This window comes from Onychomys torridus, unplaced genomic scaffold (assembly GCF_903995425.1).
Source record: "Onychomys torridus unplaced genomic scaffold, mOncTor1.1, whole genome shotgun sequence".
NCBI classification, from domain to species: Eukaryota; Metazoa; Chordata; class Mammalia; order Rodentia; family Cricetidae; genus Onychomys; species Onychomys torridus.
Genome location: NW_023414046.1, coordinates 193,227 through 265,315, shown reverse-complemented (window position 1 = coordinate 265,315; position 72,089 = coordinate 193,227). Strand labels below are relative to the sequence as shown.

Genomic DNA, 72,089 nt, shown 5'->3' with positions numbered 1-72,089 from the left:
AGCTACTATGCACATAGTTGAGCAAGTGTGCTTGTGGTAGGATGGAGCATCCTTTGGGTATATGCCCAGGAGTGGTGCAGCTGGGTCTTGAGGTAGATTGATTCTCAATTTTCTAAGGAACCACTACATTGATTTCCAAAATTGCTATACAAGGTTTCATTCCCACAAGCAATAGAAGAGTGTTCCCCTTCCTCACCAGAATGAGCTGTCACTTGTGGTTTTGATCTTAGTAATTCTGATAGGTGTAAGATGAAGTCTCAGAGTTGTTTTGATTTGCATTTCTCCGATGGCTAAGGATGTTGAACATTTCTTTAATAGTTTCTCAGCCATTTGAGATTCCTCTGCTGAGAATTCTTTGGTTAGATCAGTATCCCATTTTTAGTTGGATCATTTGGTTTGTTAATGTCTACTTTTGTGAGTTCTTTACATATTTTGGATATTAGCCATCTGTCAGATGTGGAGTTGGTGAAAATCAATTCCCATTCTATGCACTCCCATTTTGTCCCATTGACAGTGTCCTCTGCCTGAGAGAAGCTTTTCAATTTCATGAGGTCCCCTTTATTAATTGTTAATCTTAGTGTCTGTGCTGTCAGTGTTGGGTTTAGGAAGTTATCTCCTGTGTCAATGTATGCAAGACTATTCCCTGCTGTGGATATCGCTCTGTGTAAATAAAGTTCTGATTGGCCAGTGGCCAGGCAGGAAGTATAGGCGGGACAAGAGAGAAGAGAATTCTGGGAAGTAGAAGGCTGGAGAGAGACACCGCCTACCGCCGCCATGAAAAGGAACATGTAAAGACACTGGTAAGCCACAAGCCATGTGGCAAAGTATAGACTAACAGAAATGGGTTAATTTAAGATAGAAAAGGTAGATAACAAGCAGCCTGCCACGGCCATACAGTTTGTAAGCAATATAAGTTTTTGTGTGCTTTCTTGGTTGGGTCTGAGCGACTGTGGGACTGGCGGGTAAGAGAGATTTGTCCTGACTATGGGCCAGGCAGGAAAATTCTAACTACAATTCCCTACTTTTTCTTCTATCAGGTTTAGTGTATCTGGTTTTATGTTTAGGACTTTTATCTACTTGGACTTGAGTTTTGTGTAGGGTGATAGATATGGATCTATTTGCATTCTTCTACATATTGACATCCAATCAAACCAGCACTATTTGTTGAAGATGCCTTTTTCCACCACTGTATATGTCTCACTTCTTTATCAAAAATCAGGTGTCCATATGTGTGTGCATTTACAACTGGGTCTTTGATTCGATTCCATTGTTCAATCTGTGTGTTTTTATGCAAACACCATGAGATTTTTATTAATATAGCTCTGTGATATAGCTTGACATAACAAATGGTGATACCTCCAACATTTCATTTATTATACAGGGCTGTTTTAGCTATCCTGCATTTTTCTTTCCATATGAAGTTGTGTATTGTTCTCTCAAGGTCTTTTAAGAATTTTGTTGGTATTTTGATGCGGACTGTGTTGAATCTGTAGATTGCTTTTGGTAAAACTGCCATTTTTACTATGTTAATCCTGCTGATCCCTGGGCATGGGAGATCGTTTCTTCTTCTGCTATCTTTTTCAATTTCTTTCCTCAAAGTCTTGAAGTTTTTGACGGACAAGTCTTTCACTCACTTAGTCAGAGTTACCCCAAGATACATTTTTTTGTGGAGGGTGTTGTTTCCCTGGTTTCTTTCTCTGCCCATTTGTCATATATATTTTAGTTGAGAGACTTTTAATGACTGCTCCTATTTCCTTAAGTGTTATAATAAATGAACTGCTGGACCATTCCTATGTCAAACTAAATTACAGAGCGATAGTAATAAAAACATCATGGTATTTGCATAAAAATAGGCAGATTGAGCAATGGAATCGAGTTTATCTGATCTTTATTTAACTTCAGCAAATGACCATATCTATTGAGAAAATTGTCCTTTTTTTAGGTTCCCTAATTTTGCTTGATTTGAATGAGTTTGCAGGCTTTCTTTTGTTGAAATTCAGCTTTAGTCCATGGTAGTCTGATAAGATACAGGGGTTATTTTAATTTTTTAAAATCTATTAAGACTCGCTTTGTGACTGAGTATGTGGTCAGTTTTGGAGCAAGTTCCATGAAGTGTTGAGAAGAAAGTATATTCTTGTGTTTGGGTAAAATGTTTTGTACATATCTGTTTGATTCATTTGATTCATAATGCCTGTTTGCTCGATTATTTCTCTTTTCAGTTTTTGTATGGAAGACCTGTGCATTGGTAAGAGTATAGTACTGAAGCCTCCCACTATAAATGTATACATTTCAATGTATGATTTAAACTTTAGTAAAGTTTCTTTTATAAATGTGAGTGCCCTTGCATTTGGGACATACATGTTCAGAATTGAGACATCATCTGGGTGGATTTTTCTATAGGAGTATGAAGTGTCCTTCTGCATCTCCTTTGATGAATTTATTTGAAGTCTTTTTAGATATTAGAATAACGATACCAGCTTGCTTCTTGGGTCCATTTGCTTAGAAAATATTTTTCCAACTCCTTAATCTGAGGTAATGTTTATCTTCGATGTGTGTTTCTTGTATGCAGCAGAAGAATGGATTCTGTTTTCACACCCATTCTATTAGCCTATGTGCTTTTTTTGGGGAGGGGGGATTGAGTCCATTGACATTGAGAGGTATTAATGACCAATAATTATTAATTCTTGTTATTTTAGTGGTGGTGGTGGTAGTGTGTGTGTTTGTGTGTGTGCGCACACATGCTTCCTTTCAGTTTTGCTGGTGTGAGATTATTTATTCACTGTGTTTCCATTGGTGTAGTTAATCTCATTGGATTGTAGTTTTCCATCTAGTGCCTTATGTAGACCTGGATTTGTAGATAGATATTACTTAAATTTGACTTTGTCATGGAATATCTTATATTCCCCATTGATAGTGATTGACAGTTTTGCTGGATATAGTAGTCTTGGCTGGTATCTGTGATCTCTCTGTCCTGGTCATTCTGGATTTTCGAGCCTCTGTTGAGAAGTAAGGTGTAATTCTAATAGGTCTGCCTTTATATGTTCCTTGGCCTTTCCCCCTTGCAGCTGTTAATATTCTTTCTTTGTTCTGTGTGTTCATTGCTTTCATTATTATGTGGCATGGAAACTTTCTTTCCTGGTCAATCTATTTGGTGTTCTGTAAGTTTCTTGTACTTTATTGGCATCTCTTTTTTGAGGTTAGGAAAATTTTCTTCTATGATTTTGTTAAAACATTTTCTGGGCTTTTGAGCTACTATTTTTCTTCTTTTTCTAGTCCTATTATTCTTAGGTTTGGTCATTTTATAGTGTCCCATATTTCCTAGATGTTTTGTGTCATGAATTTCTTAGATTTAACATTTTTCAAGGTCATTTTCTTGTGCTTCACATGTGTTGGAATATTCAGGGTTTGCTGTAGTAGGATATCTGGGCTCTGGCGACACCATATAGCCTTGGTTGTTATTGATTTTGCTCTATTTGATATTGACTTGGCATCTGGGCATCTGTGTTTGGGATTATTATTCATCTAGGTACCAATTTCTGAGTTTGTCTTTGTTGGATGTGTGTTTTTTCCTTGGTTTCTGTTTCCTCTTTGGTTTTCTGGAACCCATGGTCTGGATTTTGGGCTGTCAGCATGACTCTGGGCCAGCATGGAATCTCCATCCAAGTTGGGGACTGGACTTCAGGTTGCTAGCTTGGCATTTGGTCCAGCAGGGGATGTCTGCCCAAGGTAAGGGTTGGGACACAGTGATAAGGAGGGGAGTGAGGACTGGGGACAGTGTGTAGGGTGGGGGAACTAAGAGAGTGGAAGAGGTTCTTTAGACTAATGTGACATGCATCTGTTCTTCCAACTTGTAAGGTTTGCAGCTATTCTTCTAACTGGTGTGGCCTGCACCTGAGCATTGGATATCTGCCTGTTTTAGTGTGAGGGCAGGGCAGCAGGGGTGGGTGGGCGGTAGGGGGGGAAAGTATCAGCAGCTTGGTTCTTTTGGGTCCTAACAGAGGGGCATGGGTTACAATAGCAGGTGGGCCTCTTACCCATTCTGGCTCCAAGGCTGTTTTACAAAGAGAGAATAGTCATTTGCAGATTATGTAAAGCCTTGCTCCAAAATCCCAAAGGCCTCTTCTGTGATTCACCTATAGGGGCCTGTCATAGACTCCAAACAACATCTCTATCTGCCACTGACATCTAAGTCCCATTGAGTCTGCTGGATCCTATGGTACAAGCTGTAGATCAGCTTGCACAGTAGCCTGGACTTGTTGAAGAGTCTTTTCCTATTCCCAGCCCCATAAGAAGCTAGCAACTTTCTGAGTGACTTGGTAAACAGGCTGGAGTAACGTATGGAAGTAAAGATGCTTGAGACTTTTTCTGCTTTTACAGAGCAAAGGACATGGTCAGTAACACAAAATGACAGCCTAGAGAATGGGAAAAGATCTTCACCAACCCCACATCTGACAGAGGACTGATCTCCAAAATATATAAAGAACTCAAGAAACTAGACCTTAAAATACCAAATAATCCAATTTAAAAATGGGGTACAGATCTAAACAGAGCATTCTCAAAAGAAGAATCTCAAATGAGCAACAGACATTTAAGAAATTATTCATCTTCCTTAGTCATCAGGAAATGCAAATCAAAACAACACTGATATACCATCTTACACCTGTCAGAATGGCTAAGATCAAAAACACTGAAGACAGCTTATGTTGGAGAGGATGTAGAGTAAGGAGTACACTCCTCTACTATTGGTGGGAGTGCAAACTTGTACAGCCACTCTGGAAATCAGTATGGCGATTTGTCAGGATCCAACAGTATCACTTTTGGGTATATACCCAAAAGATGCTAGATTATTCCACAAGTACACTTGCTCAACTATGTTCATAGCAGCATTATTTGTATATCCAGAACCTGGAAACAACCTATTTGCCCCTCAACCCCAAAATGGATAAAGGAAATGTGGTACATTTACACAATGAAGTATTACTCAGTGGTTTAAAAAAATGACATCAGGCCAGACGGCGGTGGTGCATGCCTTTAATCCCAGCACTCGGGAGGCAGAGCCAGGTAAATCTCTGTGAGTTCAAGACCAGCATAGTCTACAGAGAGAGAGAGAGTGAGAGAGAGAGAGAGAGAGGAGAGAGAGAGAGAGAGAGAGAGAGAGAGAGAGAGAGAGAGATCCAGGACAGACCCCAAAACTACACAGAGAAACCATATCTCAAAAAAACAAAAACAAAAAAACAAAATAAAACAAAAAAATGACATCATGAAATTTGTAGGCAAGTGGATGGAACTAGAAAAAAATCATCTTGAGTGAGATAACCCAGATCCAGAAAGACAAACATGGTATGTACTCACTCATATGTAGATATTAGACCAAAGCAAAGGATAACCAGGATACAATCCACAACCCCGGAGAAGCTAGGTAAAAAAGGAGGACCCTAACAGAGACACACATAGAGGGCCCTAGGAAGGGGGTATAGTTACGATCTCCTGGCTAAACTGGGAGGGGGTAGAAGGGAGGGGATAGGAGTGGGGACATGAAGGATTAAGTTGGGGAAGGGTTGGAGAGGGAGAGCAATGAAAGAGATATCTTTATAGAGCCATTATGGGCAATGGAGAAACCTGGTGCTAGGGAAATTGCCAGGAATCCACAAGGATGGCCCTAGCTAAGACTCCTAGCAACAGTGGAGAGGGTGCCTGAACTGGCCTTCCTCTGTGATCAGATTAATGAATACCCTAATTGTCATCATAGAACCTACATTCAATAATTGATGGAAGCAGATGAAATGATCCACAGCCAAGCACTGGGCCAAGCTCCTGGAGAGCAGTTGAAGAGACGGGGGAGGGATTATATGAGCAAAGGGGTCAAGATTATGGTGGGGAAACCGCAGAGACAACTGACCTGAGCTAGTCGAAGTTCTCGAACTCTGGACTGACAGCTGGAGAACCTACATAGGGCTGAAAACTAGGCCCTCTGAATGTGGGTTACAGTTGTGAAGCTTGATCTGTTTGTGCAGCCCCTAGTAGTGGAACCAGGACTTATACCAGACACATGAATTGGCTTTTTGGGGCCCATCCCCTATGGTGGATACCTTTCTTAGCCTTCATGCCGAGGGTAGGGGCTAGGCCCTGCCTCAGCTTGGTATGCCACACTTTGTTGACTACCCAAGAGAGGCCTTACCTCCTCTGAGGAGTGGATGGGATATGGGATGGGGACAGGGAGGAGAATGGGAGAGAAGGGGAACTGGGGATGGTATGTAAAATGGAAAAATTTTAATTAAAAGAAGAGTTGCCATGGTCATGGTGTCTCTTCACAGCAATAGAAATCCTAAGATACCCAGTCTACTTCTGCAATTTCCCTGAACCTTAAAAGCCCTTCATTAACACTAATCCAAGTGATGTCAGGCCTCTCCAACTCTTTTTCAGTAGTCCATCCTTTGACAAATGCTTCAGCCAACCATTCAGACAAACCTTTGACACATATTTTTGACTCTGCAAAGTTCCACATTAAACCTAGAATCTCCAGAGGGTCCCCATCAAAAAAATTCAGCCTGATCTAGTTTTATGCTTCCACCATTATCACACACTCTTCAAATCCATTACCACGCATATTCCCCAGACTTTTGCTTGAACGAATTAGCAAAATCATTAATCTCTCTAGTACTATAGCACATCTCTTCATGGACTACTTTCTATCTCCCCTCTAGGAACCTGCTTTGCCTTGAGTCTGGTTATAGGTTTAGAGGCAATATTGGTGGGTCTTGAAGGACACCAATATTGTCTCAAATGGCATTTTCTTCAGAGAAAGTCACTGCTGGTTTAGCTGACACTGAAGGATTACTTTCCTCAATGAGAGGTGAAAAGGGCAGTGTTTTGAGGGGTGGGGCTGTGGGTCCTACTTCCTCAGGTGAGAAAAACCCTTAAGAATTCAAAAACTCAAGTTCTCAGCTTCCATAAGATCCTCCCATACATCCCCATCCCAAATTATAGGATCCCATTCTTTACTAATAAATACCTGTACTTTAACCGTTGACACCCTCTCAGTCTGAGACTTGAATTTCCACTGTAGTTCAGCTCACTTTATGAGGGCTTCAGTTTTATTTTGTGCAATTCAATCTCTGTGTCCCCAGGAGGAAAGATTCTCTTCCAGGGCACACTTAGGAATCTTTAAGCTGTTTATTCATATTTGGAACCAGTCAGTGCTGTAGATATCACTCTGTATAAATCAAGTGCTGATTGGCTAGTAGCCAGGCAGGAAGGATAGGGTAGGCGGGACAAGGAAGAGGAGGAGGCTGGGAAGAGGAAGGCTGGGAGAGGATACGGCCAGCCGCTGCCATGAGAAGCAACATGTAAAGATACTGGTAAGCCACAAGCCATGTGGCAAAATATAGACTAACAGAAATGGGCTAAATATAAGAGTAAGAGCTAGACAATGGTAGGCCTGAGCTAATGGCCAAGCAGTTTAAATAATATAAGTGTCTGTATGATTATTTTGTACGTGGGTTGTGGGACCATGGGGGCTTGGTGGAACCTGGAGAGAAGCTCTCCAACTACAAGTCAGTTTTATTACTAAGTTCTTTGTTGTCCTTTATGGTATTTGAGAAGCCACTTATGGTACCAAAATCTGTATTAGTCAGGGATCTCTAGAATAACAACTTAGAGAATGAATCTCTCTCTCTCTCTCTCTCTCTCTCTCTCTCTCTCTCTCTCTCTCTCTCTGTATCTGCCCCCTTCTATGTCTGTCTGTCTCTATCTATCTACACCTCTCTCTATATATAGATATATAAAAAGATGATTTATTGGAAGGACTTACAGGCTGATGTCCAGCTAATCCAACCATAGCTGGCTATGAACATAAAGTCCATAAATCCAGTTGATTAGTCCACAAGGCTGCATATCTCAGCTGGTCTTCACTATATGCTGGAATCCCAAAGAAGTAGCCTTCAATGCCAGTGAAGGATGGATGTGCTAGCAAGGTGAGGGCAAGTAGGCAATGAGCAAAGGCTTTTCTTCCATGTCCTTGTATAGGCTTCCAGCAGAAGGCGTGGCTCAGACTAAAGGTGTATATTTCATCTTCAAAATCTGGACAAAAGCTGTGTGATTTCCACCCTCAAAGATGTATTCACCCACTTCAAAACAAGCATCGCTCACAGTATGCCCCTCATTTATGAGCTGCACTTCATTCCAGATGGAGTCAAGCTGACACCCAACATACATACACACACACACACACACACACACACACACACACACACACACACACACATATATGTGTATATACAGATAGTATGAAATGACAATTAGTGGAAAAAGAAGCCATGAATTTGAAAGAAAATGTGGAGGGTAGATGGGAGGATTTGGCACTAAAAGCATAAAGGAGAAATGTCCTAATTATATAATAAACTCAAAACTAAATATGCAAAAAGCAAAACAAATGAACAAAGAACAACCAAAACTAAAATCAAAACAAAAAATAAAGTTATATACCTATCAGGTAATGCAGACTAGGACTCCTTTAAGCTTCCATGCTTCCCAGGCTACAGTGTCAATCATCAGAAAGAAAAATGATAACTGATGTTGGTATACATGTGAGAGAAGGAGGTCATACACTGTTGAGGGGGTTAGAACTAGAGAATCATCTTCTGAAGTCAGACTAGATGTTCTAAAAAATGAATAAACAAAAGAATAAACAGTATTGTGTGACCTAATTAGAGCATCGATGTGTGACATGATTCCTGTGGAAACAATGACAAACATCTGCTTATCACAGATAAGAAACCAATGACAAACTAAAATTGGAAAGCCAACAAAGTCTAAACCAATGAGGCTTTTTTCTTTGCAGAGGTGTTTTATCTGCATGTACGTCTGTGCATCATGTGTCTTCCTAGTGCTAGCAGACCCAGAAGAGGGCATTGGATGCTCTGGACTTGAGGTTACAAATTGAATGCCCATGTGAGCATGCTGGGAATTCAAAGGGAGTCTTCTGAAAGACAGACAGTGCTCTAACCACTGAGTCATCTCTAAGGTCAAGTCGATCACTGAAGTTTATTGGGTTGACTTATAAGAGTGTGAGTGATGGCTTATTTATATAAACACAACGTACTTAATGACAGCAGCATCACCTTGTGAGGGTGGTGGCTAATGAAGCTGGGAACCTGAGAATCGCTGTACATCTTGCAGGCAGCTCAAGGGAGGTTGGAAGTGTCTTTCAAGCCACTCACTACCTCCCTCCTCCAGGCAGCTTGACTGGCGTCTACTTTGCGGCTGCTCTTTGCATCTTTTCTGTGCATCCCAGCTTGTCTGACAGTGTCAGCAGTTCTTAGTGAATATATATGCTTGAGGGAAGAGGGCACTAGTGAATCTTGCCAGTTTCTGCAACTTCCCGAAGCTATTAAGTTGTCTATTTCTGAGCCTTGGGAATTTCTATGCAGTACTGAATATATCACCTCCCATTAGAGGATCCTGTTCCTTTACCTTACTTTTGATAACTCGTGTTTTAAGGAGCATCTTACAAGACAAAAAGTTTAATCTCAGATACACAGTAGCCATTTTTGGGCATGAACTTCAAAGACTTGCCATATTACCAATGAGCACTTGCCCATCATGTTCATTGCTACTTTATTGACAGCATCTAGGAAATGGAATCACGCTAGATGTCCATCAACTGACACACGGTTAAACAAAATTCCCTTGGCCACTTTCAAGGACTAGCAGTAATAACAGTCCACAAGCAAGTCTCCTGATTTAAGGCAAATTCCACAAGGAGACACCACCTAGGTCAAGTGGATGTTAAATAATAGCTTTACACAATTTAACTCAGACCCTCCTTTCTTACAGCCTTAATAACTTTATAGACCTTTAACTCTTTACCTAACCACTTCTAGGAATATTTAGATAACTTTCTGTGCTGACAGCTATGCTCAGCCAGAACCCCAGTTCAAGCTTCCCTGTAATTATCATCATTGGCAGCATCCAGCCAGGTCCATCCCCAGAAGGAGGAAAGGAACTTATCAGAGATACCTCTGTACTCTCTAAGAACAGACTTAAGCATCCAGGCTACCTGTTTGAGAAGGCCTGGTGGAAGTGCCAATGAAGCTTTACTTCCTCTTTTCCCAAACTTTACCTCTAGTTCCAGATCTCCCTTTAATTATCACCAGAGGCATCTACCTGTACACAGATTGCCTAGCAACTGAGCACACTCTCCCCCACCCTGCAGAAAAATGACAGATAGCTTGGATAGATATGAGCCACACGGGGGAAAACAGTTTTATTTTCTCTCATTGACCTAGCAACTTATAGATTCCTAACATTTTCTACTAAAAACGTTTAAGATTATAGCTGAGCACATAAGATCCCTCTTCTTAGTTATTACCTGAATTTAACCTTTAGTTAATTCATTTCCCTTTGGGGTTGCAAATGATAATTAACCGTTATTCAGTTATTGCCCCTCTATGTGATGATGATGATGATGATGATGATGATGATGATGATGATGATTTTTGTTTTTTCAAGACAGTGTTTCTCTGTAGCTTTGGAGCCTGTCCTGGACTAACTCTGTAGACCAGGCTGGCCTCGAACTCACAGAGATCCACCTGCCTCTGCCTCCCGATTGTTGGGATTACAGGCATGCGACACCACTGCCCGGCTTCTCTATGTGATTTTTATCACCCCTCTGTTTGACCCTGGAAGCCTGGCTTTGCAAATGCCAAGGGATTACTCCTTGTAAGTATATATATACCAGGACTCCCAGGCCACTGGGGGACAGAGAAGTAAAAAGAGAATGGAAGAACTAGATGGGTAAGAACCTGAGAGGAACAAACTGAGATGGGGAAGAACTAGATTGAAGGGCTAGAAGAGAGTACTAGAGGGATGAGATGGAAGACGAGGAAGAGCCAGATGAGGAGAAGGAGATGGGAGAGGAGCTGAGATGGGAAAGAACAAGAGGGATGAGAACCTAGAAGGGACAGAACTAGATGAAGGAATTAAGATAGAACCTAGAGGGGATTGCAGATAAGTGTAGAGAGAAATAAGGCAAGATATGAGCTAAAAATGAGAGCAGAATATGAGCTTGTACCTGACACAGAATAATAAAGTGTATGGACTAAGGAGTTTTGTGTATGTAGATTAATTTCTTTTCATCAAAGATTAATTATCAGCTGGTTGTAGATTCTTCCCGGACCCTGGGAGGAGACTATCAAGGGGCTTGATGCTCATAGTCCGCAATAAAGATGTATGAAGAACCTCATAAATTCCGTCTTACAAGTTAAATGTAATTTAGGTAATTTAAGTAAATATGATTTTAAAACTTTGAACAGTTTGGGGATTTAGCTCAGTGGTAGAGCACTTGCCTAGCAAGCACAAGGCCCTGGGTTTGATCCTCAGCTCAAAAAAAAAAAAAAAAAGAAAGAAAAAAAAACTTTGAGCAAAGTGCCTGCCTGTACTGAATCCACCAGGTTTAAATGAATCCCCAGGGGAATCTTGGCTCCTGGAGGAGATGAGAATGGAGGGGAGGGGATGGGAGGAAGGTGGGGATGAGGTGGGAGGGGGGAAGACAGGAGAACCCATGGCTGATGTGTAAAATTAAAACACAAATATAATAATCATAAAAAAAAAACAACTTTGAACAGAGGTTCCCACATGGGTAAATAATGCTGCTCCCAGACACTAGGGATGTTAAATGAAACTCTCTGTACCAGGTACTGGTTATCTGCCTAGGACTTAGTGGTGAGGGAGGCCCCATTGTCACCCCAAACAAAACAGGTCATTGCCAGTACTCTTGCTGTAAGTACATAGTGTCGCTGAAGACACCAAACCCTGGCTGCAAGATAGAGATCAATCTTGAACTTACCAGGGAACTCTCTGCTGGCTAGGTACTGTAGCACTCTAAGTTTCTGTGTGGGCTCCTGGTAAGGAAAGGATGTCAATGGTCTTACCACTGTAACCTGCATTCTAAGTAGCAACCTACTAGTCAAGATGTGTGCACTGAGCCGGGCAGTGGTGGCGCTTGCCTTTAATCCCAGCACTCGGGAGGCAGAAGCAGGTGGATCTCTGCGCGTTTGAGGCCAGCTTGGTCTACAGAGCTAGACAGGCTCCAAAGCTACAGAGAAACCCTGTCTCGAGAAAAAAAAAAAAAAAAAGATGTGTGCACTGGTGCAATACTGGCACAACTGCTTATGGGCATAACCAACCTCTCTCCTGATATGACTGACACCAGGTCCATAGAAGAGAATTCATGTCTGGTACTGTAAACATGGTCAAAAACCATGGCATGGGAGTCACAGGCCCAAGAGCAGGGCCTATTGATGTTTTAATGATAACGTTTGTTAATTTGCCATCTTAATATTCATCTTTTTTTAAAAAATTTATTTATTTCTTATGTACACAGAAGAGGGCACCAGGGCGCCAGATCTCATTACAGATGGTTGTGAGCCACCATGTGGTTGCTGGGAATTGAACTCAGGACCTCTGGAAGAGCAGTCAGTGCTCTTAACCTGAGCCACCTCTTCAGCCCTTAATATTCATCCTTATGATTTGTATTACTCTCAACCTTGGTGAAGGAAGTCTCTTACAGTTGGTCATGAGTAATCCAGATTGAAATAACTGTTCAAAAAGTACTGAGAACAAACAATTGTGGAAGACTGGGACAATGACCATTTCATCAGGGTTGAGGGAGTCTCCTATCCCTCAGTGAAGGTCTACTGGCAGTTACAGGCAGGTATATTATTTGAGAGTTTGGAGTAGATACTTCTCCTTTTTTATACAGTACTTTCTACAGCAAAATAAATTCTTGCATGCCTTCAGGGATTTTTTTTTTTCCCTAGACAGGGTTTCTTTGTATAACCTGGATTGTCTTGGTATTTGCTTTGTAAACCAGTCTGGCCTTGAACTCAGAGACCCAACTTTTCTATTTCCAGATGTAGGGATTAAAGGCATGTGCTACTATGCCTTGTCGTTGATCTTTTGGATTTTAAAAAATTAATTCATTAATTTCATGTGTATGGGTGTTTTGCCTCCATGAGTCTATGCAGTGTGTGCATGCAGTATCTGCAGACTCCAGAAGGCACCAGATCCCCTGGTCCTACAGTCACAGACAGAAGACCTGCCATGTGATGTGAATCAAACCAGGGTCCTGTGGAAGATCAACTGGTGCTCTTAACCACTGAGCCATCTCTCCAGCCCTGACCTTGGTCATTTATAAGCTATAGATGTGCAAGCCCATGTTGTCACCTTTGCAGTTTAACTCTAGTTTCTCATCTTGATATTTGTATGGTTAAAGTTGATGTGTGTATAGTTTGAAGATTTTAAAGGTGAGTAACATGAGAATTTATCGAAGCACTCTGTTTTCTTTCATGATGAATTTTCTTTTATGTCTACAATTTCAGCACTAGGTAAAGGATTTGTCAAGTTGAATGCATTTGGGGGTTGGAACTTCTGATGAATAGCAAGACATGATGATTACATATAGTATACATTTATATGGTTTCTCAAAAGCATAAATTTTGTGACGTATACAGCAAAATTAGAGGGAAAATTAATTTTTTTTGGTACTATGTTTTGTCTTTATAATTTTTTTTTTTTGGACAGGGTTTATCTCGTCCTGCCTGTTCTGGAACTTACTATATGGATCAGTCTGGCCTCGAACTCACAGAGACCCTCCTGCTTCTATGTCATAAGTGCTGGGACTAAAGGTGAGCACATTTAATTGGAGCGGTTCGCTTAGAGTTCAGAAGTCCAGTATCATCGTGGCAGGAAGCAAGGCAGCATGCAGGCAGATATGGTACTACAGGTGAGAGTCCTTACATCTTGATCCTGTTATAGTGTCAAAAGCCATAAGCTAACACCAAGGCAAAAATTTGTTAATGGCTGGGGTTATATTTTCAGTCTCCCATAGTAGGAGAATGAAAACAGCTCAACTTAAAGGCAGAGTAATCTCTTAATACCAAGCAAGCGATTACGAGTGGAATTTTGCAGTTATTTTTATGATCACGGGAAAGGTACATGTTATGGGTTTATGGTCAGAGAGTTAACAAACCACAAAATGGTTAGTCAATTCTCAGAACAATGGATACAATTTATGATGTGCAATTCACAATGCTATTGAGGAAAAAAATCACTCAAAAAAGTTAGCCTCTAGCTAAGGATGTGATCAAAATCTAATATTGTTCAATTAAAAGGAAAATGGAGTCAGCCATCTTTAACAATCCAAAGGCAACAGAAAGTGAATGATCTCACTTGGCATGGCTTGCATATGAGACCTCAAAGCCCACCTCCACAGTGACACCCTTCCTCTAACAAGGCCACACCTCCTAAGAGTCCCACTCACTCTGGGGGCCATTTTCTTTCAAACCACCACATTCTACTCCCTGGCTCCCAAAGGCTTGTAGCTATATCATAATGCAAAAATGCATTCAGTCCAACTTCAAAAGACCCCACAGTTCATAACAATTTCAACAATGTTTAAAAGTCTGAAGTTCAGAGTCTCTTCTGAGAGTCTTGCAATCTCTTTAACTATAATCCCCTATAAAATCAAAATCAAAAAACAGATCACATACTTCCAACATATAATGACACAGGATATGCATTACCATTCCAAAATGCAGGGGAGCATGAGGAGGAAATATTGGACTAAAGCACGGCCAATAACCAGCTGGATAAACTCCAAACTGCATTTCCATGTCTGATGTGAAAAGGCCATTCAGAGCTGTAACTCCCTTCAGTTTTGTTGACTGCAACACACTTCTTTCTCTTGCACTGGTTTCATTCCCTGTCACCAACTTTCCTCAGCAGATATCAGATGACTCTGGCATCTCAAACATCTTGGGGTCTCCAAAGCAATCCAGGCTTCTTTGCAGCTTCACACAATGACCTCTCTGGGACACCCTTGAAACATGCCTGGCCTCAGTGGATTTCCTCACTCGAGAAGATTCCACACTTTTCTGTCCTTGAAGCCAGAATTAAGAGGCCAAAGCTGCCACGTTCTCTTGCTTACTGGAGCTGAGGCATGGACCCTTCTTTAAATTACATCTTCACCACTTTTCTGTTTTCAATAGCTTCCTTAACTGCCTAAGGCTGGCTATTCTGGAACTTGCTACTTGGAACAGGCTGGCCTCAAACTCAGAGATCTGCCTGCTTCTGCCTTCCCAGTGCTGGGATTCAAGGCATGAATCACCACATCATCACTCTAAATCTTTAATTCCTTTTCACAAGTTGGAAGTTTATCTGGGTGGGATCTTGCCCTGAGGTCACTACTCCCTTTGTTCCATTTCTTAATCTGTTTATCTCCTTCAACACAGAACTTAACTCCATTCCTGGTGCTCCTTTTCTCCTCAAATTCTTCTACATTGTGTATTTTTTTCCTTGCTCAGCTTACTCTTTTTCATTATAAAGAAATAATCATTAGAGTTATCACTAATAACCACATGACAGAGTTATATACTAGGCTGTTTTGAGATTTCCTCTGCTGACAGAATTAACCCAAAACTCTTCCCGTTATCCTCAGGCAGAACCTTTGGACAAGGGCAAGAAGCAACAATTCTTCAAAATATCACAAGAACAATGTCCAGGCTACATACTAACATTCTTCTCCACCCAATCCTCTTGTTCCAGGTACCCAAAGTTCAAATCACTCAGTATCACTGTCTTCCATGGTCCTACTAGAATGCCCCATCAATCACAACTTAAAGATAACTGCTTTTCTAATCCACAGTCCGAAGGTCCAAATTTCTTCTAACAAAAGCACATCAGGCCTATCCCACCAATACCACAGTCCCTGGTACCAACTTTAGTCTTAGGGCTTCTGTTGCTCTGCAGACTCCATGACCATGCAACTCTTACAAAGACAAACATTTAATAGGAATGGCTTATAGTTCAGAGGTTTAGTCCATTATAATCATGATGGGAAGTAAGGCAGCATGGTGCTGGAGCTGAGAGTCCTTACATTTTGATCCAAAGGCAACAGGAAGTGGACTTAAGACACTGGGTGGTATCTTGAGCATATATGGGACTTCAAAGCCTGCCTCTACAATGACACACTTCCTCTAACAAGACCAAGCCTACTCCAACAAAGCTATACCTCCTAATAGTGGCACTCACTTTGGTGGCCATTCTCTTTCAAACCACCACAACCACTGTGCCTGGCATGAAATTTAGGATATTAAACAAGTTAAATGTTTTAACTATAGCTTCTCCCAGGTGGTTGGAGATGGCTTAGTGGTTAAGAGCACTGGCTGTTCTTCCAGAGAACTGAGCTGCAATTGCCAACATACACATAGAAGCTCAGCAACTGCCTATAAGTCCACCTTCAGTGTACCTGATACCCTCTTTTGGCATCCATAGGCAGGAAGCATACATACAATATACAGACATACACTCAAACACCTAGGAATTTACAAAAAAAAAAAAAAAAATCACACAGATTTGAAGAATTTTAATTTAATATAAACTCTGTGATACTTTCCTAAGATTTAAACCTTCTTTAAAAGTTTTTACACGTTTCTTATCTTTATGTTTCTATTATGTATACTGTTGTGATTTATAAGCATAGAACACCAGATAAATGTTATGTCATTTTATTTACAACAGTATTTTTCTCTTCAGTATGAATTTTCTGATGTGCTCCAAGAGTTGAGCACTTAGTAAAAGATTCACCACATTCCTTACATATGCAGTCTCTCTCGAGTATGAACTTTGTAATGTGTTCTAAGAGTTGAACACTGGGTGAAGGATCTGTCACAGTCTTTGCATTTGTAAGGTTTCTCTCCAGTATGAATTTTCTGATGTACTTTAAGATATGAGTTGCTAGTAAAAAATTTGCCACATTCCTTACAGAAGTAAGGTCTCTCTTTAGGGTGAATCCTTTGATGAATTTTCAGATTTGAATACTGGGTAAAGGATATGTCACAGGTTTTGCATCTGTAAGTTTTCTCTCTAGTATGAATTTTCTGATGTGCTTGAAGAGTTGAGCACTTAGAAAAGGATTTGTCACATTCCTTACATCTGTAAGGTCTCTCTCCAGTATGAACCCTCTGATGTCTTTTAAGATGTGAGCTCTGGGTAAAGGACTTGTCACATTCCCCACATTTGTACGGTTTTTCCCCAGTGTGAGTTTTCTGATGTATTCTAAGATTTGAGATCACGTTGAAGGATTTGTCACATACTTCACATTTGTAAGGCTTTTCTCCAGTATGAACTCTCTGATGTCTTTCAAGACTTGAGAAACAGTTAAAGGATTTGTCACAAACATTGCACTTGAAGGGTTTCTCTCCAGTATGAATTCTTTGATGTATAGCGAGGTTTGAGGGGGAGCTGAAGAATTTACCACATTCCTCACACTGGTGTAGTTTTTTTCCTACATAGATTGTTTGTTGCATAAGACTGTGTGCAGGGCTGAAAAAGTCATCATATTCTTGCTGCCTGTGCTCTTTCTTTGTAGTGTACAGTCTCTGATCTTGAGTAATGTTGGGACACAAATTTAAAGATTTCTCACAGTCTTTAGATTTGTAAGGTTCTTCTCCAGTGTGCATGCTTTCATGTCTATCTGGATTTGATGAATCAGTAGCAGCATCCCAGTGACTACTGCATCTGTAGTTATTAGAGTTTTCTGTAGTTTCACTTGTTCCATAAAGTGCACATGTGGAGGGGTCATGAAGCACTTTGTCAAGCTCAGTACATTGACAAGACTCCTTTTCAGTCTTCACATGTTCCTGAATAGAATCACACATCCAATAGTTCTCTGAAAATGAATACAGTTCAGATTAATAGGGCTTTTTCCAAGACTAAACATTTGATAAATGACTGTCTCCCTAAGTTCTCGCTTAAGATAAATCAACTAGCAACTGTTTAGAATAGAGCTCCCAGACTCGACCTTTTTTTTACCCTCACTATAATTATATGGATTCTTACAAAAAGCAGTAATAGCCTTCAAGGAAGACGAAACAAATGATTTAAGAACCAGTAATTAGCCTCGGGATGGAGCTCAGTCACTGATTATATGTAAAATGTTTGTATTTTTATATTTTTTTCCTCAAAAATTGATGGAGAAGAGTTTAATGCAATCCTAGATTCAGTTTTATATTTACTAATGCACAGAAAGGAAGAATGAGTTCAGAAAACCCAATTCCCTTTACGTTTAAAGGCTTACTTAAAAGAATCAAAGGGTTTATTTTTCTTTTTCAGAGACCATGTAAAAATTTTCCTATTACCAAACTCCCTAGTCTCCTCTTATTTCCATGACAGTTTAACAGAGAGTTTACAACCTATGAAGTAGGTACACACAAGGCGTGAGTTAGAAATTCTATAAGCAAAATGTCCTCACCCACAGAGACCAGGTTGTTATAATTCTCCAACATCACATCAATGTACAAAGCCCTCTGAGCAGAGTCCAGGCATTCCCACTCCTCCTGGGAGAAGTCCACAGTCACATCCCAGAAAGTCAACAGACCCTAAAACACAAAGTACAGTTTGACCACAGTTCTTGTTGGATATAAGGAGATTTAAGGAAATTAGGGATATAGATGATGAAGGTAATTACTCAAAACAATGATTTCTAACATAGTCAAACTCTATAATGAATGTTCTAACTCTGTGAAAACAGGATGACACAATATTCTCACAAGCAATACACACAAAACAAGAAACACATTTAAGGTCTGGACATGGTTATCTCTATCTGCTATGGGTGCTGTGTTTTTGTCACAAAGGATAAGAATGTGCATATCTCAGAAGGAAGCTCTGTGATGAGGAAATGTAATTTTAAATGCTGTACTGTAGCTCATGCTACAATGGATCAAAACCTGACTGAAAACCAGAAACAGAGAAACAGAAGAGAATGTAGGGAAGAGTCGACAGGATACGGATGAGCAAGAACTTTCTCAATAGTAAACATACCAACAGCACAGGAATGAACCCCAAGTATTGAGAGGTAGGACTATATGGAAATAAAAAGTTTCTGTATATCAACAGAAACAATCAGCAGAGCACACAGACACCCCACAAAATGAGAAACAATCTCATTTTGACACTTTAGTGACACTTTGTGACACTTTAGATATGGGCTCATACCTAGAATTTACCAAAAATTACAGAAATTAAAGTCCAAGGACATAAAACTACAACCAACAAAAGTGCAAATGAACTGAATAGAGACTTTTCAAAGACAGAAACAAATGGCCAATAAATGTTGCAGAAAGTGTTCAGAATCCCTAAAATGCCATCATGGAAATATAAACTAAAAGTACTTTGAAATACTACCAAGGCAGAGAATGGCTGTCATCAACCAATCTGACAACAAATGTTAGAGAGTTTGTAGAGAAAGGAACTCTCATAAACTGCTGTTTGTGTGTGTGTGTGTGTGTGTGTGTGTGTGTGTGTGTGTGTGCATATTAATAAACTCAAATGGAATTAGTATGAAAATTATTAAAAACTTAAAGGTAGAACTAAAAATGACCCCAGCCTTTTCACTCAAAACTTCACAGCCCACTACAGAGATATTACATCCCATGTTTACTGCTGTTCATTCACCATAGCAAAGTACTAGAATCAAACTAATTGCCCATCAACAGATGAATGGATAATGAAAATGTAATACTGGGGTCTGGAGAGATGGCTTAGCAGCTCTTCCAGAGGTCCTGAGTTCAATTCCCAGCAACCAAATGGTGGCTTACAACCACCTGTAATGAGATCTGGTGCCCTCTTCTGGCTTGCAAGGACACATGCAGACAGAATACAGCATACATAATAAATAAATAAACCTAAAAAAAAAAAGAAAATGGGAAAATGGGATACCAGTCAGCTGAAGAGAAAACTATAATACAAATGTGAAGGAAAATGTGTGGACTTAGAATGTGTAATATGAGACCATAAAGTTTCAGAAAAAAAAAATCGCATTTTTCCTCATATGCAGAATCTAGCCAATGATATATGTTTATGGAAACAACATACATGTGGGCACAGTAGAACACGGACAAAAGAGAACAAGAAAGGTTACATATCATGGTTTGAGGTAGGACTGAATGCAGATAATGAACACCAATTATGAAAAAGGATATAAAGTTAACTCTGCCACACATTTTTTGGTTTTGGGTAGCAGATAATTACATGAAAGTATATTCGAGAGTGAAAATGTAAAATCCAACGTGGGGCTCCAGAACATCTGTTCCCAATGACTACTCTAACTGTATTAACTGTATAAAAGTACACTGAGTTGTATAGTCTGGGTCTGGTTAATTTCAGTATGTGAATTTTTTATTATTTGCAACTTTTTTAAAAATAATAAAGTTAAAAAAGTATCAGAAGCAGAAAATGAAAGGCATTCAAGTCTCAAAATATAACATTTCCAATTGAATGACCTGGGACGTATATCCTGGAAAATCAGCCATTTCTTGTTGTTTCTGTTCTTTGAGTTTCTCTTTCAGGAACAATAGATGGCTTGCTGAATAGATGGCTTGCTGCCCTTTCATATAAAGGAGTTAAAAAGAAAAAGCAAAAATTAGTAAGGAAAGCTTTTAAATAACAATGTTAAACCACATGAAAAGTCCCAAGAAACAGAATACTACCAGGTGTCTGGTCAATGGTCCCAAAGCCAAAAGAGCATGGATGGACATTTAAAATTTATGGAGAAAAATCACTGTGAACCATATTGTTGCACCCAGAAGAATACTGTCTTAAAATTGATGGAGACAAAGGTGCATTTGAAGATAGTCATGAATTAATATTGGAAAATTCATTTCATAAAAGCACCAAGCACATAATAAATTTGAGGAAATATATACACAGGAGAATCAGAGCAATTATCGATGAGAACACGGGGAAATAATGAATTTCATGTGAAGAATAGATAAATACAGGAGAAATGGGAAGTATTCATCCATGGGCAAGACAGCAAACCACTAATTCTCACACCGAAGGAAAAAAATCCTCAGTTAAATAAACAAACAAACCCTCAAGTTAAATAAGTCTAGCACATGGCCTAGCTGTTCCACTTCTTGGCATATGCCCAAAGGATTCAATGTCCTACTCTACAGAAACTTGCTCAGTTCACTGCTGCTCTACTAACAACATCTGCAAAATGGAAACAACCTCAATGTCCCTTGACTGACAAATGGATAATAGAAATGTGGTATATATACACTATGGAATACTATTTAGCTGTAAAGAAAATTGAAATCATGAGCTTTGCAATTAAATGGATGGACCTAAAAAGATCATATTGTGTGAGGTTACTCAGACCCAGAAAGACAGACATAGCATGTTCTTTCTCATAGAAAATTTCCTAGCTCCAAATCTTCAGATGTGAGTCCACAAACTGGAGTGACTGAAGTAACCAGTGGGGTGTGGGTGAGTGAGAAAGATGGGAATAATAGGGAAGGATGGAAAAGGGACAGATATGAACACAGAAGAAGGAGGGTAAAATAACTGTAAGGATGTCTAAAAGTCATAATGTATGATATTATTATCTATCTACTAAAAATGTCTATAACACATAAGTCTGTGTAAGCATATATACTTAGAATATAAATAAAAATGTCCCAACTGGGCTAATAATGCTCCACACAAGAGCCGTAGATTTTTTAACAAAACTACCAACACCAGCCATGAGACTCCTTCTATTGTGGGGATTTATTAAGGCAACTCCACATAGTTAAAAAGATTTATTTTGGGGGGTAACTTACAGCTAGTAAAGGGGTTGGTTACAGGATCTGGGAGAGGTGAGGTGCAGTCGAGTTGGGTTCTCTGGAGAACTCCGGTCGGTCTACCATCCAGCATCCAGGATCACCAGGAACCAAGAAAGCTGGCACATCCGACAGAGGCAGGTCATAGGTAGGCATGACAGTTACCGGAAGCCTCCCTGGGGGTAGTACTTCCAGGTCAAAACTGGAACAGCTAGCTACCCATTACAACCTTCTCTAAAGTTGTTGGTCACAACTATCTAAGAGACTTCCAAACATTATAGGCTATTGCTGTTGCCCATGTTGCCTCCCAGAGGTAGGTGCGTCCCTATTGTTTAAGAAGCCATGCACTTCAGACACAGATTCCAGAGGACTTGAGATGGATGTGACCTTAAAGCCTCTGTCCTGGGGACTAGCTTTCATGGTACCAAGAGCAACATGAGTTCCAGGACAGTGAGGGCTACAGAGAGAAACCATATCTTGAAAAACAAAAACAAAAGAAAACAAAAAGGAAGAAGAAAGAGAAAGAGAGAGAAATAATATATGACTGTGTAAAGTCAAGATTTTGGATCATATAAATGAAAAAAACAAATGACCAGAATGGCTTCATAATATTTTCTATCATTGCTAGTCACATAAGTACACTCAATAGGGTGCTGAAGAAATGGTTCAATGGTGATGAGCTTCCGTTGATTTGCAGAGATCCAAATTCTATTCGCAGAATTTACACTGTGCATCCAACTGTCTGTATCAGGAATCTTAAAAGTTCTTATTAATAAAATCAAGCCTGAGCCAGGGATTGGGGTGAACGCTGAATGATCAGAGAAGCAGAACAAGCCACAGCCACCTCACCTTGTCAATTCCTCAGCTGATCCTGTTTCCTCAGACTGGATGCCTATCAGCTGAGCTGCTGCTCAAAAGCCTAAAAGCTTAACCAACCTAGTTCCTGGTTTTCACGCCTTATATACCTTTCTGCTTTCTGCCCTCACTTCCTGGGATTAAAGGCTCACTTCTTGGGATTAAAGGCGTGAGTCACCATGCCTGGCTGTTTCCAGTATGGCTTTAAATTCAGAGATCCGGATGGATCTCTGCCTCCCAAGTGATAGGATTAAAGGCGTGTGCACCACCATTTTCTGGCCTCTATATCTAGTGGCTGTTCTGTTCTCTGACCCCCGATAAATTTATTAGGGTACACAATATTTTGGGGAACACAATACCACCACAACTGTCCACAACTATAATTCTAGAATGCATATGATATATAGTCATTCATGCAAGCAAAACACTCATATATATAAAATATATAAATATAAATTTAATAAACTAAACAGTAAATAAAAATTAGGAGGGAAAGAGGGAAGACACAAAATAAAAGTCCTGGAGTAAACTTACTAAGCACATGAAAGGTCTCTACAATGAAGAATTGCTGAAGGAACTGAAGAAGATGCTAAGCAGAACATGGAAAGATGTTTTACACAGATGGAAGGGGACATGATACTGAGAAATACACAGTATTTTGTTGTATAGTTAGTTGAAACTCCATTACATTCGATTTCCTACAACACACTTCACAAAAATAGTAAAGAGAAACCTACAACTTAATGGGTAACAGAGGAATCCTAGTAAATGTAATGCTCAAGCTATCCCAGTGTGATTCCAGGTAAGCCCAATGCAATAGAGCAGTAGATCCAGAACATGCCCAAAAGCCACGATCAGGTAAATGTCATCAAAATACCATAAACATGTGTTGCAGACTAGATAGCCTCTCTAAACAGTGATATTGGGTGGGTAAAGTATCCATGATCCTGCAACCAAGTCTCTCCTATCACACAATGACTCACAGACCTTCATGTATGATCTGAAACAGTGAATCTGAAGAGTAACATAAAGGGGCAACACTTGATAAAACAACAGGAATGGAGTCCTGTATAAAATTAAAAACATCCAGGGAAATAATAATTAAAATAGCCTAAACAGCAGATATGTTTATTGGCTATCTTTTTATAGTGAAATGGATGAAAACCCATAACTCAAAAAAATAGAAAGGAAGCAAATGATAATATAACCAATAAATAAGCAAAAGGATGAACATCTCATGCTCAATAGCAATTGAATGGCCAATAGGTACATATTAAGAAGTTCTACATTGTAGGTCATAAGATAATATAAATTGAGTATACAGAGATTCCAATTTTTCCTAGTCAGTGTCTACACTCAAGTTCTTAAACAATACCAAATGTATTTCTTTCAGTAACTTCTTAAAATGTAAATAGATATTATTCCCTAAGCTAATTATGTAAAAAGCAAAACGACAGCTGTGTTTCAAATATATTTTCTACCAATAATTCATTTCATATATAAAGACACAACAAACTGAGAAAGAAGAAAATTTTTTAAATGCCATAAAATGGACAGCAGTAAAGATGACTGATGATCATAATTAAAATAGTGACAGAAAATCAAGACAAAAGCATCAAAATATAAAATAAGCAGTATTAGCAAATGATAAAATGGTTCATTAGATAGAAAGTCCTGATCAACATGGCTCTATGTCACATAAACCAGAATATAGACATCCACAGCAGACAGAGAACAGGAGAATACATAAAACATGTGAAAACTGGCACATTGTTTCATGTTCTTTTCAAACACAAGACAACCTAGAAGGAGGTCTGTCTTCTCTAAGACTCCAAGCAATTTCCGTTATAATTGTATTGCATGTTTTACAGAAAGTAACCCTGAAAGTACCAAGGAACAGCAAAGAGCCAGAAAATACTAAGAGGTTCAAACCTAGAGGTGATCTCACAGTGTGTTACAATTACAGCAAAGGAAAACACTTGGAATTGTCATGACCACAGACAATAGGAGATATCCATGGGAAGACAGTACAGATGAGTTTAACAGTCTGTAAATATACTTCCTGATTCTTATCAAAATTCTGTTGGCATTACTTTCAGCAATGGAGACATTAACACTAAAAGTTAGAGAATGTACTTGAATACCCAAGCTCCAAAATTCTGAAAACAATAAACCTAGAGGTATTAATTTTCAATCCTTTTATAATATATTAAAACCACTGAAATGAAAACCATTTAATATTGGTATGAAGACACGATCAGTGATGTGAATGAATATGGAGAGTATCACTCACATGAATACTCAAATAAAATTTTATTTGCTTCCTAGTATCAATTCTTTTGTAGAACATCTCCTTTCTACATACATACCTGTTCCTCATATCTACTATAAGTACATTAGAATAATCATTAGATTTTTCTCAGTGGAAATCTCCAGAATTATTTCTAGTGAAACAGAATGTGGCAAAACTGATTGCATGTCCCACTTCCACCCCTTCCACATCTTCACCAATCCCTCCAAATACCTGGGTCCTTAGCTACTGTCTCCTCTCTCTCCATCTTCCAGGCCACTTTGTTCTGCTCCACAGGTGAACAGGTCTGGGTGATCAGTGAGACCTGCAAGTGAGAAAGAGATTGTTCAGGAAGCACCGGGATTTCTAACACAGTACTGTGCTCAGCAGATAAAGGGAAATCGAAACACAGGATTACACAAATGATTCCCCAACTCTCCTGCAGGGTCAGAATACTGAAAACAATTAGAAAACATTTTTAGTTATGGTAACTGGAATCACACTTCCAGTCACAGCTCAGTCGAAACTCAGGGTCAGAAATGGAACTGAATGACTGGGAAGAGAACGTTGTACACTAGTTAAGGTTCTGAATTTATCATAGACCCCAAGAAGATGGAAGCCTCACACCTCTGAAAGGGAGACACAGGAAGAAGAGAGAACATTTCATGAAGATTTTCAGTGTTCCTCTGAGGATATCACCTTACTTTGAGATTTTGAGACTCATTCACTCCAAGCTCACACACTTGCAGATTAGTTTGTCAAGAAAACTGAGGAGCAAGGGAGACATCAAGCAAACTGTTCTCATCCACAGAAACCAGACTAGTGCAATTCTGCAACATCCAGTCTCTGTATAAGCTGTATATAAGCATGACTGTGACGTCACATGCACATCCTATTTCTTTAGAGTTTCTCATTTTCTTGCTGTTTTTACAGTTTGACTCTAGTATGAAGACTTTGAATGTAAACAAAGGGTGAAGCTTTATTAGAGCATTTTCTTATTTCTTTCATTATGAATTCTTTTTATGCCTATCATTTCAGTACTAGGGTAAGATTTACCAAAATGTACGCATTTGGGGGGTAGAATTTCCAATGAATAACAACACATGGAGATTATATATACATGGCATACTTTTATAGTTTCTCAGAACTACAGATTTTCTTTATTTTTTTTAATTAAGAAACTTTTTACTCACCCTACATACCACCCACAGATTCCTCCTTCCTCCCAGCCCTCCCTCCCAAGCAACCCCCCCCCCCCCACATCCTTGAAATCGAGGGCTCCCATGGGGAGTCAGCAGAGCCTGGCACACCGAGCTGGGGCAGGTCCAAGCCCCTTCCCACTGCACCAAGGCTGCACAAGATGCCACACTACAGGCACCGGGGTCCCAAAAGCCTGCCTATGAACCAGGGATGGATTCTGATCCCCCTACCTGGGTGTCCCCCAAACAGTTTGAGCTAAACAACTGTCTCCCGTATCCAGAGGGGCTAGTCCAGTCTCTTGGGGGCTCCATAGCCACTAGTCCACAGAACTATGGATTTCTAATGCACAGCAAAATGAGAAAGTTTTGTCACTTATTTTGTTAATACATTTATCCTCATTGTGACTTTTTGTTCTTGTTGAGACAGTTTATGTAGTCCTGGCTGTCACAGAACTCATTCTGTAGACCATAATGGCCTCTGACTCAGAAATCTTCTTGCCTCTCTCTCCTAAGTACTGGAATTAAAGATGTGCATCACCTTGCCTTGACATTATTATGAATTTTTGGATGCTGAAAAAAAGATAACTGTTCTTATTACAGCATTTTCCAGGGTCTGGAAATAAAGCTTAGTGATTAAGAATAGTGACTGATCTTCCAGAGGATGGGGTTCAATTCCCAATAATTTCTGTTAATCCAGCTTCAGGGGATCTGATGCCCTCTTCTGGCCTCAGGCAATGCCACCATACACATTAAAACAAAACAAAAACAAAATCAAAACAACAAAAAACAGGTATTTTCCAGAATTTAATTTTAATATAAAACCTGTGATATTTTCTAAGATTTAGACCATCATTAATGGCATTCATAAGTCTCTTCTCTGTATTTTTCTATTATGTATACTGTTGGGATTCATAAGCAGAGAATTCCACATAAATGCTACATCACATTATTTACAAGGGTACTTTTGTCTCCAGTATGACTTTCTAATGTACTCTGAGGTAGGAGCACCTAGTGAAAGACTTGTCTCATTCCTTACTACTGTTACGTCTCTCTCCACTAGGAAACCTCTGATGGGTTCTACAATCTGAGTTACAGGGAAAGGATTTACCACATTCCCTACATTTGTAAATTTTCTCTCCAGTACGCATTTTCTGATGGGCTCTAAGAGTTGAGGTCAGAGGAAAAGATTTGTCACATACCTCACATTTGTAAGGTTTCTCTCCAGTATAGATTCTGTAATACCCTTTAAGACTTGACTTTTCAATAGAGGGCTTTCCATATTCTTGGCATTTGTAAGGTTTCTCTCCAGTGTGAAGTCTTTGATGTCTTTTAAGATTTGAGCACCAGGTAAAGGATTTGTCACAAATGTTGCACTTGTAGGGTCTTTTTCCAGTATGTACTCTCTGATGTACCCTGAGGTTTGAGGCAGTACTGAAGCATTTCCCACAGTCCTCACATTGGAATGGTTTCTCTCTAATATAGATTATTTGCTGCATAAGACTATATGCAGAGCTAAAACAGTCATCATATTCTCGCTGCCTGTGCTCTTTCTTTGCAGTGTATAGTCTCTGATATTGGGTAATGTTGGAACACAAATTTAAAGATTTCTCACAGATTTCAGATTTGCAAGGCTCTTTTCCAGTGTTCATGCTTTCATGTCCGCCTGGGTTTGAAGAGTCAATAGAGGCATCCCTGTGGTTACTGCATCTGTAGTTATTAGCATTTTCTGTAGTTTCACTTGTTCCATAAAGTGCACATGTGGAGGGGTCATGAAGCACGTTGCCAAGCTCACTGCATTGACAAGACTCCTTTTCAGTCTTCACATGTTGATGGACAGGATCACATTTGCCATCGTTCTCTGAAAATGAATACAGTTCAGATTAATAGGGCTCATTCCAATAATAAACATGTGATAAATGACTGTCTCCCTAAGTTCTCTCTTTTTTTTAAAATCTAGCCTTTATTTATTTATTTATTTATTTATTATGTGTATGGGTGATCTACCTGCATGCACACACTTATGGCAGAAGAGGGCATCAGATCCCACTATAGATGGTTATGAGCCACCATGTGGTTGCTGGGAATTGAACTCGGGACCTCTGGAAGAGCAGCCAGTGCTCTTAACCACTGAACCATCTCTCCAGCCCCCTAAGTTCTCTTTTAACATAAGTCAACCAGCAACTACTTTGAATAGAGTTTTCATAGTAGTTAACCTCATTCTGTCACTGTAATTATATGGATTTTCACAAAAATAGAGTGATAGCCTTCAAGGAAGTTGACACAAATAATTGATGAATCAATAATTAGCCTTGGGGTGGAGCTCACTGACTCTATTTATGTGGTGATATATTGTGTACCCTAATAAATTTGCCTGAAGATCACAGAGCAGAACAAGCCACTAGATTAAACATAGAAGCCAGGCAGTGGCGGCACACACCTTTAATCCTAGTACTCAGGAGGCAGAGATTCATCAGTTTTGAGTCAAGGCCATGCAGGACTACATGAAACTGACTCAGTCTAGGAGAGAAACAGAGTCAGGCAGTGGTGGCACACACCTTTAATCCCAATACTTGGGAGTCAAAGGCCTTTATTCCCAGCACTAGGAAAGTTGAGACAGGAAATGATATGGGTGGGCAGAGAAAGGTATATAAGGCATGAGGAGACAGGAACTAAAGTCTTTTGGCTGAGGAAAGCTTTTCAGGATGAGGAGTCCTAGAGGTGAGAGGTGGCTTGTTCCTTTGTCTCTCTGATCTCTCAGTATTTACCCCAATTTATGGTTCCAGGTTTTCTATAAAAAGACCATTGTTTCTATTTTTAAATTTTTTTTCCAGAAATTGTTAAGAGTATAATCCAATCCTAGGTTCACAGTCTTTCTACTTACTAATATATAGCAATGGAGATTACAGTCAGAAGAACCAATGCCTTGAAAGATTAAAGGCTTACTGAAAAAAAAAAAAAAAAAAAAAAAAAAAAAAAAAAGAAACAAAGTGGTCACCCCATCCCCCCCAAAAACCCACATTAGATTCTTCAAAAGTAATGGATGCAAAACAAGGATTCTGCCAAATACCAGAGGCTCAGATCAGTGGTTCTCAACCTGTAGGTCATGACCATCTGAAAGCACATATTTCTGATGAGCTCAGGAACTGAGACATCACTTGGTAGCAAAATTACAGCTAATAGATAGCACTCAAAATAATTTTATGGTTGGGGGTAACCACAAGGTAAGGAAGTGGCTGTGACATTGCCAGCACTGACAACCGCTGCTCTACATCATTTGAGGCAGGGCTATCATTGGAAGCCATTTCATATTTCTACCCACTATTGACATACATGCAAGGAAGGCAATTACAGAATAATCCCACTTCATGGACTCACATTAGCCTTAGCATCTGTAAAATTATTCCAATCTAATGTTGGCATACTCAAATGAAATTGCATTTTGTACTAGTACTGTCACCATAATTCAGGTGTAATAAGGCATAGCATCTTCTAACCTTTACAACAGGGCACACACATCCTGGGGCCAGGACACTACACTAATTTAAATGATCAGGAATCCTTTCAAGTAGAATTGAATAAAGCAAAAAATATTCTCAGCTCTTGCTTTTTCTTTCACTTGAAGCTGCCACTGTTGTCCTGCTTATTCCCTAGCCCACCTTGGCTGTGGCTACTCTCTCCTCTCCACATTCCAGGACAATCTCATTTGCTCTGGACAGGTGACCAAGCCTGCCTTCCAAACAATAATCCACGTATTCTGTGAGGTAGCTAGAATTTTTAGAAAGAATACAGATATCTAACACAGTATTTGTCTCATTACATGACGAGAACACAATGTAGAAGAATACAGGAATGATTTCCCAACTGCTATGATTTCCTATCAGAATCTTCAGCATATTTAGGGAGAATGTTAAATTCCACATCCTTAGTTTTTTTCACAATTAAAACAATGTCAAGTGCAATGATGGACATGGAGCTTTAAGATACGGGTAGAAATATTATCTATTATATGCTACAGAGTTTCTGAATGCGTCGTGGAACCAAAATGAGGGGACATGACACCTCTAAAATGAAAAATGTAAAAAAGCAAAACCAAAAAACCAAATACCAAGAAAAAGATCTTTTCTACTTTCAAGCATTCCCTAGTCTTCTGCTGTTTCCAAAACAGCCTGAGAGTTCATAACCTATAAAGTCAGTACATACAAAGCCTGAGTTAGGAATTCTACTATCAATATTTTCTCACCCACAGAAACCAGGTTGCTGTAATTCTCCAACATCACATCAAAATCCAAAGCCTGCTGAGAAGAGTCCAGGCATTCCTTCTCCTCCTAGATGTCCACACTCACATCCTTAAATGTCAACAGACCCTGAAACAAAAGGTACAGTTTGATCATGTGACACCAGACAGAGTGCTTTCCTGGATGTAAGGAGACTTAGGGAAATTAGGGATGTAGATTAGCAAAGACAATTACTCAAAACACTGATATAATAATAGTCACACTCTATAATGAATATTCTACCTCTGAAAACAGAATGACATAATAGTCTCACAAGCATGTCCCTGCAACAAGACACACATTTAAGGTCTAGATAGGGTTATCTTTTATGGATCCTGTGTTATGTTGCACAGGATCACATTGTACACGTCTCAGAAGGGAAATCCTTGATGAGGAAATGTGCTTTAAAATGCTATACCTGAAGATTATGCTATAGCACTGACACCAAATCAATCCTGTGTGGACATGGGCCTTACATGACTTTATTCTATCAAGTTCAGTTGGGATGTTTACACTCCAGGTTTCAAGTCACATCACTAAATAGCAAAGAGGTAGATACAGAAGGCAAAATTTATGATTGACTCAATAGTCAAAGAGTTTGGGGTTTTTCCCACAGTAACAAGGAGTGTGACACTGCGTACTGCAAATTTTAAAGTTAATATATAAGATCAAGTGGTCTATAGAATTAATATCATGAGAATTTTGGGCCACTTCTAAGCAGATAGATATCTGCATCAGCCACATTTGATATAATCCAGATTTTTCTAAAAATATTCATAGGATAAATAACAATTTCAGATGTTTTGAAGATTTCACTCACAAAGAGTTATAAAAATTCATGGAAGTCCAAAAACATATCTAATAATGTTTAAGTTCACCTAAGCATGTACATGTAAGTATAATAACTTTGTACACATTCGGGAGTGACATATTTCCTGTCAGTAAATGAATATACTAAATTCTGTGAGAATTAGATTCTTATCTTTCACACTGTATAAAAATCTATTCAAACTGGATCAAAAATCTCATTTAAAACCAGACACACAGAAACCTAGAAAACTCGGGGAATACCCATCAGGACATTGGAATGGGCAAGAACTTATTGATCAGAAAGAACACCAACAACACAGGAACGAACCCATGTTAGCAACAAATGGGAGTACATGAAAACAGAGTTTCTGCACGTCAACATAAACAATCAGCAGAGCACACAGACACCCCACAGAATGGGACAGAATCTGGACCAGCGATACTCTGGATAGCAGTGCATACCTAAAATTCACTGAGAATTATAGATGTTAAACTCCAAGGAAATAAAATTGCCAATCCCCTAATGGGCAAATGAATTGAATAGATACTTTGCAAAGACAGAAACACAAATGGACAATGAATATAGCAAAAAGGGTTCAGGATCCCTGAAATTCCAGAAATGTAAACTAAACTACTTTGACATACTGCCTCACCCCAGGCAGAATGGCTGTCATCAACTAACCTGATGACAAATGTTAGAGAGGATGTGAAAAGATACTTATTTACTGTTGGTTGTGTGTGTGTGTGTTTGTGCACACGCGTGCACACGGGTGGGGATGGGGGTGTGCAAATTAATACACTCAAATTGGAAATGAAGATTATTAAACAATTACAGATAGAACTAATAAGGCTGGAGAGATGGCTCAGAGGTTAAGAGAGGTGGCTGATCTTCCAGAGGTCTTAAGTTCAGCAACTACATGGTGGCTCACAACCATCCGTAATGAGATCTGGTGCCCTCTTCTGGCTTGCAGGCATACATGCAGGCAGAACACTGTATACATAATAGCTAAATCTTAAAAAAAGAAAAAAAAAGATAGAACTAATGTATGACCACCCAGCTATTTGACTCCTGACCATATATCCGGGAAACTCCACACCACACTCTCGAGCTATTTACACCTGATGTTTACTACTACGTATTCACCAAAGTGAAAAATTGGAAGTGACCTGTCTATGAACCGATGAATGTATAGTGAAAACAGTACACATATATAGTGAAATACCACTAACCTGAAGAGAAGAAGAATAGAAATATGCAGGAGAATAGTTGGACTTAGAATTTGTAATAGTTAGAGAGGTCATACAGTGTCAGAAAGAAGAAATCACATTTTCCCTTATATATAGAATCTAGCCAATGATATGTGTTTATACAAACAATGTACATGTGGGTACAGTAGAACATGTAGAAAAGAGAACAAAAATGTTAAATATGAGGGTTTAGGTAGGACTGAAGGCAGGCAATGAACACCAGTTATGAAAAAGGACATAAGGAGCTCCAGAGATGGCTCAGAGGTTAAGAGCACTGGTTGTTCTTCCAGAGGTCCTGAGTTCAATTACCAGCAACCACATAGTGGCTCACAACCATCTGTATGGGATCTGATGCCCTCTTCTGGAATAAAGGCATACATGCAGATAGGGCACTCATACATAAAATAAGTACTCTCCCCCCGCCCCTCCTTTTTTTTTTTTTGAGATGAGGATCTAACTCAGGGCCTTGTGCTCGCTAGGCAAGTGCTCTACCACTGAGCTAAATCCCCAACCCAAAATAAGTAATCTTAAATAAATAAAAGGATATAAAGCTAATGGCTTCCCTAGTTCTATTTCTGTTAAACATTGTCTTGGTTTTGATGGTAGACAAGTACATCAAAATACACTGGATATTAAAACTATAAAATCCCATGTGAGGCTCCAGAGCTTCTGTTCCCAGTGACTACTCTTACTGTATAACAGTACGTTGAGTTGTACAGTCTTCGGGTCTAGTTAATTATGCATTGTTTGTTTGTTTGTTTGTATGTTTCCAACATTCTTCATGAGAAAGTTAAAAAAAAGTCAGAAGCAAAAAATAAAAGGCTTCTAATATTTCAAACTATAACGTTTCCATAAAAAAAAGGAGCTATGGCCACTGACCTGGGGCATGTTTACTGGAGAAATGAGCCATTTCTTTTTCTTCCACTTCTTAGAGTGTCTCTTTCAGGAACAATGAATAAATGGCATGCTGCCCTTTCATATTAAGGGGTCAAAAAGAAAAAAAATTAATATTGAAAGCTATTAAAGAAAAATGTCAAACCACATGAAAAGACTCAAGAAACAGAATACGACCAGGTGTCTAGTTAATGATCTGAAAGCCAGGAGAGCATGAAAGATATATAAAGCTTGTAGAGAAAATTACCATCAACAATACTGTTGCACAAAGAAAAATTCTATCTTAAAATCGATGGAGACATGAGTACATTTTAAGACAGTAAAGAATTAAAACAGTTCATTTCACTAAAGCAATACTGCTGATAATAAATCAGAGGTAAAACATATATAGGAGGATCAGAGGAATTATTCACAAGAATATGGTGAATAATAAATTTCATGTGAAGAACAGATAAACACAGGAGAACTGGGAAGTAATCATCAAGAGACAAGACAGCAAACCACTAATTCTCACAGAGAAGGAAGAGGGATACTATGAATAACTCAATCAGCAATATCAAAAACAAAAGCATAGGGAAAAAAACCTTATGAACAATATATTGAGCCACTCTGGAAATCAATATGGAGAATCCTCAATTAAATAAACAAATTCTAAAGTTAAATAAATCTAGCACATGACCCAGCTGTTCCATTCCTTGCTATATTATGAAAGGACTCAACATCCTACTCCACAGATACTTGCTCACCCATGTTCATTGCTGCTCTACTCACAATAGCTACAAAATGGAAACAACCTAAATGTCCTTCAACTGAGGAATGGATAGTGAAGATGTGGTACATAAACACTATAGAGTAGTGTTTAGCTGTAAAGAAAATTGAAATCTTGAGGTTTGCAGATAAACAGATGGACCTAAAAAGATCATACTATGTGAGGTAACCCAGAGCCAAAAAGATAGACATTGCATGGTCTCTCTCATAGGAAGTTCCTAGCTCCAAATCCTCAGATGTGAGTCCACAACCTGGAGTGACTGCACTAACCAGAAAAGTAAAAGGAGACCATTGTGGGCTGCGGGGGAGTAACAGAGATGAACAAGGAACAAGTGATCTGAAGGGGGAAATACCATTTTATTTCCCTCCTAGTCTCAAGTCTTCCTTAGAACCTCTTCTCACACCTACATTAGGATAATCCTTAGGAGATTCTCAGTGGGAGTCTCCAGAATTATTTCTAATGAAACAGAATGTGGAAAACTGATTTCATGTCCCACTCCACATTCACTTGATCCCCTTTCCACTCCTTCAGCAATGTCTCCACCATACCTGGATCCTTAGCTCCTGTCTCCTCTCTCCTTCCAGGTCACTTTGTTCTGCTGCACAGGTGAGTAGATCTGGATGACCAGTGAGCCCTGCACACAGGAAAGAGATTGTTCAGAAAGCACCTGGATTTCTAACACAGTACTGTGCTCAGGAGATGAAGAGAAAACTTAATACAGGATCATAGAAATGATTCTCCAACTGTCCTGCAGTGTCAGAATCCTGAAAACAATTAGAAAGCATTTTTAGTTATGGTAACTGGAATCCCACTTCCAATCACAGCTCAGTCAAAACTCAGGGGCAGAAATGGAAATGAATGATTGGGAAGAGAATATTATATACTAGTTAGGTTCTGAATTGATCATGAGCCAATGATAATGATGAAGCCTTACACCTACCAAAGGGATACACACAAAGAAATAAGAACATTCCATGAAATTTGTTTTTTCCTTTGAGGATTTCACTTTACTTTCTCCGTGAGATTTGAGAATCACTCACACAAAGCTCATACACTTGCAGATGAGTTTAGGAAATACTGAGAAGGAGCAAGGGAGACATCAAGCAAACTGTTCTCACCACAGAAACCAGACTGCTGCAATTCTACAACATCCAGTCTTCTGTACATAGCCCTCAGGGCAGGGTTCAGGCATTGTTCCTTCTTCTGGGAGAAGTCCACAGTCACACCACAAACTGTGAAACAGACTACAAAGTAAAAATCAACGTTTGAAAGGTTGTGTTGGTGCACACCTTTAATTGTGGCCTTCAGGAGACAGAAGTGGGTGGAACCTCTTAGTTCCAGTCCAACCTGTTCTGCATGGTGAGTTTTTGGCCAGAGAGAGCAATACTATTAGTTCAGGTCTCAAGCAAAGCAAACACAATAACCAAAAAATAACAATTTTGAAGTGCGATTCTAATTAGTCTTAACAATATTAGGGTGAGGGCTGGAGAGATGGCTCAGAGGTTAAGAGCACTGACTGCTCTTCCAGAGGTCCTGAGTTTAATTCCCAGCAACCACATGGTGGCTCACAACCATCTGTAGTGAGATCTGGTGCCCTCTTCTGACCTGCAGTCATACATGCTGTATACATAATAAATAAATAAATAAATAAATAAATAAATAAATAAATAAATAAATCTTAAAAAAAAAATTAGGGTGAAAGCTGAAAGATTAGAGAAGCAGAGCAGCCAGCTTAGGACATCTTACCTCTATGAATTCTCAGACTGAATGAATGGGTGGGAGATCCTGTCTCCACCAGCCTTATATTCCTGACCCCACCTCTCTAGCTCTGGGATTAAAGGCACACACCACCACTGCCTGGCTCTGTTTCTTTTAGACTGGATCAATCTCAAGTAGCCCAGGGTGGCCCTGAACTCCTGATCGTCCTGCTTCCTCCTCCCAAGTGCTAAGATTAAAGGTGTATGCCACCATTACCTGGCTTCTCTGGTTAACTAGTGGCTATCTCTGCCCTCTAATCTCCAGGCAAGCTTTATTTGTCAGAACACAAACAAAATTTGGTCATGTGTCCATGGACAGAGTGATTTTCTTGAATGAAGGCGACAAAAGACAGGACATTATTCTGATGTAAATAAGTGATCATAATTATTCAATATCATCTTTCTTTCCCCCCCTTTTTTTTTTGAAACATGGTTTCTCTGTCTAGCTTTGGATCCTGTCTTGAAACTTCTTCTGTAGACCAGGAGGGCATTGAACTAAGAGATCCACCTGCCTCTAGTGATGGGATTAAAGGCCTGTGCCACCACCACCTGGCTTATAATGCCTTTTGTAACTGAAAACGCTGTGACTTGACAGCTTCAACAGCATACTGTGCTTTCCAGACTCCAAGGTACAACATTAAGAACTTAGCACGAAGCCCTGTAGTCAGTGGTGGTGCACACCTTTCATATCTCTCTCTCTCTCTCTCTCTTCTTTTGAGAGGGTCTTACCATGTAGCTACAGGTGTCCTGGAATGCACTATGTATACCAGGCAGGCCTCGAACTTGTCTCTGCCTCCTGAGTGCTGGTATTCAAGGCCCGTGCCACCAAGTCTGGCAAAGACACTGTTCAGAATGCTGTATTCACATCAGAGCGCATAATCTTAGATGAAAAATTAATGACGGATAAAAAGTTTGCTTTTAAATGTTAATGTATACAACCGTATCTGTGGGGATATTTTCAGATTCAATCAAATCTGCAAGCATTCTTTTGAGGGCTATTATCTAAAAGGACTCTGGAGATGCCAACTCCCCAGGTCCAGCATGGGTGAATGTGAATTTCAACAGCTTTGTCTTATCCACCACAGCAAAGAATACAGTGTTTGCAAATGTCAACAGATAAATTCAAATATTCTACTAGAGTATTCTTATAAGAACAGTTTGGCAACTAGAAGGTTAATGAAAAAAACAAACAAACCAGGATTGTTCCAGGTCCCAACATGGGTCAATGTGAATTTCAACAGCTTTGTCTTATCCACCACAGCAAAGAATACAGTGTTTGCAAATGTCAACAGATAAATTCAAATATTCTACTAGAGTATTCTTATAAGAACAGTTTGGCAACTAGAAGGTTAATGAAAAAAACAAACAAACCAGGATTGTTCCAGTTCATATTATCCAAAATTTACCGACAAGGGAAAGACATTCACAGCAGAGTTTCAGAGCCGGCTTCCTTAAGAACAGCAGAGAAACTGCTCGCACCCCGTCCTTCCCTCCCGCGTCCCAGCCCCGCAGCTCCTCTGACCTGGGAGGTTCCAGGGCCGCCGGGCTGCGGTTCCCGCCACTGCGCTGTGACTGTGACTTTCCCAGGCCGCCCGCGCGGAGACTGCGGCTCCGGGAGGTTTCGTGTCCCCGCGACACCCCGCCGTGTCCTCCGCACCCAGGTCTGCACCACGCGGTTCCCCACCGGGCAGGACCCGGAGCAGCGACAGGGAACGAACACTTCACACTTCTGGCTTTGGCTCCTCAGTCCACTTCCCTGTCCTCATCCACGAGGATTCCCGGCTTCCGCCTACGTCACTCCTCTAAACCACTCTCCACTCTTCCTCTACACCCAGCCAATGAGCACATCCTTCCAAGTTCTGTTTCCGGGTGAGTGTCCCCGCCCTTCTAGACCCGTCCCTCCCACTGGGTCTCAGGCTGCCTTCCACACAGCTCCAGCTGTCAGGCTGCCCTGGACCCGCTCTGCACAGCCTCCCCACATGCTCGCTGCCAGCCTAGACCAGAACTGCACCTAGGAGGACGCTGCACCCGGTTATTTGACCATCTTGTCCTGAGTTCTGACCACTTTGGGCTGAAATTGTTCAGTCTAACGCCTCATTTTGGGATTCCAGTTCCTGGTCCATAAATTCATACAGAAAAAGACAACAATCACCCAAAATCCTTCCATACTCCAAGCACAAACTAAGATGAAATATTGCTGACCCAAATCACCATTTCCATAGCTGTGTCCCCTAAGGAAACCAAAGTAGATGAAGTGTGAGAAACAGCACACACACACACACACACACACACACACACACACACACACTACAGAAGTTTTTTCAATGAGGTCAAAGTACATAAAGAATGTCCTGACATCAAAGAGGACAGGAACAAAATGATTGAATGACAAAACAAGCAAATGGCTTGTCCTTGAAGAATGAGGGCAATTCAGGCTATGAAAATTGAATTCATTAAGGAGTTAGCAACACCAAAGAAAACTCAACAGAAGTGAAAGAAGAAGTGGGAAACAATTAGCATAATAGTAAATGAATGAAAAGCCTCACCACCAGAATAGATCTAGCAGGAGACAGAAGATCAGAGCTTGTAGACAAGGCAAGAGGATCTGCATCACTCAGTTAAATACAATGATTAAAAACAAACAAATCAGACACTCCATGCAAGTAGCACTAGTAAAATATGAAAGTGAAATTCCAGCTGCATCTTCTACATTGATAGAAAACATTCTAAAATTGATGCGGTAACTGTCACCATGGAGAGCATTCTTGGGAAGCCGGATAATCATTTCCTTCATGATACAAATGAAGAGCCAACTTTATACCTCCCTCACAGTTCTCCACTATTCACACCAAATAGCTGGGTTTCCATGATTAGCAATATCAACTTCGGGCGGGGGAGACATTTCAGGAACTCTGCATTTCAAAAGGAAGTAGGAGTTTCTGAAAGTTGCTGGTCTAAACACTGCTGACAGGCAAGGCTTGAATTCATCCTGTGCTGTGCGGCTTTTACCACTAGATGATGAACTTATCATTTTGCTAACTCAGAAAATGAGTTTGTCTTCTGGGAATTATGTTATAGGTGCTTTTAGATAAAGCACAGATCCACCAGGCGGTGATGGCACACGCCTTTAATCCCAGCACTCGGGAGACAGAGGCAGGTGGATCTCTGTGAGTTCGAGGCCAGCCTGGTCTCCAAAGCTTCTAGGAAAGGCTCAAAACTACACGGAGAAACCCTGTCTCGAAAAAACAAATAAACAAAAAAATATTGAACTGTTTAGTTGGGCGTTGGTGGCGCACACCTTTAATCCCAGCACTCTGGAGGCAGAGCCAGGAGGATCTCTGTGAGTTCAAGGCCAGCCTGGTCTACAGAGTGAGTTCCAGGAAAGGCGCAAAGCTACCCAGAGAAACCCTGTCTTGAAAAACAAAAACAAAAACAAACAAACAAAAAGCACAGATCGGTGAGCCCATCGCTAAACAAGTCAGTTACACCATCCATCTATGGGCCTGGAAACATCAAGGGAGAGGAGGGAGGAAGAAGAGTGGAAATGGGCATGATCTATTCTGCAGACTCCATACAACCATAGTAATCAATAACCACAACAAATGGATGTACCTGCACTGGGCTCACTCAACACCAGCCCTAGCCACATTTATTCCAGGAAGGGGAGAGACAGAGTCCCACCCTTTACCTCTCAACTGTGACTATGGATAGAATTTAGGAGAAGGGGAATCACAGCCTCTAGTTCTCTCTCTCTCTCTCTCTCTCTCTCTCTCTCTCTCTCTCTCTTTTGGTTTTTCAAGACAGGGTTTCTCTTTGGAGCCTGTCCTGGACTAGCTCTGTAGACCAGGCTGCCCTCGAACTCACAGAGTTCCACCACCTGCCTCTGCCTCCCGAGTGCTGGATTACAGGGGTGCACCACCACTGCCCGACTCTAGTTGTGTCTCATGCTGAGCCCACCAAAGAAAATGGATGGATATGAATGAAGCTTGATCCGACTTAATCTTAACAATAAAAACCTGGAGTCAGATATTAGGGTGAAAGGTGAAGATCAGAGAAGCAGAGCAGCCAGCCATCAAAGACATCTTACCTCTACGAATCCTCAGACTAAATGGGAGATACTGTCTCCATCTGCCCTTATATTCCTGTCTGTACCTCCCTGCATCATGCTGGGATTAAAGACAAGCATCACCATCGCCCAGCATCTTTTCTCTTGTAGACTGGTTCAATCTCATGTAGCTCAGGTTGGTCTTGAACTCCTGATCTTTCTGCTTTCCTCTTCCCAAGTGCTGGGATTAAAGGTGTATGTCATAACTGCCTGGTCTCACTGGTTAACTAGTGGCTATCTCTGCCCTCTGTTCTCTAGGCAAGCTTCATTTGTCAGAACACAAACAAAATACAACATATGAACACCAGAACAAGATTTGTTGTGAGTATGATTCTGGGTTGTAGGAAGGTAAAAGTGGGTGATATGCTTATGTAAGTGAAATTGCAATAGAAAAAGTTTGTTTTTAATGACTGTTAGTTTTATGTGGTGCTGTGAGAAAAAGTCAGGAGGCACAACAAAACCCACTATAAGAGTTTATTAGGAGAAAGAAGGGATGGAAAAGAATGTCCTTAGGCCTATTGGGAAGACATGTTTGGAAGAGGGAGGAAGAAGAAGAAGGGGGAGGAGTCTGTGACCCACTTTTTATGGATTTCCCACACATGTGCATATGGGCTTACATAGCTATACGATGCATGCACATAGATTACTACGTGATCACATGGCACACGTATTATGCAGGACATAAAGCCCTGGAATGACTAAGCTTCTTGCTTGGCTACTGGGCAGCACATGTGCAGTCATGTAGCTGGGTGAGTGGCCAGAAATTCCAACAATGACCAAATGACTGTAATTTCTTTCTTCTTCATCTCTCTCTGTCTCTCCCTCTCCTTGAGATAGAGTCTCACTATGTAGATCTGGCTGGCTCATAACTCACTGTTACAGAGCAGGCTGGCCTTCAACTCAGGGAAATCTGACGGTCTCTGCCTCCTAAGTGCTGCAATCAAAGGTGTGTGTCACCACACCAAGCCAGACTCTAATTTTTTTTTAGTTGTCTCTTGCTGAAAAGTACTATTTTATTTGTATGTTAATAAATAAAGTTTGCCTGGAGATCAGGGTCATAGCCAGCCATAAACAGAAATCAGGCAGTGGTAGCACACACCCTTAACCTGATCACATGGCAAGCAGAGTCTCTGTGTGTTCAAGGACACAGCCAAGCATGGTGACACATGCCTTCAATCCCAATACCAACCATAGAGACCTGGAGGTCTGTATAGACAGGCAGTGATGAAGAAGTGATGTGGCTGGGCTTAGAGCCAATGAGAAGGCAGAACAGGAAGGCAATAAAGGCACAGGTTAGACAGGAAGAAGCTCTCTTGGGAAGCTACAGTGAGGTAGTAAACTAAGATTAGTTGGTGGCTATTTCTCTGATCTCTATGGCTTGCACTTCTGTATTTGGCTCTGTGTTTCTTATTTAATAAGACTGTTTATAAGTCTCTTTATCTAGTTTTGGTATCAGGTAATACTGGCTTCATTCAGAGTCTAGAGATCTCCCTTCCTTTTCTACATCAAGTAGATTCAGTATTGGTTATCTTTTGAAGATCTGGGAGAATTCTATGATGTTCAATCTGCACTGGCCTTTTTGTGGGAGGGGCAGGGGAAGCCATTTGTTACTGCCCCCACCACATTGCTGTTTATTATTCTGTTTAAATTATTTATTTCTTCTTGGTTTAATTTTGTTGTGTTTTGTGCAACTTCATTCATTTCTTTTAAAGTTTCCAATTTATTTGAATAGAAGTCTTTAAAGTCATTAGACATAATCCCTTCATACACTCACATCTCCCAGACAATGTTAGCTTAGGTACTTGTCAAGACATGGTAGCAAAAAGTACATCTATCAGGGAAATGCAGAATAAAACTATTTAAGATTTCATCTAACACCAAATGGTCATTATCAGGAATACCAGTGATAACAAATGTTAGCATGAGTATGGGATTAGGGGCACCATCATACACTGCTTGTGTGAGAGTATCTTGGAACACCCAGCCTAGAAATCAGCTTTGATGTTTCTTAAGAACTAGAATTAGAACTGTCATATGAGGTAGCTTTGCACTTATATTAGTCAGGACACACACACACACACACACACACACACACACATTAAAAGGGGATTAGGCCATCTTACAGGATGTGGTTTGGGGAGTCCAACAATAGATGCCTCTCAAATGAAGGATAGAGAAGCTGATTGATAGTTTTCATCCCATGAGGCTGGATGTCTCAGCAGTCTCAGCCTGTCACTAGAGAGGTTCTGATCTTCAGTCTTTATTAAAATCCCAAGGTTGATTCTAGTACCAGCAAGGGAATGCCTCAGGAACAGGATGAGAGTGAGGGCAAGCAGGCACAAATCAATCACCCCACTTCCTAGTATCTGTGTTGCCATCAGCAGGTGTGGCTCAGATTCCAGATGGCTCTTTTTGCTTAAGTAATCTAGTTAAGAAAGTTCCTTATATCTTGGTCATAGCACCGGAAATGTACCTGTCCTCATCTGAGCTTAAAGAGTACTGCCCAGCAGCTTGGATTTCACTAGCTTCTTGATTATCATCACACCACTGGTGAGCAACACTATTCTTGGGAAGATGACACTCTAGAAAGAGAACCAATGACAGACAGAATTTAGGATCCCACCCAAGTCTCCCTGATAAAACAATGAGTTGCTTTTTTTCTATTTAAAATTTTTATTTTACTTACTATGTGTACAGTTGTTTTGCCTACATATATGTCTGTACACCATGTATTTTGCTGGTTATTACAGAGATAAGAAGAGGGCATCAGATCCCCTACAATTGGAGTTGTAGAAAGGGAAGGAAGAAATATATCACCCAAAATGCAAGCAACCACAACATTACCCCCCCCCCCCCCCCGGCAATTAAAGCCCTGTGATAATGAAAATCTTCTCACTAGAAGTAGAAATGTTATGGGAGAAAATTTAACGAAATTTCATGACAAAAATCCTAAGGGTATGAGGAACTCTGTCTCCAACCCCTCCCCCACACAAAACAAATGACAACAACAACAAAAACTCAACACACTACTATTACCTCTGTACTGAGAGGAAGATGCATGCCCTCTCCAGTCTTATGCAATATAGTTAATTGTTAGAGCAGCCAGGCATAATGGTGCACACCCAGCACTTGGGAGGGAGAGGCAGGCTGTTCGAGGCCAGCCTGGTCTACATAGTGAGTTCCAGGACAGCCAGAGCTATGTAATGAGACCCGAGAGAGAGAGAGAGAGAGAGAGAGAGAGAGAGAGAGAGAGAGAGAGAGAGAGAGAGAGATACAGGTAGAAAAGGATGACATGATCACTTACAGAAAACTCCCTATAGACTCCATGGAGAGTTCTTAGACTTGAGAACTGCTTTGAGTGATATTGAAGAACACAGATTGAATGCTCAGATCCCTCTAGTTTCCTAGGTACCAACAGTGACATGTTGAGAAACAAATTAGAAAATTAACCCATTCACAGTAGTTTTAAAAAGACATGGGAATCAGTCTAACACATGAAGTAAGGCCCTCATGACATAAATGGAAAAGATATTAAAGGAGGAAATGGAGTTCCATGCACACAGAGTGAGAGAAATGACACGGTGTAAATGGCCATAGTAGTGAGAAAAGTCTTCACAATCAATGCACTCTCCATCATAAAAATAAGGACATTCTTCACAAAAGTAAAAAACACATTCAAAAAGTCATATAGACATAGGAACATCCAAATATCTGAATCAACTCTAAGAATGAGCAATCCTGGGAGTATTACAGGGCCTGACCTCAAATCACAATACAGATCCATAGTGACCAAGGCAACATGGTATTGCATATGAACAAACATTTAGGAAATGAAGCAAAAGAGAGAACCCAGAAATGAACCCACATGCCCAAGACAGACAATTTGGGATAAAGAACATCAAATAGACAGGAAATGAGAAAGCCTTCTGAGCACACTGTGACATCATGATGATTCGCTGTGTTCAGAAGAATGACGTTGGATCCACAGGTCTCACTTTACATAGAAATCAATTCAAATTAGAAGAAGGATCTTCATGTAAAAGTTGAGATGCAGAAAGTCCTGGAGGAAAACATGAGTAAGTGCTTTATGATACAGACATAAGCAAACACTTTCTAAAGTGTTGTGTCCAACAGCACAGAAAATAACTGAGCAACTGAAAAGGGATTACATGAATAAAAAAATCTGCAAAGAGCTCAGGACAGTATCAGAAGAACAAATGGTAGCTAAAAGAGTGGGACAAAACTATAAGGAGCTTTTGGTCAGACAAGTGTTTAATATATGGAGCATGAAGGGACTTCTAACTGCAAATATCTGAAGCCCAAACCATCCAAAACATGAACTAATAATCACAGTCAGGTGTTGTGGCACACACCTTTTATACCAGCACTTGAGAGGCATAGGCAGGGAAATCTCTGTGAGTTCAAGGCCAGTTGAGTCTACATAGAGAGTTCCAGGACAGCCGGAATTACATAGTGATACCCCCCCCCCCTTGAGAAAACAATCAAAAAGTCGTGTAGTCAAAAACCAAAAGACATAGTTCTCAAAAGAAAAGGCACCACAAACCAGTATATACACAGTGTGTGTGTGTGTGTGTGTGTGTGTGTGTGTGTGTGTGTGTGTGTGTGTATCTTTCTGTCTGTCTGTCTGTCCGTTTTTAATTTTAGATTTCTGTTTTGCATGTGACTATTTGGTCAGCAGATGTATACCATGCGAGTATCTGATGCCCATGGAGGCCAGAAGAGGGCATTTCATCCTCTGGAAGTGGAACAGCAGACAGTAGTGTGGCACCATTTGGACGTTGGGAAGCAACCTGGGTCCTCCGCAAGAGCCACAAGTACTCTTAACCACTGAGCCACCTCTGCAGCCACCAAAAATACTTTAAAAAGGTTCCTCATCTTTAGTCATGAGAGACTCACAAGTTCAAAGCAAACTTATACTCGCCACCTAGTCAGAAAACCGATGGAGGAGCCAGGTGTAGTGGGCATGCCTTTTATCACACCACTCAGGAGACATGTGAATCTCCATTAATCCTTGTGAGCCTGGTCTACACAGTGAGTTCCAGGACAGTGACAACTACACAGTGAGACCCTGTCTCAAAACAAACAAACAAACAAACAAACAAACAAAACAACACAACAACAACAAAGGAAAAAAAAACAAGTGGCAACAAACTCGGTTAAAGGAATGGAAGAATGGAATCCTTAGTTACTCCTCATAGGAATGTGAGCCAGTGACAACACTGGGAATCATTGTGGAGGCTTCAAAACCCAAAGCCTGAACCATCATGTTACTCACCACACCAAACACCTAGGAATATACACAGCTGTCAAAGCCGACCAGGGATGGGATCCTTCGACATACAGAGTTATTGCTACACTGTTTAAAAGAGGTAAGAAATGGAACCAGCCTAGATGTCCAGCAGCAGATTACTGGGTCAAGAAAATGGAGTGGATTTACATGAGGGAATTTCACTTTGCAGCAATTAAAACTATAAGCATGATATTTGCACTAAAATAAACAGAAATGAGAATAATATAAATTAAAGTAGTTCCTAATAGGAAAGAAATTTCTGGCATGTTTTATCTGATGTACTAATTCCATATTTTATTTTCATACATCTGAGTGTGGGTGCAGGTATTGGGCATAATTCTAGACCAGTGGTTCTCAACCTGGGGGTCGAATGAGCCTTTCATAGGGGTCAAATATCAGATATCCTACATATCCGATATTTACATTATAATACATAACAGTAGCAAAATTACAGTGATGAAGTAGCAACAAATAATTTCATGGTTGAGGGTCTCCACAACATGAGGAACTGCATTAATTAGTTACAACATTAAGGACTGGCCACTGGGATTTTGACTGTGCTCTAATGAGTGTATGGCAACACAAATTGGACTTGGTGTCCTTTTTTCTTCTTATGGAGAAGGCAGCCCTGGAAGAATAAGGTCAGTGTACATTGCATGAAATTCCCAAATACTTATAAATCAGAAAAAAAGGGAGTAAAAGTGGGGGTAGGAGGCTGAGAAACACTGCTTAGAGAGAGGAACTTTAAAGGGAACAAGACCTCTTTTTTTTTTTTTTTTTGAGCTGAGGATCGAACCCAGGGCCTTGTGCTTGCTAGGCAAGCACTCTACCACTGAGCTAAATCCCCAACTCGGGAACGAGACCTCTTGATGGAACTAGAAATAAAGGCAAAATAAGGCTTATTATGAGGAAGGGCCTTGAAGCTACAATGAGGTGTTGAGGTGGGAAAGCATCACTACTGAAGCATTCAGAACATCACATATCACCTATTAGGCATGTTTAGTAACAGCATCACAAGCTCACAGCTCAGGAGCAGGACTGCCTCCACACTGATAGAGGGCAGAGGCATGCTGTGTGTTCTCAGGACAAACACAGAAATCATCTCCAGTAAAAACATCATAGCCACAACACCAAATAGGTTGCATCATTAAAAAGAATAAAAACTGAAATCAAAACAATCACAAGATAGGCCATGGATGTGGCTAACAGTAAAGATGAGTGCTGTTTCCATGGTGGGAAACAGAAAAAGCCTTTAATCCCAGCACTCGGGAGGCAGAAGCAGGTGGATCTCTGTGAGTTCAAGGCCAGCCTGGTCTACAGCTCAAGATCCAGGACAGGCACCAAAACTACACAGAGAAACCCTGTCTCGAAATAACAAAAACAAAAACAAAAAAGGGAAGAATATTACAAATAATAAAGTATTCCATTCACTAAAAAGCTATGTGGTCAAGATGAACACAATTCATGTTTTTAAACACATCAAGCAACCACTGTCAGAATGGCAGGTAGAAAATAGACCAAGATGCTGGGAATCTTCAGCATCTATCCATCATTCACTGTCGGATGATGACAGCAGACAGTAATATTTCAGAAAGAGATGCATCAATACCATAGAAAACCCACTTGACAGCAGAAGATCCACAGTGTTCTCAAACTTCAAGAATAGTCTCCAGCATGGTCCTGTCTCAGAGGTAGAGTAAGCCTTAAAATTAGTAAAGATAAACAGTTAGAAAGTACCTTTTCTGACCAAATTAGAATGTAGATGTCAATCGCAGAGAAAACAGAACATTCATAAAAGACATGTGAACACTGACATACAGCTAGCATGTTCTCATTCAAACATGGGAAGACAATGGAAAGGGAGATTTGTGCTTTGTAAAGAGTCTAAGCAATTCCTATCAAAATCTTCCTAGCATTTTTGTAGCATTTTAAAATTTGTGAGAAACAACAGACCTCAAATATTTTGAGAAGAGGATCAAACACAAAAGTAATTTCAAAATATATAAAATTACAGCAATGGAAACCATTGAGTACTATGGTGAAGACAGACCATAGGAAATATCAAAGGGAAGACAATGCAAGTAGAATTTCATACTCTACAGAAATACTGAGCAATTCTTGTCAAAGTCCTGCTGACAGTATTTTAGGAAATGGAGAAATTAACCCTAAAAGAGATGGAATCTGAAGGAACTACAAAATGTTCCAAAAGTTCTGACATCATGAGAAAACCTGGAGACATCAATTTGCACAAATTTCACAATTTCACTACCCTAAAATTAGAGGAATAAGAGCCATTTAACATTGGTATGAAACTATGATCAGCAATGTGAATAGAAGAGGAACAGCCTGACACACATACATAATAAAATGAAATTATACTCGCCCCCCCCCCCAGTTTTAATTTTTATGTAGAAAGTTTTCTAACACCTACAATAGAATAATCCTCAGGAGATTTTTTTCTCAGTGAAATTCTCCAGAATTATTTCTAATGAAGCAGATTGTGACTAAATTGACTTCACTGCCTATTTCCACTGTCACTTGAAGTGCCCCACACCCCTATTCAATACCTCCAACATACCTGAAACCTTTGCTCCTGTCTCCTCCCTGGCTGTCTTCCAGGCCCCTTTGTTCTGCTGCACAGGTGAGCAGGTCTGGGGGATCAGTGAGCCCTGCACATGAGAAAGAGGGTGTTCAGAAAGCACCTGGATTTCTAACACAGTACCGAGAAAACCAGAGGAATCTACAAAGGCTTCCCTAACTGTCGTGCAGTGTCAGAATACTGAAAATACTTAGGGATCATTTCCAGTTAATGTAACTTGAGTCCCACCACTTCTAATCACAGGTCAATCAAAACACAAGGGCAGAGATGGAACTGAATGATTGGATAACAGAATTATACACTATAGCGTTTCTGAATTTACAATGAACAAAAATGAAAGAAGGCTTACACCTCCCAAGAGGACTTTCTTCTGGCAGGATTTCACTTTATACCGTGAGACTCATTCACACACAGCTCACACACTTGCAGAGTAATTTTCCCAGGAACCCTGAGCAGGAGCAAGCAAACTGTTGGTAACCACAGAACCACAGCTGTTGCAATTTTGCACCGTCTAACCTCTATAGAAAGCCCTCTGAGTGGGACCTAGGCGTTGCCGGGGAGATGTCCACAGCCACAACAACCTTGAAATAGAAAAGAACCATTTGCCCTGTGTCCATGTGAATTGTGAGAAAAACATCCCCAAGAGCAGCCGCAGAGAACGTGATCACATTCCTGGGCCTCTTCCTGTGGCCTCTTTTCCAGCCCAGCAGCTCCTCTGACTTGAAGTTCTCAGGCCACCTGGGTGCGGATCCTGCCACTGCCCTGCTGACTGGTGACTTTCCCAGACCACCCCAGGGGGCTCCTGTAGCTGCAGGGATTTTCAAATTCCTGCCAGACCCTGCCCAGTGTACTCCCCCAAGGAAAATCACCCAGGAAGTGTTCCCACCCAAAAGTTGCTAAAGTGTCCTTTCCCAAAAGGTTATTTCCTTTTGGGAAATAACCAAGATACTGGCCACAGTCCAGTGCCAGAGAATCAGATCTGTAGTTCTTGTTTTGCTTCTACTGAAGGATAGGAATTAACATTTAATTCCAAAGGTAAACTTGATGAGGAAACCGTTCAAATGATCATCTTTATGGAGGTCAAAAGTATCACTTTCTCACACTCAACATAAAAATATTTCCTTATATAGAATATTAAAAAAAAACAAACCATGAGTTGTGCTATGTTTTGCATGGAGAATGAAATTGAAAACACTTCTTTTACCAATAATATTTCTTCTTCCATAGCATGGTCATTATCAACTAAATTTTCTTTGGCTCAGATATTGAACAAGAGTAATGTGCTTTGTCTAGATGGCGTATAATATGTGGATCACGGTGACTAATGACTTTAGTGTTATTAACTTAACACCAAGAATGACATCATCTTGTACATCTGTTGTTATTCATTTACCTTCCAGGAGAAACTTAGCTATAGGCTAACTAATGGATGCTTTGGTAAGAATTTAGGTTTGGACTGTTGAACTGAAATGGTAATGACACTAATGTTGTATTTCTTTGGCATCTATTTTTTTTTTTTACAAAAAGTATATTTATAAATATATACATATATAATATGAAGTTATACATGTTTATTTTTTGAGTTTGATAGTATTCCTTCTGCTTGTATTTATCTATGTTTTTTTGCCTACATGCATATCTGTGCACTACAGATATACAGCACCTGCAGAGGCCAGAAGAAGGCATGGGATCCCCTGAAGAGAGTGAAACAATTGTTAGCAGCAATGTGGGTGCTGGAAATTGAACCTGGGTGATTTAGAGGAACAGGCAGTGCTTTCAAACACTGAATCATCTCTTTACACTCCTTCTGCTTGGTGTTGAAATATTACAGCATGTATCACTAGAAATTGAAGAGTAATGAGTGAATGAAGTTTTAGCATCTTAACACATGCATGTGTGTATATTAAATTATTTCACAGTTTAAAGGTGGATTTCTTATAAGAGTAAATACTTAGGTAAGAGAAGTGCTTATCTCACTTCTTTCCAATTCTTTCTCAATGGCACATTCAAAGTCATCCATTTAAATGCCTGCACATTATAGTCTTGAAATTTCATTCCTTCTTAGACCTAACTCCAGTTATCTTAACTGAGAGGTTTACATTGGGACACTTGAGAACTGTAAGTATTCAGCTCTGGATCAAGGACCCGTATCCCAATACACAGTTCTGCCGTATCTGGAGGAATCACTCTTTCTACCTGTATGGCTTTGTTGAACTATCAGCCTGGGCACCATAAAACTGCCTTTTCCAAAGGAGAGTACTTTCCCAAAGCACTGCTCCTTTTTCCCTTTCTGGCCCCTGTCTCTCAGATTGAAAGAGAAACACTCATCTGTCTCCTCCCTCCCTGCTGTGAGTGTGATTCTCTCGGGGTAACGGGTGCACAGGTCATGTGTATGTGGAATGGATGTAGCCCATAGAGAGGTCACAAAGATAAACGTGAATTCGTCTGTGACCTCACTTCGCTACAAAACAAAAATGATCATTTCCCTGTGGTATTAATGACACTGAAGTGTTTGCATTGTATTTCTGAAAGTTTCCTGTAATTCCAAATACCCACAAGCAATTAAAAGTTTCTTACTTGTGCCAAGAATCTCTGCAGAGTCATAAATGTGACAAGGGATTAGTGTTTCCAGCATCTCTGGGGAAGAGAATGTCCCACTTGTAAACAGCACAGAATGAGTGGGGCTGAGGCTTTGAGAACTCACATTATAGAATAATGATATCAATTAGGTACATAGTCCCACTGGATTGTGCGCATTTGTGAGAAAGTTTTTGTACTGCAGACTTCTTCCTCTGGTTTGTTACAGTCCCCTGAATTACACCATTAACAAGGCTATGATTAGGGATATGGAACACCAAGTGAACAGTACAATTAAGAACACTGTGCCCAGGAGTATTAATCAAACCTGTTACAGAATGTTTATGCCCATCTGAACAAACTATTTGTAAAGCATGTTTGAGGGAAGTAGTTCTAAATTGGGTAATACACTGGCAACTTAGATTCTCTTAATAACTTAATAGTTCATGGGAGACTTCACTAAAGGCAGTTTACCATGGAAAGCAAAGATAATATATCACTATAGTTTTTAAAGTACAAATTGGTATGTAGAAAGGTATATACATATAAATATAATATATAGCATATACAAGCATGTGAACAAATATATGTACAGTTTTAGATATATATAGGACTATGTGTCTATGTATATGTATTTGTGCACATATTTTAGGTATATATCATGAATAGAAAAGATTTTGTAACTCTGAAGTCTAAGGGTATTAAACATGGGGACATAAAAAAATAGCCTATGCACCTAAATTTTATAATCAATTATATCCTATAATGGAAGAGTATAGGACTGACTTTTCTGATAAATGCTGTTTGAATTTTGCTTTAACAAATCAAACATTCACATAACTTGTAGTCAAGTTAAAAATGTGTTTGGGAAGCCGGGGAATGGTGGCACACACCTTTAATCCCAGCACTTGGGAGGCAGAGACAGGCAGATCTCAATGAATTCAGGGCCAGCTTGGTCTACAGAGTTCATTCCAAGACAGCCAGGACTGTTACACAGAGAAAATGTGTCAGGAAAAAACAAAAACAAAAACAAAAACAAACAAACAAACAAACAAACAAACAGTGTGTTTGGGATCATTCAGGATTAAATACTCATTCTGTTAACATACTGTGGATTCACCCTGCTTAAAATTAATGGACCTTCAAAGAAAACAATGCTATCAATATCACTATGCTTTGGATTCCTGATGTTGTGTAATGTGTACTTCTCCTTCATGGCTTATTCATGCTCCTGACTCAGAAAAATATCTATACACAGTGACTACACCAAAGACCACTGGCTGATAGCAGCAAGGAATTGGAAGCAATGTCTCAACATCACAAAATGTTGAAAGCAAACATGAATATATATATATACACACACACACACACACACACACACACACACACACACACACACACACACACATATATATACCAATAACACATGACTATGACTTTCTGTGCTTGTCTGAGTTAATGGGGCCACCAAACAATTTTTTTCCCATGTGAGACTCTTGTAAAAGATTGGACAAGACAATAGTCATTTGTTCCTTTTTAATACCCTGTTTGCTGTGCTGGTCAATAAACAGAGAGGATGTCCTTTGATCCAAATTCTTCAGATTCTTTGAAACAAATCAGGACTACTCTTGTATAAACTGTAGCAAGGGTCAGTTTCTTTTATTTTACTTCATATGACACCACCCCACTAGGGAGTTTTATATAACATATGATATAGAGAAACTAAAAATAGAGGAACATTGTAGTATATCTACAGGAGGAAGAATTGCTGAGGATCCACTGGAAACATAAGTTATATTTAAGAAATGAATAAAAGATAGGAGGAAAATGCATACAAAGACAATCAACTTTGTTCCCCCAGGAGAAATTATATAAGTATGTATATTTTAAAAATGTTTATGGGGGACCACATGCATGTTGGATCCGTAGAAAATACCTCATCTCTAATTTTCATTGAAAAATAGTGTTACATTTGCCTGAATGTAATTAGACATCAATGTAATCAGAAGTCATAAAGTCATCAGATACAGTGAATCCCATGGCAGTTGTGTAAAAATCAAATGGAAATATGTTATTTAATAGGCTCAGAGTATAGAAAACAAGATTACCATAAATTACAAAGAGAAAAGAAATATATACACATATATGTATGTATATTTCATTAAGTGAAGCACAAAGTTTATGCTGTAACCTTAAATCTATGTGTAGCATAACATTGCAATTCCAGCTCTAAGGGGAGGAATTTATGAATACCTTCCATGCGGATTCTCTTTCCATGTATGTCTGGCTGTGGGTCTCTATGTCTATTCTCATCTGCTGAAGGAGGAAGCCTCTCTGATGCTGACTGGAAAAGGCACTGATCTATGAGTATAGCAGGATGTCATTAGAAGTCATTTAACTGATACTTATCATCATTTTTTTTTTAGCCCACTAGTGTTTGATTTTACAGTAGGTCTCTGGACTATCCAGTCTCTGGTTCTTGGTTATTCAAACAGTGTCGGTTATGGGTTCCTTCTTGTGGAGTCAAATCAGATATTGGTTGGCTACCCCCACAAGTTCTGTGCCAGCAGTGCACTAGCGTATTTTGCAAACAGGACAGGATGTAGGTCAAAGATTTTGTGGCTGGGTTGGTGTCCAGATTTCTCTTCCTGCAGAGTACCTTTCCATACCAAACAGACTAGAATGCTGTAGTAAAGGATACATGTCGGCACTTCCTCTACTTCTTCATGTTCAATGAGTCATGTGGGTGTTGTCCTTGGCAATATTTTGGCAATCATTAGTGATAATATTTTTTTTGCCAATAAAATATGCATCCCTCTTAGTGCCTCTTTACCTAACCTCTCTGGATCTACAGATTTTAGCTTGGTTATCATTTACTTAATGGCTAACGTATACTTATAAGTGAATAATACTACTATACTTATCTTTCTGGGTTTGGGTTACCTCACTCAGAATGATTTTTTTCTAGTTCCATTTCATTTATTTTCCTTTAAATTACATGGTATCTTTTTGTTTTTTTTTAGCTGAGAAATACTCCATTGTGTAAATGTACCACATTTTTTTTCATTTTTCTTTATTAAGAAATTTTCTACTCATTTCACATGCTATCCAAAGACACCCCTCCTCCCTCCCCCCCCTTAGCCCTCCTTCCCAATCCACCCCACATCCCCACATCCTCCAAATCGATGTCTCCCATGGGTAGTCAGCAGAGCCCAGCACACTGAGCCTAGGCAGGTCCAAGCCCCTTCCTGCTGCACCAAGGCTGTGCAAGGCATCACACCACTGACACAGGATTCCAGAATCCTGCTCATAGACCAGGGACAGATTCTGATCCCCCTGCCTGGGTGCCCCCCAAACAGTTTGAGCCAAACAACCGTCTTCCATATCCAGAGGGCCTACTCCAGTCCCATGGGGGCTCCACAGCCGCCAGTCCACAGTTCATGGACTTCCACTAGTGTGGCCGATATGTACCACATTTTAAAAACTCCATTCTTTAGTTCAGGACATTTAGGTTGTTTCCAGTTTCTGGTTATTATTATTTGAACATCAATGAACATAGTTGAGCAAGTGTTCTTGCTGTGGATATCGCTCTGAGTAAATAAAGTTCTGATTGGCCAGTGGCCAGGCAGGAAGTATAGGCGGGACAAGAGAGAAGAGAATTCTGGGAAGTAGAAGGTTGGAGAGAGACACCGCCAGGCGCCGCCATGAGAAGCAACATGTAAAGACACTGGTAAGCCACAAGCCATGTGGCAAAGTATAGATAAGCAGAAATGGGTTAATTTAAGATAGAAAAAGTAGATAACAAGAAGCCTGCCACAGCCATACAGTTTGTAAACAATGTAAGTTTCTGTGTGCTTTCTTGGTTGGGTCTGAGCGACTGTGGGACTGGTGGGTAAGAGAGATTTGTCCTGACTGGGCCAGGCAGGAAAACTCTAACTACATGTTCTTGTGGTAGGATGGAACATCCTTTGGCTTTATGCCCAAGAGTGACAAAGCTGCATCTTGAGGCATATCTATTCCTAATTTTGTTAGGAACCATTATATTGACTTCCATAGTGGATGTGAAGTTGGCAAAAATCTTTGCCCATTCTATAGGCTGACATTTTGTTGGATTCATAGTGTCCTTTGCCTTCAAAAGCTTTTCAATTTCATGAGCTCTCATTTATTAATTATTGATTTCAGTGCCTGAACTATCAGTGTTCAGTTCAGAAACTCATCTCCTGTGCTAATGTGGTCAGGGCTATTCCCCAGTTTCTCTTCTATTAGGTTCAGTGTGTCTGGTGTTATGTTGAGGTCTTTGATCCACGTGGATGTAAGTTTTGTGTAGGGTGAGGAGTATGGATCTATTTGTATTCTTCTACTTGCAGACATCACGTTTGATCAGCATCATTTGTTGAAGATGGTGTCTTTTTGTCCTGTATGTATTTCTGCCTTCATTATAAAAAATTTAGCTGTCTATGTGAGTGTAGATTTATGTCTGGATCTTCCGTTTGATCCCATTGATCAACAGATCTGTTTTTATGCTAATACCATGTTTTTTATGACTATACCTCTGTACTATAACTTGAAATCAGGAATGGTGAGACATCCAACACTTCTTTTATTGTTGAGGATCGTGAAACTATCCTGGGTTTTTCGTTTTTCTATATGAACTTGGGAATTTTTTGTCAAGTTTTGTGTAGGATTGTGTTGGGACATTCATGGGGAATGCATTTAATCTGTAGATTGTTTTTGACAAGATGGTCATTTTAAATATGTTAATCTTACCATTCCGTAAGATACCATGAATGGTATCTTCTTCAATCTCTTTCTTCAAAGACTTGAAGTTTTTATAATACAACTCTTTCACTTGCTTTGTTAGAGCTGACCTGAGATATTTTATATTATTTCAGGGTATTTTAAAAGGTTTTATTTCCAGGCTGGAGGGATGGCTCAGCTGCTTTTCCAGAGGTCCTGAGTTCAATTCCCAGCAACCACATGGTGGCTCACAACCATCTGTAATGAGATCTGGCGCCCTCTTCTGGTATGCAGACAGAACACTGTATACATAATAAATAAACCTTAAAAAAAAAGTTTTATTTCCCTAATTTCTTCCTCAGTCCATTTGTCATTTGTATATAGGAGAGCTACTGATTTTTTCTAGTTAATCTTGTATCCAGCTACTTTTCTGAAATTGTTTATCAGATATAGTGGTAGGAGTTTCCTGGCGGATTTTTTTTTTTTTTTTTTTTTTTGCGTAAAAATAGCTTTATTCTCCTTCGAAACATAAACCATCAGTCTTGGGGAAAGGAAGGTGGAAGACTGGTCTGAAGCTCATTTAAAAATGGGGACAAGATTAAGAAGTCCCACTCCACTGCTTGCCTGGCTGAGATAACATTACATACTTTTTTTTTTAATACAATGCCATTTATTTTATTTTATTTTTAGTTTTTGGTTTTTCAAGACAGGGTTTCTCTGTGTAGCTTTGCACCTTTCCTGGAACTCACTTGGTAGCCCAGGCCGGCCTCGAACTCACAGAGATTCACCTGGCTCTGCCTCCCAAGTGCTGGGATTAAAGGTGTGTGCTACCACCGCCCGGCTAACATTACATACCTAACACTGTGTATAAATATCTCCTTATATATATTTTTAAAAAGTCAGTTCCCAATTCACTCTGCTCTAGCTGGGAAACAGTTATCTTCAATTTGTGACATTCCAGATCAGAGAAAGAGTATGGGGGAGAGGCAGACACTGGAGGTGGGGTGGGGGTGGAAACAGGAAGGATACAAGGCAATGAGTAATATCCCCCACATAGCCCAGCTCCCTTTTCCAGAAGAGCCAAGAGGGACCCTTGTAGAACTGAGAGGCCAGTGCTATACCTGTGGGTGTGCACTCCTGTCCCCAATCTCTGATGCTGAGGGGTGATATGTCCTGTCAAATGCTCCCTGTGAGGTCCCGTATTGGAGCTCTAACCTCAAACAGCTCATTTAGCTCAACGACCAAGTTTTGGCATTCCCTTCTGATAGGATCCAGCCCGCATTGCTCAAGCTTCTGAGATCAGACCTTTTTGTTTTTATCATGCCCCCCTTTCCAAGTGAGGGGTACAGGGAGAGCCAAAGGGTCCTTCCTGGGAAGGGGGTGTTGTGAAGAAAACCAGCAGTGGGCCCCATCAGTCCCTGACAGGTGGTAGATGTGGTGTTGGGCGCTGTGTTCACTGGTGGAGACCTCGAAGATGTAGGCAGTGCACAGCAGCAGTTCACGAGTGTCCCTGTTTGTCACCACCTGGAGGATGGTGAAAGATCTCCAAGAGGTTGTTCATCATGTAGCTTCAGGCAAGTGCCACAGTTTGTGTAGGAAATTATTCAGGTACTCACACACTGGGGAGCGTAGCAGGTGGTACACAAAGGGCCTATTCTCCAGCTGGGCCTCACCTCATCGCTGGGAACTTCCTATCCCGGCTCACATACCCCAAGCAGCATCCCCCTTGGTGGGCTTTTTAAGGTCACTTATGTATATAATCATATCATCTGTGAACAGTGATACTTTTAATTCTTCCTTTCTAATTTTATCCCCCTGATCTCCTATAGCTGTCTTATTACTAAACTAAAGTTTTATAACAACTAAAACTTCAGGTACTATATTGGTTAGGTCTATATAGAGTGGACAGCCTTGCCTTGTTTCTGATTTAAAGGATTTGTTTTGAGTTTCTTTCTATTTAATTTGATGTTGGCTATAGGCTTGCTGTAATTGCCTTTATTAAGTTTAGATATGTTCCCTGCATCCTTAATATCTCTAGGACTTTTATCATGAAAGTGCTCTGGATTTTGTCATCTAATGAGATTATTGTGTTTTTTTTTTCTTTCAGTATGTTTATATGGTGGATTACATCTATCTATCTATCTATCTATCTATCTATCTATCTATCTATCTATTGAACTATTGAACCATCCTTGACTCTTTGAGATGGAGCCTTCTTGTTTGTGGTGGATGATGTTTTTGATGTTTCCTTGGATTTGGTTTGCAAATATTTCAATGAGTATTTTTGCATTTAAGTTCATAAGGGAAATATGTGTGTAATTCTCTTCATTTGTTGAGGCTTTGTGCGGTTTGGGTATCAGGGTTACTATGGCCTGGCCTCATAGAAAGAATTTGACAATGTTCTTTCTGTTTCTATTTTATGGAATAATTTGAGGAGTATTGGTATTATGTCTTCTTCGAAAGTCAGGTTGAATTCTGTGTTAAAATCATCTAACCCTGGTCTTTTTTTTTTTTTTTTTTTTGTTGGGAGACTTTTAATGACTGCTTCTATTCTTTTTTAGGAGTTATCAGTCTGTTTAAAATTTTTATCTGATCTTGATTTATCTATGGTAAGTGGTATCTATCAAAAATTTGTTCATTTTTTTTTTCTATTTTCCAATTTTGAGGAGTACGGGTTTTTGAAGGGGTCAAGGACACCACAAGAAAACTCACAGAATCTACTAACCTGGGCTCATAGACACTCACGGAGACTCAACTGACAACCAGGGAGCAACCTAGGCATTCTGCATATATGTTACATTGTGTAGCTTGGTGGGACACCTAACAGTGGGAACAGGTGTTAGGGACCAAGATGTCAGGAACCAAACATGAACCATAGAAAGTACTAGCTAAACCAAAGAACGACTCATAAGCCCCTTCCCAGAGCAGTAACCAGAGGCCTCCAAAGATAAGAGAACATCCCACAGTCAGGTGCCATGACAACCGAATGTAAAGAGCATTCCATGGTCAGGTAGCCTAGCAACAGAATATACTGCCCCTGACCAGTGACCTTAGCAGACATCTCGCAGTTGCACTATCTGCCTCAAACTTCTTGCACCCCTTCCATGTTCTACACGCCCCTTTTCCCTTTCCCTCCTTCCTGCCCCTTCCCCCCTTATGATATATAAGCCATGTGGAGAAAAATAAAGATTGGCGGCTTAATCAGAATACTGTCTTGCTGTCCGTCTCTTTGTGTCGCCCTTCCTTTTCATTCTCTCCCACAGGTGGGTGGCCCCGTTGACACCCTGCTGGCTGGGGCAAACAGGGGCTGTCTCTGACTCTTTTACTGGCTTTTGGGATCCTACTCCTCATACTGTGTTGCCTTGCCTAGCTTTAATATACGGGGAGGTATAGTCTTACTGAAGCTTTAAATGCTATGTTTTGTTGACATCCCTTGGAGACCTGTTCTTTCCTAAACAGAAATGGGGAGGAGTGGATTGGGAGTGGTAACAGACAGGTGTAGGGGAAGTGGGTGGGAGGAGAGGAAGGAGGGGAAACTGAGGCCAGATATAAAATAAATAAATAAAAAAAATAAATATATAAAAAAGAAAGTAATTTAACTAAACATTTATACACAGATAATTGTTTAAAAAGAAGGACATACAGGAATATATCTCACCAAATATTTAACTTTGGATGTGAAATGTTCTGACCAGGCTCCTGTGCTTGAAATCTTGATTCCCAGATGATGGGGCTATTTTGAAATGTTTGAGAACTGGAAGAAGTTATGGCCTTGATTTGTTCATAGCCAACTCTTGTTTCCACTATTCTCCATGCATCCTATCCACCAAGGCATGAAGAGTTGAGGAGACCCAATGACACACTCTTGCTTCTATGGAGAGACATGCCACTAGCTGTTCTCCACCAAGAAGAATTGTTTCTTTTCAAACCTTGAGACAAAATAAATCTTTCCACTCTTACTGACTGCCTTTCATTGGGTATTCTATCATAGTATTCAGAGAGCAATTTAGTCAACAAAGAATAAAACAATCTGAAAAGTCAACATGACATACAGAATGAAAACATTTTAGAAGACACAGTTAAATGAAAGCTAGCATGTGAGACTAAATATTGTTGACATTACCAAACATTAAAACTGACCAACAAGCCGAGCAATGGTGGCACACACCTTTAATCCCAGCACTCGGGAGGCAGAGGCAGGTGAATCTCTGTGAGTTCAAGGCAAATCTGGTCTACTGAGCAAGTTCCAGGACAGGCTCCAAAACTACACAGAGAAACCCAATCTTGAAAAACAAAAACAAAAACAAAAACAAAAAAGTGAATTACAGATTCAGTCCAATCTGTAGGCAATACCAAGGATCCTTCCTTTTCAATAAATGTTATCAAAATTTGTATTCATTAATTAATGGCTTCAAAAACCCAATGGAATCCTGAGCCAACATCCAAATAAAAAAACAACAAAATTAACCCCCCCCCCAAAAAAAAACAAAGCCAAAGGAATAACATTATTTGTCATGCAAAAGCTCTATGGCGAGACTCTGTTGCTCAAGATAACATATACTCAAGAACTGAAGGACACAGAGGTATCCAGATGGGACTGACCTATCGTTATCCCTATTGGTCAGCTTTTGCTGGACTAGAAAGTGTTGCACTGTCTGCTGCTGTTCATTCTAACATTCTTCACAATATCCAAGAGTGGAAACTGTGGAGGTGTCCATGAATTTGTGAATACAGCGATGTTGTGGTAGACAAAGTACAGGAAGCACTATTCTGCCCTTAAAAAAAAGAAGAAATAAGAAAAGAAAATGACAGCCTGGGCTACAGAGTGAGTTCCAGGACAGACTCCAAAGCTACACAGAGAAACCCTTTTCCAAAACAAAACAAAACAAAACAAAACAAAACAAAACAACAACCAAAAACCAAAAAACTCAAAACCACCACCACCACCAAAACAAACCAAGAAAAGAAAATGAAAGAGAAGAAAAAACATTCCAAAACTCGGCATATTCTCAAGTGTCCTTCTAAACATTTATATTCATGCCTGTAGACATCACTGTTAGCCTGTGGCAGAGAAACCTCATTTTGCAGAGGATGCTGGTTAATGAAGAGATTGATTTCTGGTCAAAGTCATGAGCACAAATGACTCACGAATAGGACATCTGTTATCTCCTCCAAGGCTCTGAGTTTCTCACAGAAGAAAATGTGTAAATAATTTCAGAGCAGTACAATGGGGAAGGGGTACCATGCAGATACAACATGGCCATGACAATCCTAACACTCAGCAGTCATGGATTCTTGCACAAGTTTGGATCCTCCAACATTCTATGATAGGGGAGGTATGCACATGATACATAACTTCCTGAGAATCTAATGGCTATTAATGTCTACTAGAGGAGGGGTGACATTTTCTTCAACAATGCATCCACGGGGCAATTAGGATGATGAAGTGGTTCAGATGGAAATAAATAAATAAAATAGGGTAATGGATGTGAAAATAATTAGTATACATTGTATTTATGTGTGAAATTCACAAACTAAAAATTAAAATAAAAAATGCAACACTCCTGTAATTTATAGTCACATGTGTGGAATAAGAGGTCACTACATTTAATCAATAAAGCAGCTGTAGAAAGGCAAGGAGCACATAATGTTAATTATATTCACTTATATTTTATGTGAAAGAGTTATTATTTCAGAACTGGAGAGTAGATATCCAATTCCCAGCAAGGGGGAAGAGTAGGAGAGCTAGAAGGACACAGAAAGTTACATTAGATGATTACTAATGACTTGTGATTTTTACAAATCACCAACTGGGAGAAAATTACTTAGAGCTACTGCTGGCTCCCAAGGCTTGCACTGTCAATTGCTCTAAACAGCACATGAAGTGACAATTCACATTCTTTAGGGAGGTGAGGTCACAGTGTTACCAGTCCTTATCTCAGCCTTGCTGTGTACCTCTCATATATTTAAATGGACTGCGGTAACCATCACATGGATGCAATCAAACTGGTATCAGGACTGAGTCAGGTGAGCATTTTCAGTTTAATCTTAAGGTAGTCTGTAAGGGAAGTGAGCCTTGAGTTTTTATTGTACCAAACAATGACTTTAGTGTTGCTCTGATTGGTTGATAAATAAAGCTGTTTGGCCAATGGTGAGGCAATATAAAGTTAGGCGGCACATACAAACTGAAGATACAGAGGAAGAAAGGTGGGATCAGGGGAGAAGCCAGCCTGCTGCTGAAGGAGCAACAAGATGCCAGCAGACCGGCAATGCCATGGCCATGTGGCAACATAAAGGTTAATAAGGATGGGTTGAATTAAGTTGAAAGAGCTAGCTAATATAAGCTGACCCATAGGCCACACAGTAATATAAGCCTCTGTGGGTTTACTTGGGTCCCAGCAGCTTTGGGACTGGGTGGGACACAGGAAAACTTCTAACTACACTTCAGAAAAGAACAAATTCATTATAAAAGTCGTGAACAATGAAATGAATTCTAAGACATGAGGTAGCTGAGATAGTAAGGAAATTGAATAACATGACGTTATGTCATTCTGTTGTGACTCATATTTTACTTACTTGACAAAGACTTTTTCAAATAATCAAGCTACATTTTCACATGTTTGAGGGATATAAAGGCACCCTGCTACTCAGATGTTATAATAGGAAACAAAATTAAAAAAATTAAGGTTGCTATATGCTTTGCTCTTAAATTGTCACTGGTGATAATAAAGAGAAGACTGCGGAGGCTAGAGAGAAGGATCATGATTAAGAGCACTTTCTGCTCTTGCAGCGGACCAGGGTTTAATACCCAGAACCCCCAGGACTGTTCACAAGGATGTATAACTCCAAAGAGAACTGTCTTGCCAGTCTTCCCAGTTTCGAGGCTGGCCAGCTCCACGGGGTGGGGTGGGAGAGGCAGACAGAAGGAGAAGAATGCAAGGGGAAGAAGATAGAAGGAAGAGGAGAGAGGAAGAGGGATGTAGAAAGAGAGAGGAGGGAGGCATAGAGTCCAGGCACAGCTAGTTAACTTCATAAGCTAAATTTTGACCTGTTAGTAAATTTTTTGTGTGCATGTGACTGGCAAAATGAGAAAATTTATAAAGAAATATGTTTGTGGAATTTTCCTGTTGAACTTCAAGACAAAGTTATTGAAGAGCCAAATCACCCCCATTTCAAGCAAGCCCCTTACCCCAGCTTGAAACAGGCCGGAGTTTCAAAATTCTCAGAGATGCTGACATAAGTTCCAGGACAAAGTCAGGATGTTTGAAGAGCCATCTGGTAGCAACTGATTAACCATAGAATGCCCCAATGTTGGAGATGGTCAAAGTACAAAGTCAGGATGTTTGAAGGACTATCTGGTAACAATTTATTAGCCACAGAATGCTCCAATGCATGAGGTAATCTATAAAGTTTGACAAACAACCAGTTACAACTACAGAGTAAGATAACACATAAATTCTGGAAAGCCCCTAAAACTTGAGCCAATCAGAATTGTATTCATTCTAGCACCCTTAAATGATGTAACCTTGTGGTTTTTGCCTTTAAAAACTGAGCTTGCAACCGGGCAGTGGTGGTGCATGCCTTTAATCCCAGCACTCGCAGAGGTGGGTGGGAGGGGTGTGGGTGTGGGCAGAGCCAGGCGGATCTCTGTGAGTTCGAGGCTAGCCTGGGCTACCAAGTGAGTTCCAGGAAAGGCGCAAAGCTACACAGAGAAACCCTGTCTCGAAAAACAAAAAACAAAAACCAAAAAACAAACAAACAACCCCCCCCAAAACCCCAAACAACAACAACAAAAAACCTGAGCTTGCAGAGGGGCAAGCACCTCCCCTAGCCTCTGCTGTGTTGGGGTGCTTGACCTAGGTCCCTGCTGTGCAGCTTGAACTGCCTCAATAAACCTTGCTTGTCTTTGGTGGTCTCTTTGGGGTTCTTGTGCCCAGGGCACAACAGTTATACTACTCATAGTCAGGATTGCTGTTGATAATCTTGATATTTACTTCAGCAATCAGAACCTGGATGGGTGGCTTGTGGTGTTCCATTACAACCCACAAGTCAAACACATCCATAGTTTCAAACTCTCCCACAGATGCATTTCTGAGTAGGGAGCTTCTTAGAATGACCTTGTCCTTGGGAGAGTCTCTTATGATTTTCCACCTTATACTGTGTATGTTCTCTTTAAACTACTGATGGTATTTTGTTCAAACCTCCATCACAATTACTCTATTTTCCCTAAATTCCTTAGTTTTTTTTTAAAGATTTATTTATTATGTATACAGCATGTATGACCAGAAGAGGGCAGCAGACCTTATAACAGATGGCTGTGAGCCACCATGTGGTTGCTGGGAATTGAACTCAGGACCTCTGGAAGGGCAGTCAGTGCTCCAAACCTCTGTGCCATCTCTCCAGCCCCAATTCCTTAGTTTTTATGGGCAATAAACAGAGAAAATACAGGCAGTCAATTACTCAGAAAATTCTCTGATATACAAGAATACACAAATAACATGTCTATTTGTGTACCTAGTCATTGCTGCAAATTTTACCAAGACAATGTATGATGATTTTACATAACAGGTGAGGGATGAACAAGACAGGCAGAAATAAATAATAGAAGTAACAATAACTATAAATGAAACAATAGGTCACTGTACATGATGTAAATACTTTTATAATAAAAGTTTATTGAAGCAGTTCTAAATCCATTAAATAATGCAATAGTTTTGATATAATCTGAGGTTGTGGAGAAATCTTTGAGTGTATAACTTTCAATCCATTGAAGAGTTCTGATGAGTGGGCAGAAAAGTTTTGGAAAAATCACACACACACACACACACACACACACACACACACACACACACGAGATAATCATTCATGAAACCTGATTTTTTTTTTTTTTTTTTTTACAAATTGGTGCTGTTAAAGCTGGAGATAAACAGCATTCATAACAGAAAATATTTTGCTTATTTTTACTTTTTTGTTGCCTGACAGTTTCATACATTTACATAATGAATGTTAGTCATTTTCACATTCCATTCCTCTTTCACATCTCCTTCCTCTTCCATAGGAACTTTAGTCTCAACAAATCACCTTCATGCATTCACACCTTCTTTCTGTGTGTGGCCCAATGATTTTAATTAGGATAGAAATTTCAGAGCAAGCCTGTTGTTTTCACATAATATTATTTAGATTAAAAAGTATTAAAATAGGTTATTTGCACATATGAGCATATTTTGAAGCAAAACAAAGAAAAGAATGAATGGGATTGGGTGAATGTGAAATATGATTGAAAGGGTTTGGTAGAATTTGAAGAAATCACTTATTGTCAAAGTTAAAAGACATGTTTTTTTGATGAAATAGTATGGATTTATGAACTTTCAAAGGAGTATTTGGGGATAATGGTTGGCCAGGTCAGCAGTACTGAGTTTTTCTTATCTCCAAATAGGAAATGAGTTCATGGTAGTGTTATTCATTAAATTCAGAACAGTGAAAGAAGAAAGCTACAATCTATTTTGTTTATATAAATCTGCAGAGCTCTCCAAAACAAAATATTATTAACAGTAATTAATTTAAAACTTCCTCTGTAACTACATTATAAATATGACATGAATTATTAACACTGAATATTTGAGGAGGTGCCAACTAGATGAAATGAACCCTTTTAACAAAATACAAGAATGCTTGTTTTCAGAATGAATGAAGCAAAAAAATATTAACCACATATTATGGTAAAAATTGATATGTTCATATTCAAAAGACAGAAATACTTCAGTTTTTAGATACTGATGTATATATACATAAGCATATGGATGTATATATACATAAACATATAAATGTATATATATATATATGTATATTTTTTCCCATCTGGCTTTGAAGTCTAATACCCAGTCAATAGCTTGATGTGTTTCACATGGCAAGATATTATTATTTCTCTATAATTTTTTACATATGTGAGCTTGCTTGTTTATATGTGTGTATAGGAGTAAATGGCTGTGCTTCTGTGTATATGCTTATGCCCACAGATTGTTATATATCAAAATATAATATTTGAAAAGTATACATTTTGAAATAATACTAGAACTGGGGATATAGGTGAGCAGTAATGAGTTTGTCTAGACAAAAAAACAAAAAGAAAATTATTAATGAGTAACTGCACGATTAGGCAAGTATCATTAAAGTGTGTGTGTGTGTGTGTGTGTGTGTGTGTGTGTGTGTGTGTGATATTTATAGCATGAGGCTTCCAGCTGACTGGTTCTAGTTCCATGATTTAAATATATATTTAATTATTAAAACAAATACAATAAATTACATATATTATATATTAGAATCATATATACATGTCACTTTTAATCCTGAGGGTTTAGTAACAATGTTAGAAATTTCCAATAACTATTGTCCATCACTAATCTTTTTTTCTTAACTAAAGAAAAATTTTTATTCATTTTACATACCTCACTCAGGATGATATTTTCTAGTTCCCTCAGTTTGCCTGTAAACCTCATGATGTCATTGTTTTCTATAGCTGAGTAATACTTCATTGTGTATAAGTACAACAGTTTCTTTATCCATTCTTCAGTTGAGGGCATCTAGGTTGATTCCAGGTTCTTGATAGTATGAATAATGCCGTTATGAACGTAGGTGAGCAAATGTCCTTATGGTATAATTGAGCATCCCTTGGGTATATGCCCAAGAGTGGTGTAGCTGGGTCTTGAGGTAGATTGATTCCCATTTTCTGAGAAACCACCATACTGGTTTCCAAAGTGGCTGTACAAGTTTGCATTCCCACCAACAGTGGAGAAGTGTTCCCCTTGCTCCACATCCTCTCCAACATAAACTGTCATCAGTGTTTTTGATCTTAGCCATTCTGACAGGTGTAAGATGGTATCTCAGAGTCATTTTGATAGTCATTTCTCTGATGACTAAGAATGTTAAGCAATTCCTTAAATGTCTTTCAGCCATTTGAGATTCTTCTGTTGAGAATTATCTGTTTAGCTCTATAGCCCATTTTTCTAATTGTATTGTTTGGTATTTTGATGTCTAGTTTCTTGAGTTCTTTATATATTTTGGAGATCAGCCCTCTGTCAAATGTGGGGTTGGTGAAGATCTTTTTCCATTCTGTAGGCTGCCATTTTGTGTTATTTACCATGTCCTTTGCCTTACAGAAGCTTCTGTTTCAGGAGGTCCCATTTATTAATTGTTGTTCTCAGTGTCTGTGCTGTGGGTGTTATATTTAGAAAGTAGTCTTCTGGGTCAATGCATTTAAGGCTACTTCCCAATGTCTCTTCTGTCACATTCAGTGCACCTGAGTTTATGTGGAGGTCTTTGATCCATTTGGACTTAAGTTTTATGCAGGGCAATAGACATGAATCTATTTGCATTCTTCTACATGCTGACATCCAGAGTAGTTATATTCACTTAATTTTAGAAAGGTCATATCAGTGTTGAATTTACCAAATTATGCTATGTGCCTTGTTATCCCAGTCTGACTTTCACTCATTCTGTCTTAACTTTTCTGGTATACATGTTTTGATAAATTTCATATTGCATAATCTTGCTTTGCCATTGTTCTATTTACATGCCTATTGTCTTCTCTTATCGTAACTTAGCTTTCTGATTGGCACATGTAAAACTCACTATTTTCCTTTCTCTGGTTATTTTCTGTTGTTATGAAATTTATCATTAACCATTGGTCTTCTATATATTAATTGTGCACTAGTTTATTTTGCACATTTTCTATTGTGATGTTTGTCTTTTTCTTACTGATTTTCTTGATACAGTAATTTTCTACTGTGCTAGGAATGGGTCTTTCATGCTATGATGCTTTACAGCTCATTCTCAATCTTCTGGTAAGATGGCCTTTATTTTAATATATCTTAATTTTATATTATACCATTTTAGGCTAATGGTCTATACATTATTTGAAAAAAAATCAGCCTGCGTGGTGGAGCATGACTTTAATTCCATCCCTCGAGAGGCAGAAGCAGGTGGATCTCTGACTTCAAGGCCAGCATGGTTAACAGAGCAAGTTCTAGGAAAGCCAGGGCTATACAGAGAAACCCTATCTCAAAAGAAATGTTAAAAAACTTTTTTTTTGAGGGCAAGGGAGAAAGTTCAGTGCATATCTGTAATCTTAATGCTACTGGTCTAGAAGAGAAGATAGAAGAATTCTGTGGGCTCACTGTCCAGCCATTTTAACTGAAATAGTAAACTGTAGATTCAGTGAGGGAATTTGTCTCAGAGAAAAGGGAAACAAAAGGAAAACCCCAAATCAAATCAGCCCACAATGCAGAACAACAGAGATAGATAGCCCAAATTGGCCTGTGGTTGTCTTCTGTACACACACACACACACACACATACACACACACACACACACACACACACACACAAGCACATCCACACACTGGCACACATGTGTACATCATACAAACACAGAAAAAGAAAATGTTTATTCATAATAGCACATAATTAATTATTATTAATTTTTAAAGATTTATTTTTATTATTTTAAATTATGAATATATGTATGATGATATCCTCTTGTATTCTCTGAAGTTTAAGTTATAGATGGTTGTAAGCTGCCCAACATGAATGGTGGAAATTGAGCTTTAACTCTCTGAAAGAAGAGGAAGCACTGTCAATTGGTAAGGCATCTTTCTAGCCCCTAGATTTCACTCTGATTAGCAATCTGTTCACAAGCAATTGGTATAGTGTACATAGTAAATGAGAACATTTTGACAATGTAGTTCACAAATAAAAATTTATCCAAAACTTTCCATACAGTCAATCTCAGGTTCACAAGTTCAGCATTCATGTGTTAAAACAACTGCAGATGACACTTGAAAAATGTTTGTTCCAAACTGACATACCTTAACATCATTCCCTAAATAAAAGAGCATAGTGGTCAATTACATTTAAAAATAAACATTTGAATTGCTTTAGGTATTATAAATAATCTGGCACTGATTAAATGTATAAGGGAAGGCTGAAGAGATGGCTTATTGAGTAAATGTTCTTGCTGTGCAAGATAGGGGACCCAAGTTTGAATCCCTAGAACCCACATAAAGCCAGGTACTATAGCACGTATCTGCAATCACAGCTCTCTTAGAGCAAGATCAAAGAGGAGAAAAAAGCTCACTGGACAGTTAGCCCAGCATACAAAGTGGCAAACAGACCCTGTCTTGAAGATGACGATGAACTCTTGTGACCCTACCACATACACTGTAGCATGTGTGTACCTATAGTCACATGTGTGCTCAAGCATGGGCACACACACACACACACACACACACACACACACACACACAAACAAACTTGCACACCCTCCCCCCACACAAAATAAAATATAAAAAGGGGTGTCTATAAACAAATTCAAGCACTATGCCTTTTTATAAAAGAGACTTGAGCAGCCACGGTTATTGCTTATTTACAGGGGGACTGAAATCCAGAACTTTGAAGACATGAAGGGACAGATGGTTCCTAGTCACTCTTGTCATTGCTTCACCTATGGTAACACAGTCTCTAAGTTGGAGAAGATCAATTGATTATCTTTACATTGTTTTCTGACTCTTGAAGCTTCCAGAAATCCAAAGAACCACACAAATTATTGTAAATTATAATGTTACACATTGTAAATGGTTATTTTATCTCAGGAAAAAGAAATTGCCAAGACATTGCCATGACACAATGGCTTCTCACACTTTAGCAGGAATCCTATTTACAGTACAAACTGTAGCTGGAATTTCAGCAAATTTCTCTCTTCTTTATCATCATGTCTCTCTGTGTGTCTCTGGATTTAGGTTCAAGTCCACAGATGTCATAGTTCAGAACCTGACTGTAGCCAACTCCCTTATCATGCTTTCCAAAGGAATGTCACAGACCATGACAGCAGTTGGAGTAAAATATTTCCTTCATGAGTTTGGATGTATATCCATTCTTTATATTTACAGAGTGGCCAGGGGTGTGTCAATTGCGACAACCTGCATACTCAGTGTCTTTCAGGTAATCAAGATGAGCTCCATGAACTCCAGCTGCAAGAAGCTTAAAATAAAAGCCCCACAGTACGTTGGTGTCTCTATTTTCCTGTGTTGGATACTATACGTGTGTGTAAACTTAATTTTCCCTTTGTACCACCACAGCAAATGGAATTTCAAAAACATCACATGGAAACTAGATTCTGGATACTGCTCTGCAGGGATTCAGGATGGAATCACAGGTTCACTGTACATAGTACTGTTATTGTTACCTGAAGTTTCATTCTCAGGGCTCATGCTGTGGTCTAGCAGCACCATGGTTTGCATCCTACACAGGCACAGGAAACAGATGCAGCACATCCACAAGGCAAGGCCCTCCTCCAGACCCTCCCCTGAGGCCAGAGCTACCCAAACCATCCTAGCCCTGGTATGCACCTTTGTGTCTTTTTATACACTCTCATCCACCTTTTATGCTTATATTGCTGCCTTTAATATTTCCAGTAAGTGGCTGGTGAACACCTCTGCCCTAATTTCAACATGTTTCCCGACCATCAGCCCTTTGGTTTTAATGAACCATGATGCCACTCTAACAAGAAGACTCTGGACCAAATTCAGACAGTCTGTTAGATGCGTGTAAAGTTTATCTTTCTTCACAAACTATAGCGTTATACAAAGACAAATGTGCAACTCGAGGAGAAAGACACAAGCTTCTTAAGCCAGACATTAAGGCTGGTTGGGATTTCTCCAGATGATTGAATGTGAAACTCTGGATGATAGACAAGGTCAGCTTACATCAAGGGTTAACCCTCCTTCACTCTAATGATTCCAGTCATGAAGCATTCATTAACAAAAATTAAATAGACCTAGTGTCAGATTAACAGGCTTGAAGTAGAGATAATGCATGAAACAAGTTGCAAATACTCTTTAAGACGCAAAGAGCACTCTGCTGTGTAGTAGGAATCCTAAAGAGTCTTATTAATAAAATCAAACCCGAGGCAGGTTATTGGGGTGAATGCTGGAAGATCAGAGAAGCAGAGCAAGCCACGACTATCTATCTCACCTTGCTAGTTCCTCAGGTGATCCTTTTTCCTCAGGCTGGAAGCTTCTGAATCCTCATCCCAATGGCTCTCAGCTGAACTGTCTTGCTCCAAAGCTTAACTAACTACATGCTTTTTTTTTTTTTTTTTTTAGTTCCTGGTCCTCTCGCCTTATATACCTTTTTTCTTTCTGCCCCCACTCCCTGGGATTAGAGGCATGGGTCACCATGCTTAGCTGTTTCTAAAGTGGCCTTGAACTCAGAGATCTGGCTAGCTCTGCCTCCCAAGTGCTGGGATTAAAGGTGTGTACCACCACCGCCCAACTTCTGCTATGGCTTACTCTTCCCATTTTCTAGCCACCATTTCTGGCTCTGTTCTAGTGGCTGTCTGTTCTCTGACCCCAGATATGTTTATTTTGGGGAACACACAATATTTCAGGGAACACAATACCCACCACACTGCTGGGACTGTGAAGTACATGTAAGCATCATGGGAAGTGGTCTTAGCGGGTTTCTTTCAGGATTGTCTGTGTAGAAAACATTGACTCTGGACCACAAAGACAGTTTCACTCGCTCATGTCTATAACAGATTTGTTTTTCTTATATGAAAACACTGTGTTACTCAAGACACAGGTGGGACAGTTTTACTGAGTTTCTGTCAAGAGTTTGGCATTTCTGGAGTTACCGGGGTGGCTCCATGGTTAAAGTGTTTGTTGTACAAATATGAGAACCTGAGCTCAGATCCCCAGCACCCATGAAAACATAGGCATGGTGGCACCTGCTTACAATTTGAGTGTCGGGGAGGAGGTAGATCCCAGCTCTCCAGCCATCCAGTGTAGCCAGATTGTAGTTCAGTGAGGGACCCTATCTCAAAAATACAAAGGTGTGGCTAAACATGTCAGTCTGACAGAAATTTCTGGTCTCCACATGCATCTGCATGGGCAAGTGAATAGACAGTCCACACATCCACATGTACACACACACACACACACACACACACACACACACACACACATACTCACACACAGATACAAACTTCTTTGCTTTACTACTTATCTCCTACCATGGTGTTTAGCCTTACCACAGGTCCAAAGAGACAGACCCAGTCATGACTATGGACTGAAATCTAAAACTATGAACCATAACAAATTATTTTCTTTTAAGTTGTGTTATATTCATTAGTATTTAATATAACAGCAGAAATGATTTTAAAATTATATTTAAAAATGCCAAACAAAGTGAGAACTGTGGTGCACTTAACAAAGGACAGTGAACCAAACGGAGATTGTCTGCTTGCTTCTCAGGAAAGACTGGAAATCCCATATATTCTCTGATTTGTGTGAGGAATGTCCCCATGGGCTCTTGTGTTTGAACTGTTGGCCCTTGTCTGCTGGTGCTGTGTCGGGAGGTTGTGGAACCTGTAGACTGTCGGACCTCGTTGGAGTGGGCACATCCATCACTAGAGGAAACCTTAGTGCTTTCATGGCCTGGTCTACTGCCTGTGCTCACTGTGCTTTCTGACCCAAGCTGAGCCTGTGCCCTGCTGTCATGCTTTCCCCACCACCATGCTCTGTTTCTCCCTGGAACTTGGAGCGTTATCTCATACAGGGGTGGACCAAGCAAAAAACTTCAAGGTCCACCACAGTGACGCACTTTTTGCTAATGTACGGTACACATGCTAGCTATGGAAACAGTAAGTCACAGTTCCAGTGATCACATTTATGTAAGGGGCCGATGTGCACAGCAGAAAAGAATGTGCATATTTATGAGCAATAGGGAAACTATGGTTTCTAATCCAAGGCAGGAGAAACTTGAAGTATAAACACAGGACTTAGTCAGATTTTACTTTTTAATTAAGAGGCTCTGTCAATGAATAGCCTCTGACCTCTCTTGTCCCTTCCTCTTATATTCCTAATCTGAGCAACGTAAGAAGGCTTGTGGTCCTTTCTTTGAGACTGGAGGGAAGCTTAACCACCATTTAGTACATTCACCTCATT

General features: G+C 39.8%; 1 protein-coding gene and 1 pseudogene across 1 annotated transcript; one reads left to right on the top strand and one right to left on the bottom strand.

Annotated features, from left to right (window-relative positions):
- Nucleotides 1–16,551: 16,551 nt before the first annotated feature.
- On the bottom strand, nt 16,552–37,559 carry LOC118576656 (annotated as a pseudogene).
- Nucleotides 37,560–68,769: 31,210 nt separating this feature from the next.
- LOC118576616 (vomeronasal type-1 receptor 4-like) lies at nt 68,770–69,693 on the top strand. Its single transcript, XM_036176814.1, has one exon. The coding sequence runs from the start codon at nt 68,770–68,772 to the stop codon at nt 69,691–69,693; it is 924 nt and encodes a 307-aa protein (XP_036032707.1).
- The last annotated feature ends 2,396 nt before the right edge of the window (nt 69,694–72,089 follow it).

Bases quoted from the DNA above. Each gene is read 5' to 3' on its own strand.
- LOC118576616 (XM_036176814.1), top strand. From the start codon at position 68,770: ATGGCTTCTCACACTTTAGCAGGAATCCTATTTACAGTACAAACTGTA.